At 53.5% G+C, this 70,231-nt stretch overlaps 1 protein-coding gene across 3 annotated transcripts; it reads left to right on the forward strand.

The window, feature by feature from the left end:
* Positions 1–449: 449 nt before the first annotated feature.
* On the forward strand, positions 450–29,821 carry AP1M1 (adaptor related protein complex 1 subunit mu 1). 3 transcript variants are annotated; one of them, XM_006736068.3, is made up of 13 exons: positions 450–618; positions 6,010–6,166; positions 8,200–8,267; positions 9,927–10,057; positions 10,830–10,977; positions 12,362–12,397; positions 20,523–20,649; positions 21,738–21,880; positions 22,345–22,416; positions 22,833–22,991; positions 28,018–28,143; positions 28,744–28,819; positions 28,946–29,821. In XM_006736068.3, exons 1-13 carry the CDS (start codon positions 577–579, stop codon positions 28,966–28,968), a joined length of 1,308 nt encoding a protein of 435 aa, XP_006736131.1. In that variant the 5' UTR covers positions 450–576; the 3' UTR covers positions 28,969–29,821. The 3 variants fall into 3 exon arrangements, with proteins under 3 accessions (XP_006736131.1, XP_081670904.1, XP_006736132.1); XM_006736069.3 differs by lacking the exon at positions 12,362–12,397 and having other exon boundaries at positions 451–618; XM_081814778.1 differs by lacking the exons at positions 6,010–6,166; positions 8,200–8,267.
* Positions 29,822–70,231: the final 40,410 nt, after the last annotated feature.

Genomic DNA, 70,231 nt, shown 5'->3' on the forward strand with positions numbered 1-70,231 from the left:
TTGACACTGACACTGACAGGTAACAAGTAGTGACTTGTTGGTAAGGCTTGAGTGCCATTCCGAGAGTTTGGCCTCTTTCCAAGTAACCACCACCTTCCATTCCCCTATAAAGCGTGTAATAATTAGTGACTATATTTGTTCCTGGAACCCCCACCAGACTATGAGTTTCCTGGGACTGGGCCCAAGGTGGGTTCTACCACCGGTATGTCACCTCACTTAGCCCACGGAGGCCGGGCGGGGGTTTCCAACCGCCCTGGCCTCCTCGCCCGGCCGGGCACCTGGAGAGTGCCCGGCGTCAGCCGGCCCCGCCCCTCCGGGCCTTACTTCCGGATGCTTGAGGCAGGAGCGGGAAATAAGGTCACATCGGGCGTACTGCGCCTGCGCGCACTCCGCCTCGCGCCTGCGCCTTTCTGGCAGCCCCCCCCCCCTCCCCGACCGGACATAACGGTCGCGCGCGGCTCCCCGGACCGGAAGTGGAGGCGAACTGTCGCGGGACGCGCCCGGCCTTGCTCAACGCCCGGCAGTCCCCGCCGTCGCCGCCGCCCTCGGCAGGTGCCGAGGCTTCCCGCAGCCGTCATGTCCGCCAGCGCCGTCTACGTGCTGGACCTAAAGGGCAAGGTACATATGGGTCCCCACCCTCCCCGTTGCCAGGCAGCCGGTGGGGCCTCGCCCCCTGGGGGGGGACCCACCCTGTTGCTAAGTAACCCGCCAATGGGACCCACCCTAGTCTTAGGGAGGCTGGTCGGCCTCACCTCAGGGCCCCACCCTGTTGCTAGGTAACCTGGCGGGGGCTTCGATCCGGGAGCCCCGCCCTGTTGCTAGGCAACACAGCTGCACGGCTCCCCTCCCACTGTGGGTCGGGTGCTCAAGCCTCCGTGGGGGCATCGGGGAACCCGAGGCAGCGGGGAGCGCGGGCCGCAGCCGGTTTCGAAGCCAGAACTGGCGCTCAGGGGCTGTGCGACCCTTGGCCAGAGGTGGTGAGGCGTGTCAGGGACAGTGTGCCCTCGGGCCAGTCCCGCCCTCTTTATCCGGCGATTTCTCTTTGCCAGTCCCCGCGTGAATTCCAGGATTAAGTGAAGCGGGTGGTGGGAGGGCCATTTTACAGAGGGAGAAACTGAGGCACAGAGAGGCGCGCAACCTGCCCAAGGTCACACCAGCCACAGAATGGCAGGTCTAGGAGTCAGCTGATATTTGGGGAGCACCCGTACGGGGTGCTTAGGCTTGGGCTGCCTTTGGTGAGCAAAATCGGAGTCCTTCTGGAGCTCACAGTCTGGTGGGAGAAAGGGGCACTGATCTCAGAAAGCACACATCGATGTCAGTTGCCATGATGAAGCAGTGAGAATGTAATGGGAGACTATGCCTGGGCTGGGGGTCAGGGAGGGCTTCCGGGAGGGACAAATCTGGCTGAGACCTGAAGGAAGAGTTGCACATGACTAGGACCCAGGTGCCATTCCCAGGGGACTTTGGGAAAACTTCTTAAAGGAGGGATTTCAAAGCCTTTCCAGGTGGGCTGCTGCCTTCCCCCAAGTCTGTCCTGGCTAGAAGGCAAGTGAGTATTGGCCTCTTGCATCTGGAAGAACAGGAACAGTACCAACAATGCTAAACAAGTCCCGCATGGATCACTGGAAGAGAGGTGGGCCTCGGGCCCAGCGGGGGCAGGCAGGAGTTAGCTCAGAAGCAGTGGGGAGTGAAGAGGTGAAGTGGCTATCCCTTCCTGCCCCCCTCCCAGAGTACCCCGCTCTAGCACTTTCCAAGAGTCCCTTGAGTGGGTCGCCTGCCCTGGATGCCACCCAAAGTCAACAGCTAGTGAGGTCCAGTGCTGGACTCCCTTCCCCAGCCCTCAGGCAAGGGAAGACACAGGGCACACCAGGGGCCAGGTGGGTGCAGTGTTCCCAGAGTCCTTGTAGCATGTGTTCTTCCTTCCACGCTGGCCACTGTGTCCCGAGTTCCCAAAGGCTGCCTTATCTCAGATCTCTCATTCCTTCAGCAAACATTTCATGAGCACCTAGCATGCACCAAGCCCAGTGCCTACTCTTATCGTGACTACGCAGTTAGGGCTGAGTTCAAAACCCATCTCTGCTGCTCAGCTGTGTGACCTGAGGCAAGTACCTTCTCTTCTCTGAACCTTGTTCCTCACTGCTCACACAAGCTGGTTATGGTGTTATTGTGCAAACTCTCTGAGCAGATGTTTGAGACAGGCTAGCACCACCTATGGCCCACAGTCCTTGTTAATCCTGTCTAGGGCCTCGGGCTCTAGCAGGGGAGACACACGGAAGCTGATGGATCCAAATGGTCAGATCTAGGTAGCTTGTAAGGGCATGGACACAGCCCCGGGTAGTATAAATGCCAACCTCAATTTTGGTTGCAGGAGAGGTAGTTACAGAAGGCTTCCTGGAGGAGGGAGGTGCCAGAGCTGGGACCAGGTGACAGTCAGGTGGACAAGGAGGCATCGCAGTTGGCCTGAGGGGTCAGGGACAGCCTGCTGGGGCTGGTGGGCCAGAAGACCCGGGTAACACTGGAGCCTGGAGGATGGCACCAGCAGGGCCATGGATGGTTGAGGATGTCCAGATGGGAATGAGGAACAGAGGGGACCAGTCTGATCCCGAGAAGGAGGAGCCACCAGAGGAAATTGTAGCCTGGGAAGAGCATGACCAGACCTGCCTTTCGGGAAGCTCCCAGGGCAGTCATGGACTTGCCTCCCATCCTCAGCAACGATCATGCTATTTATTACTCCATTCCCCATGGACCTCAGGTTTTAAAAGACCTTTTGTGCAGACTATATTTAATAAAAAGTAAGGTAATGGCACATTAAGAAATTCATGACCCCACGTCTGTCTGCCAGCCAGAACCTCTGATCACCAAAGAAACCAGCCACATTTAGCTGCTAGAAAGCCCTCATGGACACTTCTTTGCCCTTATCTTTCTTGTTTCTCTGCAGCTTCTAACACCACTACCATACTCCTCAGTGGGCTCCCATTGGCCTCCAAGTTGCTACTCCCTATTGTTTTGCCCATTTCTGTCACCGTCTCCTGGCCACTTCCCTTGGATGTTGACTCCTCCTGCTTAGGCCTAGGAGTCCCACCCTCACTGTCCCTCTCCTTGGGCAGCCTTTGACTCACGTCTGTGTGCCAGTGACTCAAGTTTGTACCGCAGTCCGGAGTACTTATCTGGAGATCCACTGTTCTCTGGGATACCTCGGAGGTCCCACAGCCACCACAAACCTGGCATTTCCCAAAAGGAACTTGCTGCCACCCCAGACCTACTCTCTCCCCATCTCAGTGAGTGACACCACCGTCCATGGGACTGCCCTCATTGGAGACCTGGGCATTATCCCCGCCTCCTTTCTCTCCTCATGCCCATGTTCACTCCACAGACATTCACTGAGCACCCACTGGCGTCAGGCTCTGTTGTGGGTGCTGGGACACAGTCATGAACAAGATGGAAGTGGTCACCGTTCTCAGGGAGTCTTAGACTCTGGCAAAAGGGACAGACCATAAAAAAGGATAGAAATTACAGTGCAGCAGTGTTGTGGGCAGTGAAGGAAAAGTGGAGTTGGGGTAAAGAGGGACAAAATATGATCTCTTTGGCAGGGCAAGCAAGGAAGACTTAGAGCAGGTGCCATCTGAGGTGAGGCTTGAGCAACTAGAAGAGGCCAGGGCATTCTGGGCAGAGGGAACTGCAAGTGCAAAGGCCTTGAAGCAGGAATAGATGTGGATAGTTCAGAGAGCGGCTAGGGGACCAGGAAGGCTGGAATAGAGTGACCTGGGGGTGAGGGTGGGGGCCAGATGGACAGAGAGGCGTTGGCGGGGCCATGAAGAATCAGTTTGCCATGAGGTTCAACTTGCAGTTTGTTTTCAGCATGAGGGGAGACTGGGGTAGACAGCAGTTTCAGCAGGGAGAATCCCAGTGTGAGTTCTGCTTAAGAAGACCCCTCTCGCTTTTTCGTGGGGAAGGAATTGTGGGGGTCAAGAGCAGCCATAAGGGTAGGGGTTTGTCACGTCAACATTGCCTGCCTCCCTTCAATCTGTCCTGTCTCCTGTCTTTGTCCTCTCATCTGGGACCTGCAGCCCAAGCTCTGAGGTTGTCCTCACTCCATGTAACCAGCGCTCCCAGGTCCCACCGTGGGCTGCACCCCTGACTCTACCCTGTGGCTCCAGCCACCCTAGTCCCTCTGCCTCTATCCCCCCTGTCCCCTCGGGCCTCAGTTTGAAGGTCACACCCTCGGGAGGCTCTCAGTTCCTTCTAAGCAATGCAGGGACTCTGTTTTGGTCACCTCTGTGTCCCCAGGCCCAGCATGGTGTGCGGTAGAGGGCACCCAGTGCCTGCTTGTTGGATGAGCTGACCTCTTTGCAGCCCTGGTAATGGAAGTGAGCAAGGGAAGTTGCTCTCTGCTCTTTCCTTTGAGCATTCTGGGGGCTTGGGGCTCCCTGCCAGCTGCAGCCCCCAGAGCTGTATACCTGGGGAAGAAGATGGGCCTTGGGAAGCCCAGGAAAGCAGTTTAGGGAGCAGAAGGGGCCGTGCAGGGGGTGAGAACTGGTTAGAATCTGGACTCGCCTTTGCTGGCTGTGTGACCTCGGGCCGGTGGTGCCAGCTTTCTGGACATCACTGTGCATCTCTCTCAGACTAACAGTCCCGCCTCGTGGCAGGGCCGGTGTGTATTCCTGGCAAGGAGTATATGTCGGGGTGCACGGGAGTCCCTTAGCCCAGGCCTGGCCCATGTGCCCGTCAGCTCACCCACTGGGTGCTGGGTCCCTAAGGCCTTCTGGACCTCAGCAGGAAGAGGGCATAGACCAGGAAAGGGAAACTAGGAAAGAGGTTCTCGTTTTGACGCTTTCTTTCCGATTCTCTCTCTGTCCTGGCTTGAAACAACAAAGACATTGTATTTTGTGGGACTGCAGGTTCTGAGGCTGGCGCCGCGCTGCGCGGTCAGCTCCACAGGGCCCGGCTCAGCTCGGGGCTGAGTCCTGCAGCAGCTGTCCCCCCGGGCTCGTGGGAGCGGCTCTAGGCCGTGTCTCCAGATAGAGCCTCTCGCAGCCTGGCAGACCCTCGGCTGCCTCCTTGTCCCTTCAGGAGGGGTCGCTTACGTGGACCAAACTGCATTTCTTTGATGAGTTCAGTCACTGTGTAAACCCAGGAAGCCGTATGCATACACTCCATCACCCTCTGAGGCTTCCTTACACCCCTTGTGTCCAGCCCGTCCCCAGGCCGCCACTGACGTGCTTTCTGTCACCACTTCCGAGGGCTTTATGTAAGTGGAATCCCGTGGGACGGGATATGCTGTCCGTTGTCTGGTTGCTCACCTGGCCCGGTGGTCCTGGGAGGCCCCTGTGCTGCCGCCCGAGTCAGTAGTCACTCCTCGTGGCTGAGGAGCCTTCTGGGCTATGGATGGACACAGTTCTTGTTTCTGTTCACCTGTTGGAGGACATTGGCTCTCTCTCCAGCCCAATCTATGTACAATAAAGCTGCAGTGGATATGGGTCTTCACGTGGATGTAGGGTTTCGTTTCTCTTGGGTAAATACTTTACCTAAGAGAGGAATGGCTGGGTCTTAAGCGAGGTTTACCTGTGTGAGAGCCTGCCAGACTTTACCAAAGTGCTTGTCCCGTGTTAAGTCTCCGGGTACCAGTGTCCCCTGAACGGGTACCCTGACACAGCGAAAAGTGGGGTACGTTAGCATAGGAAAGGCTCTGGGAAGGTCTGCAGCGAGAGCCTACAGGAAGTTGTTTTAACCTGGCATCTCCCAGTTGACTCAGTCCTGGACCGTTGCCCCATATTCCCCTCCCCTGCAGAGCACCCGGTTGGCCCCTGTGGAGTTCACTTTGGGAAATGCTCTCCTTGAGGAATTCCCTGGGGGACAGAGATCAGCATGGCCTGGAGTCTCTGATGGACAGGGGTGTGACTAGGGTCCCTGTGGTGAGGGAGGTTGGCGTTCTCACCTCCCCACCCCAGTACCTGGCTTGTGGGGCTCACAGTGAAAGCAGTGTCCCCCCCGCCCTCACTCCCGGCCCAGGTGCTCATCTGCCGGAATTACCGTGGCGACGTGGACATGTCAGAGGTGGAGCACTTCATGCCTATCCTGATGGAGAAGGAGGAGGAAGGGATGCTGTCGCCCATCCTGGCCCACGGGGGAGTCCGCTTCATGTGGATCAAGCACAACAATCTGTATCGTATCCCTTTGCGGGGGAGCTCCCAGGGACCTCCTGTGTGCGCGCACACACATGGGCAACCGAGAGCTTCCAGTACCCGGCCTCGCCTGGCTCCAGGCTGGCTCAGGCACCCCCTCCCGGAGTTCCCTGCGGCCTGAGGGGATGAGCGGGGAACACACAGGAGCAAATGTGATGGCTGCTAGGAGAGGAGAGGGTACGGCAGGGGACCTCATCTAGTCTGGGGATCCAGGAAGACTTCCCTGAGGAGGTGACATCTGGAGGAGACCTCAGGAAGACCAGGTGTCCACTCTCCAGAGCAGTAGGCAGACACGAGGAACGATAGGCCCGGACAGGAGCTCTGCAGAGGGAAAGCGAGGCTCATTCTGGAAGCCGCAGTGGGGGTGGCTAGAGCGCAGAAAAGGGGGCGTGCGGTGGGAGTGAGGCCCAAGTGGTCAGCAGCACTGAGGGGTCTCCTAGGATATCACCTTTGATGGGAAGCCCTTGGAGGGTTTTAGGCAGAGGGGTGACACAAAGCCAGATGTGCGTTTGCGGAAGGTTTCCGGCTGCAGCGCAGAGGCCAGACTGCAGGGCACAGGAGCAGGTACGGAGAGGGGGCGACAAGGCAGGGGTCAGAGTGTGCGTGTTCACACACCCATCGCTAGTGCCTCATGCGCACATTACAGCGAGGGTGCCGGCCTGTGACCCTCGTCTGGCGCCCTGAGGTCCAGCTCCTGCAGCCTCTGTTTCTCCTTCCCCTCGCTCTCTGGAGGGCCCGGGGGGCAGCTCTACAGAGTCCCCCAGGCGGCCTGTAAGCCAGGAGTTGGCCGTCTGTGAAGCCGCTCTGGGTCTGGGCGGTGGCTGCCCGGGTGTGGAGGTGGCGGTGGTGTGAGCTCAGCAGGAGCCGTCTGACCAGTTTCCAGCCAGGCCCCGGTCTCACACGTGGGCAGCCAGGGAGGACACGGCAGTGGCTTACCTCTCTGGGTCCTGCTGCCCATTACCCCCTTCCTGCTCCCTAGTTCCACTGTCGGGTGACAATTTCCAGCAGGGCCCGGCCTTGAGGGCCTACTGTCCCTCCTTAGAAAGCACCTAAAGGGCATGTGGTCCCAGGCTGGAGGAGGGAGGCCAGCACTCCTTTGACTGGCCCCGCATCCGTTTCCTGGGTCCCCACTCTAGGCAGGAAATGAGGTGGACGTGGGCCCTGCCGTCCCTTTCCCCTGGAGCTCCCAGCTCAGCCCCAGGGGCCAGGTGGCACAGGCGTGTCATGAATGGGCACGTCCAGGGCACAGCACATGGACCTGCAGTGGAGGACCCAGCCTCCCCAGGTAGCTCGAGGCTCTTTAGGGAAAGGAACGGGAAGTGCTCAGCACATGCTGACCCTTCCCTATGTGGGAGGGAGAGTCTGTACCACACACTGTACACACATCACCTCGATGAATCCACTGTCATGTCCCCATCAAACAAGTAAGAAAATGGAGATTCTATTAAAAAGGTTTGCTTTAGGAGCCAGGGCTTGCAGGAAGGGCTCGAGCCAGCATTGGCCCCGGCTGCTTCCGCTGGAGCCTGGCTGGGCAGCCCTGCACCTCAGCGGGATCACATAAGCCATTGGCTTTTGGGGAAGGACCAACCGTGGTCCTGCTTTCTGCTCCCGGAAAGAGCCGCGCTGCCTCCCCACCCTGGGTTGTTCACCCCACCCAAGGTGTATCCTTACCACCACGCTGGGCTTTGGCTGTCAGCTCAGATTATCACCTCCTCAGGGCAGCCTCTCACCCCCAAGCCAGTGGCTGGGGTGGGTTCTCTGTGTCCCCTGCTGCCTCTCTCTCATGGAGGACTCCTTTGGGGCTGGGGCCACTTCTGGTGACTGCAGTGTCTCAGGCCTGGCTCAGACCATAAGCTCAGTAACCCCCTGAAGGCCAAGTGAATGGCTGGGGGTTGGGTTGAGGGAGGTTCTGAGCCCAGAGTAGCCGTGGGGGTCCTCCCAAGACCTGTAGTGAATCGGGGTCTGCGAGGCAGCAGCCCAGGCCTCTGAACACTCCTTAACTGGGGCCACCATGCAGTGGTTGCCACGTCCAAGAAGAACGCCTGTGTGTCGCTGGTGTTCTCCTTCCTTTATAAGGTGGTACAGGTGAGTTGAGTCACAGTCCCCTTCTCTGCTGTGTGCCTCCACCCACACCAGCCACCCGAGGGCTGCAGCCTCCCAGGGAGTTCTGGGGCTAGAACCCCAGGAAATGGGAAGGGAAGCTCCAGCTGCCCCGTTTGTGGGATTTTATGGCCTTTGACGGTGTCCCTTTGACATGGTGAGGAAGGGAAAGTGAACAAGAGGTGGAGCTCAGGGCGGGTCAGTGCGCCCTGACTCCAGGAGGGACAGCTGTGCCCCACAATTGGCTGTAGAAGGGTGGCCAGGGGCCAGCTGAGAGTCAGAGCTTAGGGAGGTAGGCTAGCCAGGAGGAGGGCAGAACCAAATTCTGCTCAGAGATGGGGAGGCAGTGAGAGCAGCACATGCAAAGGCCCTGGGGCAGGAGTGCGTGTGGTATGGTACGGTCAGGGACCATCAGACTGGCCAGTGTGCTCAGGACAGTGTGGGGCTGAGGTCAGCAAGGTGGGCGGGGCTGGACTGTGGGGTCAGGGACGCACAGGGCCTAGTGAGGAATTCGGATTTTGTTCCAAGCCTGATGAGAGATGGTGGGGAACTTTAAGCGGGAGACTGACGAGACCCGATTGGAGTTAAGATTGTCGAGCTGGCTGCTAAGTGGAGGAAGAACTTGAAGGCGGCAGGGAGGCCAGTGAGGAGGTTGTTGTGGGCTTCCAGAGGAGAAATGGAGGGGCCTGGCTGGAGCAGGGGCCATGGGGTTGAAGAAAGTGGAGAATCGGACCCAGGAGGCCTGGGGTGGGCGCAGGAGAGCTGTCGTCCTCAGGTGGTGCCACTTGCAGCTAGCTCAGGAGCCACTGTGCTGGACAGTGGGAAGTAGGTCGGTCTGGGCAGTGGGCAGGAGAGCATGTGTCCCCCTGGGGAGCCTGAATCTGGGCTGAGGAGTAGGCCTTCATGCCAGAGCAGTGGCGCCGTCGCAGGAGTGATTTCCGAATAGAGGCCCAGTGGCTGGTGCCAGAGTGCAGAGGGACATCCACGGACCAGAGATGGGGAAAGGGGGAAGGAGGAAGGTTCTCCTCCCTGCAGCGTTTGGCATTTCCTTTTTGCCTCGGTGGCTTTCCTTCAGGGTTAGTGCTAATGAAACTTTTCTCCCCTCCCTTCTTTGATCCTCTTAATTTTCTATTGAACTGGGGGGGGGGTGTCCACAGCTCAGGGGAGTTGGAAGAGTCCGGAAGAACCGCTTGTTCTGACCCCAGTGGCTCTTGCCCCTCACCTGAGTCACTTGTGACTCAGGCAAAGGGTGACAGTTAACAGTGGGGATTAAAGAGAAGCTCCGATGAGGCCCTAGACCTGGGCGGGTGGAGGGGGGAACCGTCAGGGAGGAGAGGAGAGGGAACCCACGGGGGTGGAGATGCAGGGCTTCTGCCCAGGCCCCCCTCCACCCCCCCACCCCCCCACCTCCCGAGGACGCCTGCCCCACCCGCAGCCTGCTTCCTGCCGCTCAGGCAGCCAGGGTTGTTCTCCTGCCCACGGTCTCCCAGCCCAAGGCCTGGCACGTGGCATGTCGCCACGGCTCGCACATGGGCAGCTGCAGCTTGTGGGCATGGGCATAAAGGGCAGGCGGCTTTGTGCGGGCACCCCCCTTCCTTGGCCCCATCTCACCCCATCTGCCGCCCCCATGACCCCGCACCACAGGTGTTTTCAGAGTACTTCAAGGAGCTGGAGGAGGAGAGCATCCGCGACAACTTTGTCATCATCTACGAGCTGCTGGACGAGCTCATGGACTTCGGCTACCCCCAGACCACCGACAGCAAGATCCTGCAGGAGTGAGTGGGCAGGGCGGGGACCCAGGCCTGGCAACATCGCAGCGTTGATGTGGTCAGGTGTGGAGACAGGAGGAAGCGAATGTGCCTTCACGTTGGGGGCCGCCACCCTGTCTCCGGCTGTCCCCGGGCGGTTGTAGAGTCTTGGCCGTTCAGCATCCCCACGAGCATGAGCAGGTCCCTGGTGCCAGGTGGTGCACTAAGTGCCTTGTCGTTAGGGAGTCACCTGCCTTTGTTTTCACTGTCATACATGACAGACGCATTCTTGTCAGCAGTCCTGCCCTGCCCTCCGCACCGGGGCGAGTGGATCAAGTCCCTCCTGTGCACCAGGCCCTGTTGCGAGTGCTTCACCTTCACTCCTTTCAGAGTGAGGGGCGCAGCTCCCCATTTTGCATGGCACAGAGGGGCACTCGGAGAAGCCACGTCGCTGGCCCGCATCTCGTGCCTGGTGCTCCCCAGGTGGGATTGGGGTCACCAGCTTCCCCCCCCTCCCTGGGGTTAGTGTCCTCTGCCTGCCCAGCAGGAGAGCAGTTCGTGCCCACTCCGGTTTTCCTTGCCAGTGCTGTCTCCTTGCCCCCTCTCCGCCCCCTGCAAAATGAACGCTGTGCGCTCATTGTAACTTGAATTTGTTGGGGCTTTTTGGATATCGTAAGATATTCTTGTGTTAAACAGCCCAGGTGAAACCAGAGCCTGCCTTTTCTAGAACCTGCTACAGGGAGGGGCTGTTTCCAAAATGTTGGTGCCCCAAGTCCTTACTCTGGGTGTGGTCCCACAGGTACATCACTCAGGAAGGCCACAAGCTGGAAACGGGGGCCCCAAGGCCTCCAGCCACCGTCACCAATGCAGTGTCCTGGCGGTCCGAGGGCATCAAGTACCGGAAGAATGAGGTGTTCTTGGACGTCATCGAGTCCGTCAACCTCTTGGTAGGCTTCCTTTCGTTTCTTTTCTTCGTTTAGAGAAATTTTGTCTTCTCTATAATTGAAATAAAAGCAACTGGACTTTTACAACTAGCAAGGCCCTGAGAGACGTTTACTTTCTGTGTGACAGCTGATCAGCAGGTTTAGGCCACTCATTGCAGCTGGGGAGCCTGTTTTCACAAGCTTTTGTTCCTACTTAGAATCAATGCAGGCACATTGCGGTTGTTGCTGTTTAAAGCAGGGTGGAAAGTCAGAAAGCAAAGGCCTCTATATTCAGAGAGACCACCTCACTTAAGATTCATTATCATCCTTTCGGGTCCCATTCTGTACATTTACAAACGCGCGCTGTCTTTCTGTAAAGCTGAGAGCATAAGATGTGGTTCTCCCACAACTTACTTCGTTATTGTTGTTCGACTGTTCTGTGCACATTTGTTTTTTCCTTTGATGTAATTTTTTAAATTATCACTAAATAAAATTGACTTTCTTTTCCGTTAATTTTAGCACATGTACAGATTTTTGTAGCCCACTGCTATATAATCAGGATGCACATCCCCTCTAAAACCTCCCTCCTGCCTACCCCTTGGTAGTCCCACCCTTCCGCCTCTCCCCTGCCCAGCGGCCACCGCTCAGGTCCCCATCACTATCCGGTAGCCCCCCCCACTCCACGGTTTCTCTTCCCCAGTCAACCGTGGTCCGGAATCAGATGGTCCTCCTCCTTACTTGTCAGGTCAGCCGCGGCCTCATGCTACATCACAAGGCCCATGTCATTCACTTTGCTTTGTGTCGTCATGAGGGCATTTTGTCCTCTCTCATCATTACAAGAAGAAGGGTGGGTCTAGTACAATCAGATGTTTTGAGAGAGAGAGAGAGAAACCACATTCATATATCTTATAGTATATTGTTCTAATTGTCCCATTTTATTATTCATTGTTCATCTCTCACTGTGCCTCATTTATAAATTAAACTTTATTAGAAATATATGTGTATAGAAAAAAAACATATAGAAGATTTGGTACTGTCTGTGGTTTCAGGCGTCCACGGGGTCTTGGAACGTATCTCCTGCAGATAAGGGACGGTGTGGGGGGACTTCTCTAGTGTCTTTTTGAGATTGTCCTATGAATGGAATCATACAGTATGTGACCTTTTGAGTCTGGCTTTTTCTACTTAGCATAATGCCTTTGAGATTCATCCAAGTTACTGTTGTTTATCGAAAGTTTATTTCTTCTTATATTTACTTACATTTATTTTATATCCTGAACCACACCTTGTTTATCCATTCACTGATTGAAGGACTGTTGGGTTGTTTCTAATGTTGGGCGGTTGTGAATAGAGTTGCTGTAAACGTTTCACATACAGGTTTGTGTGTAGACAGAAGTTTTCATTTCTCTAGGGCAAATACCCAGGAGTGGGATTGCTGGGTCATATGGTAAGTGTATGTTTAACTTTATAAGAAACTGCCAAACCATTTTCCAGAGTGGCTGCACCATCTTTTCCTTTTCACCAGCGGTGGATGAGAGTTCTGATTGCTCCACATCCTTGATCAGTGTTTTGATTTTCGCCATCCTAATCGGTGTGTTGTGTTAGCTCATCACGGCTTTAATTTGTAAGTTCCCTAATGACTAATGATAACCACCTCTTCATGTGCTTCTTTGTCGTCCATATACCATCTTTGGAGAAGTGTCTTTTCGTGTCTTTTGAGTGTTTTTAAGCTGGGTTTTTTTTTTATGGTTCTTGGATTTTGAAAGTTCTTTATATATCCTGGATACAAGTCTCTCATCAGATACGTGATTTGCAGATGTTTTCTCCCAGTCCATCACTTGTCTTTTCATTCTTTTGGTGCAGTGTCTTTCACAGGACAAAAGTTTTTTGGGTTTTTTAAAAAGATTTTATTTATTTATTTGACAGAGAGAGACACAGCGAGAGAGGGAACACAAGGAGGGGGAGTGGGAGAGGCTTCCCGCGGAGCAGGGAGCACGATGCGGGGCTCGATCCCAGGACCCTGGGATCATGACCTGAGCTGAAGGCAGACGCTTAATGACTGAGCCACCCAGGCGCCCAGGACAAAAGTTTTTAATTTTGAGGAAGTCCAGTTATCGATTTTTTCGTCTGTGTGCTTTTGGTGCCATGTCTGAGAACTCATTGCCAAACCCAAGGTCATATAGGTTTCCTCCTAAATTTCTTCAAAAAGTTTTATAATTTTATTTAGATCCATGATCAATTTTGAGTTAAGTTTTATATAAGGTAGGAAGTTTATATGCAGTTTTTTTGCGTCTAGAACAGTGTTCCAATATCATTTTTTGAAAAAACTATCCCTTTCTCCATTGAATTGCTTTTGTATTTTTGTCAAAAAGCAATTGGCCATATTCATGCGAGTCTGTTTCTGGACTCTTTTCTGTTCCATTGATCTGTATATCTGTTCATTAGCCCATACCTCACTGTCTTGATAACTGTAACTTTATTTAAAGTCTGAAAATCAGATTATATGATTCTGCCAACATTCTTCCTTTTTCAAAATTGTTTTAGCTATTTAGTTCCTTTGTAAAAAATTTTTAGAATCAGCTTATCTATATCTACAAAAAGATCCTGCTGGAATTTTGATTGGTATTGTATTAAATAACTCTATTAATCAGTGTGGGAGAAAATTGATATCTTTCGTATATTAAGTCTCAGAATCCACAGATACTGGATTAGTTAGGTCATCTTTGATTTCTTTCATCAACATTGGTAGTTTTTACCACGTATACTTTTTTTAGAGTTATAACTAAGTATTTCATTTTTTTGAAGGTGTCGTAAATTGTATATTTTTTATTCTATTTGGTAGAATTCACCTGTGAAACTATCTGAGCCTAGAGATATCTTTTTCAGAATTTTTTTTTTAAGAGAGAGGAGGGGCAGAAGGAAAGAGAAAATCTTCAGCAGGCTCCACACTGGGTGTGGAGCCTGACTCAGGGCTCGATCTCACCACCCTGACATCATGACCTGGGCCAAAATCAAGAATTGGATGCTTAACCAACTGAGCCACCCAGGCACCCCTTTTTCAGAATATTTTTTTTTTTTTTTTAAAGATTTTATTTATTCATGAGAGAGAGAGAGAGAGAGGCAGAGGGAGAAGCAGGCTCCCAAGGAGCAGGGAGCCCGATGCGGGACTCGATCCCGGGACCCCGGGATCATGACCTGAGCCGAAGGCAGACGCTTAACCATCTGAGCCACCCAGGCGCCCTTTTCAGAATATTTTTAACTACAAATTTCAATCCTGTAATTGTTACAGGATTATTCAGATTTTCTCTTTCATCTTAGGTGAGTTTTGGTAGTGTGTTGTTTTTAAGAAGCTGGTCCATTTCATCGAAGTCATTGAGTTTATGTGCATAGTGTTGTTTATAGTATTCCCTTATTGTTTCTTTAATGTCTGCAGGGTCTATGCTGATGTCCCCTCTTTCATTCCAGATATTGGCCATTTATGTCATATTTCTTTTTTCTTTGTCAGTTTTGTGAGAGTTTCATCTATTTTATTGATCTTTACCAAGAATTGGCTTTTGCTTTCATTGATTTTCTCTGTTGTTTTTCTGTTTTCAATTTCATTGATTTCTGCTGTTAGCACTGGTATTTTCTTCTCTGATTTGGGTTCATTTTGCTCTTCTTTTTCTAGTTTCTTAAGTTGGAAACTGAAGATACTGATTTGAAACCTCTTTTCTAATATAAATATCTAATGCTTTTAATGTCTAAGTAATGCTTTAGCTGCATCCCGTAATTGGTGTGTTGAATTTTCATTTTTGTTCAGAAAAACTTCAAATTTCCCTTGAGACTTCCTTTTTGACCCATGGATTATTTAACAAAAGTGTGTTGTTTAATTTTTAAATGTTCGCAGATATTTCTGTTACTGTCACTGATTTTTAATTTAATTGCATTATTATCTAAGAATATACTTTTTACACGTCAGTTCTTTAAATTTGTTAAAGTTTATTTTAATGACCCAGAATATGATCTGTCTTGATGAATTTTCCATATGCACTTGAAAAAAAATGTATATTTTGCTATTGTTGGGTTGAGTGTTCTGTAAATGCCAATTAAATCCTCTTGGTTGGTGATGTTCAATTCTTCTAGCTTTTTTTGCTAATTTTCTGGCTACTAGTTCTACCTATTATTGACGGAGTATTAAAAGCTCCAGCTGTTAATTGTGAATTAATGTCTTTGCTTAGCAGATTTTGACATTGTGCTGATAGGCGCAAGCACATTTAGGATTCTTATGTTTCCTTGGTGAATTGACCCTTTCTTTTGTCATTATATAATGTCTCTAATTATCCCTGGTAATTTTTTTGCTCTGAAGTCTTTTTTGCTATTAATATTGTCACTCTAGAGTTCTTTTGATCAGTGTGTACACATTATATGTCTTTCTATCCTTTTTTTTTTTTTTAAAGATTTTATTTATTTATTTGAGAGAGAGAATGAGAGAGAGCACATGAGAGGGGGGAGGGTCAGAGGGAGAAGCAGACTCCCTGAAGAGCAGGGAGCCCAATGCGGGACTCGATCCAGGGACTCCAGGATCATGACCTGAGCCGAAGGCAGTCGCTTAACCAACTGAGCCACCCAGGCACCCCGTCTTTCTATCCTTTTACTTCTTTTTCTAATCCTTTTATTTTATTTTTAAAGATTTTGTTATTTAGTAATCTCTATCTCCAATGTGGGGGCTCAAACTCACAACCCTGAGATCAAAAGTACATTCTACTGACTGAGCCAGCCAGGCACCCTGTCCTTTTATTTTTAACTTACCCGTATCATATATCTTGTAGACAACATATAACTGGGTCATTTTTAAAAGGGTTTTATTTAAACTCCAGTAAGGTAACATACAGTGTAATATTAGTTTCAGGTGTACAATGTAGTGATTCGACACTTCCATACGTTACCCGGTGCTCAAATTGGGTCATTTTTAAAAATCTATTCTGGGAGTCTCGGTCTTTTAATTAATATGTTTAGAGCATTTATACTTACAGTAACTATTAATTTGTTAGATTAAAGTCTACTGTTGTATTATTTGTTTTCTTTTTATTCCTTCTATTTTTCATTCCTTTGGGTTTTTTTTTTTCCCCTATCCTTCTGTGGTCTGTTTGAATATTTTTAGCATTCCATTTCATTTCTTCATTGTGGTCATTACTGTATCTCTTTGTATAGTTTTTTCTAGTTGTTGCTATAAAATGCATACTTACCTTTTCATCATCTACTTAGAATCAATATTTTATCACTTCAGTTGGGATCCAGAAACTTTCCTACCTCTTGATGCTAGAGTTGTTCCATATATTCATCTAGATACATTGGAAACCACATCAGACAGTGTTAAGACTTCTTAAAAAGATTTTATTTATTTGAGAGAGCAAGAGAAGGTGAGTGAGACAGTGAGGGAGAGCATGAGCAGTGGGGAGGGGCAGAAGAAGAGGGACAAGCAGACTCCCCACTGAGCAGGGAGCCTGGGATCATGACTTGAGCCAAAGGAAGACACTTAACCGACTGAGCCACCCAGGTGCCCCAGACAGTGTTAAGATTTTTGCTTTTAATTTTCAGACGTACTTGAAAGCAATCAAGAGGGGAAGAATAACAGTCTTCCACATAACCGAGACATTTGCCACTTCAGTTGCTTTCCCTTGATTTCCTGACTTTCCAGGTTTCCTTCTGGGAACATGTCCCTTCCACCTAAAAAGCTGCTTTTAGCAATTCTTTCGGAACAGATCAGCTTGGTTTTCCCTCATCTGAGAATGTCTTCATTTCACCTTCATTCTGAAGGGTATTTTGACTGGGTAACAGATTCTGGGTTGGCAGTTCTCCTTTGGCACCTTGAAAATGTCCTGCCATCCCTTGGGGCTCCATGCTTCATGATGAGAAATCCACAGTCACTCAAACTCGTATCCCCTGTAGGTAATGCCTTGTGTTTCTCAGGATGCCTTCCAGATTTTGTCTTTGTCTTTCATTTTTAGCAGATAGATTATGATGTGTCTGGGTATGGTTATCTTTGGATTTCTACTGTTTGGGATTTGTTCGGCTTCTCACATCTGTAGGCTTATGGTCTTCTACCAAAATTGGGACATTTTCAGCCAGTGTTTCCTCAAATAGGTTTGCATCATTTCACTCTTTCTCCTTTCTTTTTGGACTCCAGGGACATGAATGTTAGACCTTTTGTCAGTGACCCAAGGGCTTCTGAGGCTCTTTTTATTTTATCCCTTTTTTTTTTCTTTTTGTTGTTTAGATTGGATGATTCCTTTTGCTCTGTCTTCAAGTTCACTGACCCTTTCCTGTTTTGTCCCCATTCTGCTATTGAGCCCATCCAGCAAGTTTTGTATTTCAGTCATTGTATTTATTAGTTCTAAAATTTCCATTTGACCCTTTTTCCTGTAGTCTGTTTCTCTGCTGAGACTTTCTATTTTAACATTTGTTGCCAGGGTGTTTGTGATTTTTACCTAGCTATTTAAAGTCTTTGTCAGATAATCCCAGCATTTGCGTCAGTGTTGGCACCTGTTAACTGTATTTTCCATGTGAGCTAAAGTTGTCATGGTTCTTTGTATGCCAAGTAGTTTTAGATTCGATCCTGGACTTTTTGAATATTATAATAGTCTAGGTATTGTTTAGATTATACCAGAAATGTCAATATTTGTGTTTCAGCTGACAGTTGACCTGGTTAGGTTCAGGCCACAAGTTGTAACCCCCAATCTGTGGGCCATGAGTATCAGTTCAGTTTTCAGTTTTCAAAGCCTTCATGCCATTTGCTATTTGAGCTTATCCGGAGTATGCTCCACCTGCTGGTCGGTCTGGGACTGTGCAGTTTGTCTCTCAAAGTCTTTGACATACTAATTAGGATCATAGCCACTCATGCCCAGTTCTAGAGCTCTGGAGACATAAACAACTGCATGGTTTGTTTCCCTGGACGCCTCATTCTTAGCTGTCTTTCTGGTACTTTCCAACTGCTTGGGGCATCCCTTTTTGGTACTGTGACCACCTCGTTGGGGGCTCTAGATCCCCATTCTGTCATGCTTGTCTGCAGTGGGCCCCCGTCCTGGGTTTGCCCCACCCTCTGGGAACAGCAGCTGGGTTGCCTGGGGCCTGGGTGTGAGAGAACAGACAAAAGGGGGGGATTAGGGGATTTCTGTACTCGCTCTAAGAGGCAGGAGTTCCCCTTCTGGCCCTGAAGCCAGAGCTAGAGGCTTCCGCGAGCTCAGTCTGCATCCCAGTGCTCGCTTCCACTTCCAGGTTTCCTCTGCACTTTCCCACGGAGGGGAGGCAGGGAGGGCGCTGCTCCTACAGTGGTTCTTTCCCGATCCACCTGCTGCGCCTTTCAGTCTTCCATGGTTGCCCAGGCACCCTGCCCAGGTTTGTCGTTGTAGTCAGTGGCAGGGAAAGAGGATGCAAGCCGACCCCGTGTCACCTGCAGCCTGCTTCATCTTCACTTTGGAGATTACCATGACTGGGCCAATCCCATCATGCGGCTCGCTTGGGTGTGCCCATTTCCAGCTGCTGCAGACAGTGCAGAAATGAGCGAGCTTGTTCATCCTCAGACTTGTGTTTGGGATATGTCCCGTACGTCGGCGGGATTCCTGGAAGGGTGAGTTCCTGGTTGTGGAATTGTCGAGAGTGCTTCCCCAACAGATTCTCCCAGTGGACTTAATGTAAGCATATTTGCTTTCTTACTGTTTAAGTCATGGAGCAAGACAGTGGCCTCAGTAACCGCATGCCCCTCCTGTCTTGGGACCTTTGTCTGAATTGTTCATTGAGCCAAGAACATGGTCCCTCTAACTCTAGAGTGTCTTGGGGTAGAAAAGCAAATCCCAAGGAGCAGTTTCCAAATAGCTGTATGTGAAAGCACTAGGAGTTCAAGGTGTGTCCAGCCCCAGTGCACCCCAGCATGTGTCTGTGCCTGAAGGACCCCTGATCTTCCATACATGGGGCAGCACGAGGTGGGTGTGGATATTGGAGACGTGTTGGAACACCATCTTCCTGAGTCTGATTGCAGAGCTGGCAGCTGAGTCAACGTGGGCTTCCAGATTCTGGTCACCTGGACGTAGTGATGTACTGAAAGCAGCTCAGCAGACATCTCTTCTGCGCCCACCCGTCCTGGTTGCTGCCTGCAGGGCTGAGATTAGCCTGGTGGGCTGCACGGCTTTTCTGCTCCACTACTGAGCCTGCCTTCCCAGCGTTCATGACCTCACATGTTCAGTTACAGAGGGCTGTGCAGTCCCTACTCCCCAGGAGGAAGACAGCCCTCCCAATCTAGGGGCAGTCACAGCTAGGAGCATGGAGGGCCCCCTGAGTAAGTCCGGTCAGAGTGCCAGAGCCTGGCCAGCCAGCGAGGGCCCATGTTGGCACGTGCTCTCTGAGGACCTTCTGCCCCCAGGCGCTGTCCTTGTGCTGGCCCAGCAGGGAGGAGCCCGACACAGCCCCTCACCAGAGGGGGGACAGAGATGGGTGGGCAGACAGAGCTGTCGAGAGGCAGGGGAGGAAGAGGTGGCTACTGTGTGCTGTGGGGGCAGGGAGCTGCCTGCCAAGTGGGGACAGTGAGAGGCCATGTGGCCAGAGTATAGTGAGCAAGGGGGGGTGATGGAGCCAGACCGTGCAGGGCCTGCTGTCTTGTTGTGTGCCTTTCCTGGGGTTGTCATCTACTTGGTGCCTTAGTTCTCTGCCTCCCTCAGAGGCAGAGCGCTCACGTGTGTGCATGTGGTGCTTTCCAGACACTCGAGTTAAAAGCTGGACAGATTCTCCTCCTCCTCTGCAGAGAGAGGCAACTCGGGCCCTGCACTATGTGAGTGTGGCTGGCCCCTCTGAGGAGTGGCCTGTGCGGCCCCGAGGCCCCTGCGTTTGTAGCCCTGGCCCTCGCCTGTGGGTGTGGACGTGCTGATATGGGGTGGTGATCACAGCTGTGGCCCTAGCGCCTCTGCCAGCCACCGTGCGGCCTCTGCCCTGTGCCTCAGTGTCCTTGTATCTAAAATGGGCGTGTGAAGAGGTGTTGCAGCAGCCTGGCTCCCTCAGGACAGTCTCAGGGCTTGCCTGGTGGCCTGCCGTGACTTCTCATCGCACTCAGATGCTTCCTGGTCTGCACGAGAGGTAGAGGGTCACCCGAGTCAGCGCCCCGGCCTGCAGGCTGTTGAGGCACGCAGAGCCCCGCCTGGGGCAGAAGAAGGGCTCAGTCACTTACTGTCATGACTATATCTGTTTAAATACACGGTTACTTTGGATCAGTGGTATCAGACTTCAGGCACCCTGGGGAGCACGGAGGGGTCAGGGCCCTGGAAGCCCCATCTTTAGGAAGTAGGGGACATAGGCTGGGTGGCCTCAGGCCCCATATGGAGAAACAGATTTCAAGAAAAGCAAGTGTGGCCTGCTCCGAGAGAGGCCTGCCTGTGTGGCCTGAGACCGAGAGGGCAGGGCCCATGTGTCGGCCCCTGTGGCCCTGCACAAAGGCTGGATGGGAGGAAGGTGAGGCTCACCCAGCTCGGGATGGTGAGAAGGGCATTGAGAATGGGGCAGCTGGGTGAGCAGGGACCTCCCCTCATGCCCACCTCGCCATCCCCCAGGTCAGTGCCAATGGCAATGTGCTGCGCAGCGAGATCGTGGGCTCCATCAAGATGCGGGTCTTCCTGTCAGGCATGCCCGAGCTGCGCCTGGGCCTCAATGACAAGGTCCTCTTCGACAACACAGGCCGTGAGTACCCCGCCAGCCCCACGGCGTCCCTGTGGCCAGAGCGGGCCTCACGCTGAGCTCAGAGCGGCGCTGAGGGGATATTGAGCTGCGTGAGGGAACACGCGGATCTCAAGCACTTGCTTCAGACACATTTTCACGTTGTGGACAAGATAACTGTGAAAACTAATACATCGATACCTGGACATAGAAAATACAGAAGAGTGAAGATCCCAAAGTCAAGTCCCCTTACCGCCCCCCGGGCCAGAGGACACGGGCCAGTGCCTTAGATGTTAAGTTCAGGGAGGGTCACGCAGCAGGTCCGAGACCCTGCGCTACACCATCTTGGAGGGAGCTGCGGGCTCAAGGTTAGGCCTTGTTCTCTCCTCTCCCTGCGGAGCTCCTGTCCCCGGGTGGGGCGCGCGGTCTGGGCTGCTCTAAGGCTGTGCACAGTGGTTCCAGCTCTCACCACCTGGCCTGGACATGGCACTCGCTGTGCTGGGGCAGGGGCCACAGTGACCGCAGGGCCCGGCTTACTGAGGCTCTGTGTTTACAAACTGGACCGCCAGCCCCGGGAGCAGTGGCCGCGCCGTCGGACCTAACCTCCACGGCAGCAGGACTGAGGGCCTCTGTGGTGTTGGCCCATCAGGGCGGCTCCTGTCCCTGGCTGGCCCGGCCTGCACAGCTCCTCTGTGGGATGGAAAACCAAGACAGGAACTGAGAACCCATGGGATGATGGGGGCCAGGACGCACTGGGAGCCCTGAGCTGTCGCCGTGCATCCCCAGCCCAGTCTATTAGTCATTCGGCAAATATGTCCTGAGCGGGAGCCCTGGCCAGACCCTGAGCTAGCTGCTGCGGACTCCGAGTGAACCAGGCCGCCCAGCCCTGCCCTCAGCATGTGCCCAGTGTCAGGATGTGACGAGGCTTCCAAGGGGCTGAGGAGGGACAGGGGAGATTGTCTGGGAACCTGGGCCCCTTGGCCTTTGTGACCCACAGATTTGAGGGGCAGCTCTGCTCTGCCAGCGGTGAGCCCCAGGCAGTGGAAGCGTTGCTGACAGAGTGACCCAGAGGGCCCAGGGTCTGTCCTGCCCTTACCCCTGCCTCTCCTCAGGTGGCAAAAGCAAGTCCGTGGAGCTGGAGGACGTGAAGTTCCACCAGTGTGTGCGACTCTCGCGCTTCGAGAACGACCGCACCATCTCCTTCATCCCTCCAGATGGCGAGTTTGAGCTCATGTCCTACCGCCTCAACACCCACGTGAGTGTGCCCACAGGCACCTGCCCCCGGGGCAGGCTTCCACCCAGACAGCAGTGGGCAGTGTGTGGAGGCCCCAGACAGGCTCCCACCTCCTCCCCGGTGGGTGGGAATAGTCCCCATCCAGGATGAGTCTCACATCCACAAGGTGACACCCAGGGTAGGCAACAGCTCCCACGGGCTGCCCAGGCTCCACAGAGCCCATGTTCGACAGCTTGGGGCTCTCAACTTTCTGAGGGGCTAGACCCCATTCTAGGCAGCCCCAGTGATGTTTTCTGCATTTTCACAGATGCCCATCGGTCTCTATGTCCATCCCGGTCTGGCTGTGGGCTCCTTCCATAGGGCGTTGGCATGCTGGGCTCACACCTGGGCACATGGTCCCTTTCCCCAGGCCTCAGTTTCCCCTCTGTGAGATGGGCCTCTGTAAAATGACCATGCGTGAGTGCCACCTTCACTCTCCCCAATAGGTGAAGCCCTTGATATGGATCGAGTCCGTGATTGAAAAGCATTCCCACAGCCGCATCGAGTACATGATCAAGGTACGTGCCCGTCCCACACACAGCGTCAGCCTGGGCCACGGGCAGTAAGTGGGGGGCTGGTGGATGGCCCTGCCTGTTCAGGGCCTTTGGCACAGGGTCCTAACCAGGGCAGGGGCCCCATGGGGCTCTGTGCTCCCTATCCTGGGAGGTAAGGCCTGTGGCTGATGCTTGTGCTGCCTCACTGTGAGCCAGAGGGAAGGACGGGGAGCCCTGACGGTCAAGGGGACTGGAGGGCATAGGGAGAATCTCAGGTGGGTGAGAGGCTGTGAGCTGTGCCTGGAGGACTGGGGGTCAGCTTGGTGGGGCCCCCAGGCCAGGCCAAGGGGTGTAGGGCCCTGGTGGGAGCAGGTGGGGTGGGGGCTGGGTTGTCTGACCTGTGCCTTCCACAACCTTGGCTGCACTGGTCTCATCTCCAGGCCAAGAGCCAGTTCAAGCGGCGGTCAACGGCCAACAACGTAGAGATCCACATCCCCGTGCCCAACGATGCCGACTCCCCCAAGTTCAAGACAACGGTGGGGAGTGTCAAGTGGGTCCCCGAGAACAGTGAGATCGTGTGGTCCATCAAGTCCTTCCCGGTGAGCGCCCTTTTCAGTGGGATGCCCCTCTTAACTTCCACCCACACCCCACCTGCTCCCTGTGCCCATCACAGTACAGCAGCCTCGAAGGGCCTCGATCCCCACCTGGGGGTTCTGGGAGGCCAGCAGAGGAGAGCCGAGGGCTGGCCAAGCAAGGATGGAAAGCTGGAGCTGGCAGAGGCAGCTTGTGTGTGACCAGCCTATCTCCAGGATCAGGGCATCCTCCCCCCCGCCGCCCTCTCTCCAACACTGGTTCAGAACTCAGCTTCCCTCGAGGGGACCAGACTGCCTCGAGGCCTGAGCAGTGTGGGTTTCAGGAATCCAGCACCAGCTCCAGGAATGTCGAGCACTTCATGCTGGCATAGCTGCCTGGCTTGTGTTCAGGATTTTCAGCACTGGAGTCTGGGTTTGCAGCAGAAGTGCCCAGAGAGCCTGGAAGGTGGATGTGTGTTCCCGTGCCAATTATGGCCCATTGCCTTTTTCTCATTATAAACAAGATGGAGCTCCTTTTTTTATGTCTGAGGGCCATTTGCATTTCTTTCTCTGGAAACCGTAGCAGCCATCTCTTGCTCATTTTTCTTTCAGGTTTGGTCATTTTCTTTGTTTCTGAGAGCTCTTTATATATGGGCAAGTTGAGCACTTTTTCTTTGATGTAAGTCGCAAATGGTTTTCCCCAATTTAATGTTTATCTTTTGGCTTTGTTTCTGGTAGTTTTTGCTGTGTGACCTTTTTTGATTGCTTCTTTGTTTCATTATTATTTAATGTAGTCAGATTTCCTGGTCTTTTTATTGCATCTGAATTGTAAGTCATGCTTTGAAAGGCTTCACCATTCCCAGATATAAAGGAATTTACCTATATTTGCTTCTAGAACCTGTACAGTGGCATTTTTCACCTTAGGTTTTAGGTGCTTTCAGAACTAGGTCTGGTAAATGGGGGGAGGTACGGGTCCAGTTTTATCTTTTTCCAAATGGCCATTCAGTTTTTGAACATCGTTTACTAAAAAGTCCATCTTCTCCCCTGTGGTTTGAAATGCCATGTTTATTAAATATCAGATTTTCACGTGGCATTAGATCTCTTTCTGAATGTCCTGTTGTCTCTCTGTCCACGCAGCAAGGCCATATTTTAACTCAGAGCTTTATTCTGTTTTAACATCTGATAAAGGCAGCCCCCCCCACCCCCCCCCCACACACCCACATCGCTTGTTTGTTTCCTAGTGATTCTTCCTTGCTTACTTGTTTGGTGTTCCTTATGAATTTTAGAATCAGTTTGTTTGCACTAAATTTATAAGTCGAGTAGGAAGAGCTACCTTTCTTATGAGGCTTTGTGCCTGTCTCACCTCAGTGCTTTGGGGGCCGTCTTCGTGTTTACCTTATACACCTCACATAGCCTCTCCCTTGGTTTAAAAAGTACTTTCATTGAAGTACAACATGCAGAAAAGTAGACAGATGAAATGTGGACAGTTCGATGAATTTCCTCAGGGGGGACACATTCATGTGCCTGGAACCAGATGAAAGCCGCAGAACTGCTCGCCCCATCCTCAGGAGCCCCCAAGGTTCCTGCCAGTTTGTCCGTTTCTTGTTAAGATGAGCCTAAGTCAGTGTTCTGGTGAGTGGGGTCTTGTCTTCCACCGTGTCTTCCAGCAGGTAGCCACTGTTTGCATAGTAGTTTCACGCCCTGGTTCCTTACCGGGTGTCTGCTTTAGGGTAGTTTTTCTTTCAATTCCCGTGGGTTTTCAGATATTCTTTTGTATCTTTTGCAGCCAGATGCAGTTTTCCCTTCTCCTCTGCTCTTCTTGGGCATTTGATGGCTCTGGTGCCTCCTTGCCTTGGCTGCTCTCTCCGGGGCCTGTAGTGGTGGTGGACAGTGGCCTCTGGTTTGCCCCCACCCGGAGACACCAGCCAGGTGCCCCCTCCAAGTGCGATGCCGCGTTGGGCCGTGGACTCGATCCAGCCCTACTTTACTGCGGTTTTGGCACAAATGGGTAACAGACTTACCCAGGTGCCCCTTCAGTGTCTGTCAGTTCAGGTCTGTCAATGGGTGGAGCTGGACCATCCCTGCATTCTGGTAAGCTCCACCCGATTGAGGTATCTTTCCTTTTCAATGCACCGTTGGATTCTATCGATAAGATTGTACATAACATTTTCACTTTGATAATCATAACGGAGGTTGATTTTTTTTTTGGTGCACTCTCTGTCAGGTATTCGTGTTACACCTGCTTCGTAATTACTCTGTGTCCCGTCTCCATGCTGCAGAACCGTTTAAGTGGCCGGGACATTGTCTGGTCTTGAGAAGGTTGATAGAATTTGGCTGTGACCTTCTGGATCTCGACTACTTTCTCCATCTCTTCTCTGGAAATCGGGTCCTTCAGAGTTTCCATTTCTGTTGGAGACTGTTTGGGTAAATTATATTTCCCTTCAAAATTATCCATCCTAACCAGGTTTGCCAAGTTGGAGAAAGTGGTCTTTTTTTTCTTTTCATTCACTTATGATGGTTACTTCTTCCTTATTCTTTCTTCTTGTGTGTATTTGGGTCTTCTGTTTCCCTGGATAAGGCTGCCTAGTAGCTTGTCTTTTTGTTTTTTCTCTCCAGGTTTGCATTTTAATTTTGTTGTGATATTTTTCTGTCTTTTGTAAGTCTTTAATTTGCATTTCTTCATCCTTTCTTTGTTCTAATTTTTCAAGTTAGGTATTTTTTTTTTTTTTTAAAGATTTTATTTATTTATTTGACAGAGAAGCACAGCGAGAGAGGGAACACAAGCAGGGGAAGTGGGAAAGGGAGAAGCAGGCTCCCCGCAGAGCAGGGAGCCTGATGTGGGACTCGATCCCAGGACCCTGGGATCATGACCTGAGCCAAAGGCAGACGCTTAACGACTGAGCCACCCAGGCACCCTTCAAGTTAGGTATTTTCATTTGATGATTTTGCTTTAAAATTTGTATTAATCCAAGATGTTCCTCTAAGCCCTGCCTTACCTGTGCAACCCATAGATTCTGACATGTAGTATTTGACTTGCTCATCTAGAAATTCTGTAACTGGATAGAGAGTTGGTTGTTGTTGTTTTTTTAAAGATTTACTTATTTATTTTAGAGAGAGCAAGCATGAGCCTGGGGGCAGGGCAGAGGGAAAGAGAATCTCAAGCAGACTCCCTGCTGAGTGTGGAGCCCAGTGCGGGGCTCGATTGCAGGACCCCGAGATCATGACCTGAGCTGAGGTCATGAGTCAGACGCTCAACCAACTGAGCCACCCACGCGCCCCGGTGGTTCTTTTTAAATTTCCTAGGGGGTGGGCCTTTAAATTTCCTAGGGGGTGGGCCTTCTGATTTTCATTTCTCCTCACCACTGATTTGGAGCACTAAAGCCAGAGAGTGTTATTCTTACTGTTTCTACTTCTGGGATTTCTCGAAGTGTCTGCTGTGTGCTAACAGAAGGTCGAGTTTGTAAATACCGCAGGTGCACTGGGGAGGAAGACAAGGTTTCTGTGACCGGGGTAGGGAGCCCGCGAGGTCTGTCGTGACGCGGTGGCGGCGTCCGCCGGGTCAGCGCTGCCTTCCTCTGGTTCCCTTTGCACGTCGTGTAGCATCTGCCTAACAGAGGTTGCCGCCCTGTCAGTTGGCGCTCGTAGACACTCATGACTATGATACCTTCCCTGTGGATTGTGGGACTGCAGCCTCTAGGACCGTGGCCCTCCCTTCCTGCCCTGACGGCAGCCCCTGCAGTGTTTAGTCTGCCCCTCGCTGGCGCGCCTTCACCCACTCTTCCTGCTGGCGTAGCTTTTGTCCGCTTTCGTGGCACAGAGCTGTGTTTTGGTCTGTGAGCCAGCCTGTAGGTCTTTCTGGTCCGTGCGAGCATTAAACCCGTTGACAACGACACGATGGACCCAGGGTAGGGGAGCAGACTTCCACCGCTCCGCTGGGAAGGCCCGCCGGTCTGCATGTGCTTTTGCTTTCATTTTCCCTTTTGTCTTCATGAGGCTCAGATTTGGGGTCTGGTTATTGTCTCATACACAGGCTGGTGGAGCTGATTTTATTCCTTTGCCGCCTGCTTTGTCTGCTGCTGGGACCACATTATTCTCCCCTCGTTGTGCCAGAGTCTTTACTCAGCACATGTCCCTGACTCGGGCAGAGCCCCCGCTCTCACGCTGGCCCTGGCGCTGGTGAGCAGACTGGCACCATCCCAGGGCGAGGAGCCTGAGCGCGGCCCTGGGGAGCCGGGGCTCGGCTCTGCTCTACCCGAGACGCGCAAGGATGGCCCCCGGCCCTGGTCGGCAGCCACTCCTGCCACAGCCCTGGGGATCAACAACTACAGGGTCCTGGGTGTGGCCAGAGCTGTGCTCTCTTTGCTCCCCACTGCTCTAGGTGAGACACACCGGGCCCCTGGACAACCAGACCGAGATGCCTTCCTCCTGTGCCGGACTGGGTTTCCAGGCCTTCCTGGCCCTGCCTCAGGCCCCATCTCTAGTCACTGCTCAGCCTCTGGGGCCAGAGCTGCCCCCTTCCGTACCCTCTGGGACAGGACACCAGTCCAACTCATCAGTCAGCCCCCGACCTCGGTCTCTTACTTTTGTTACCTCCCTCTGTTCACCATCCCTCACTTTGACCTTTCCCCCTGTGCTTGCACACGCCGCCTGCTGGACGTTGGGCATGTGGGGTGTTCACTCGGACTCTGGCCTGGGCAGGGGCACGTGTCCCATGGTGGCATCTGCACTGTCTGTATGTTTGTGCCCCCTCTTCCTTCCTGAGGCCTGTCCTGTCAGGCTAAGCTTCCTTGAAGCAACTAGTCCTCCCTCCCTGAGAGTTTGTGAAACTCTTGATCCTTGGAATTCACTGGTTTTCCCCAGCATGCCTCTGATCTGCCCGGCTCAGCCGGCAGGACAGTCCGTGAGGCCTCGGGTAAATATAAGTGCGTTGGAGGAGCTGAGACTCTGGGTGACCACAGCCATGCAGGAAGGGGCTCAGTGGCCAGGCCAGCAACCTGGAACTCTCTGGGGGTAGCTGTTGGCCTGACCATCTCTACCTCGTGTACTCCTCCAGGGGGGCAAGGAGTACCTGATGCGGGCCCACTTCGGCCTGCCCAGCGTGGAAGCGGAGGACAAGGAGGGCAAGCCCCCAATCAGCGTCAAGTTTGAGATCCCCTACTTCACTACCTCTGGCATCCAGGTACACGTGGCCGGGCTCTCCAGGGCCCCGGAGCAGACATGGGCAGGCCCAGGTGTCCGTTCCGGCTCAGAGAGCTGCAGACGACAGCTTAGGCGAGGGTGCTGGTCAGTCTATCCCGGGGCCACCGCGGTGCTGCCCTGCTTCTGCCTCTCTCCACACCTGTCAGTTCAGACCTGACCCTGTGTTTCGGCTCCGAGCTCAGAGATTGGTTTGACCCCCAAAACTAGAGTCTGAGCCTCTAGTGTCCACGCACTTTGCCACCATGGGGCCTGTTTTCCTAGGCAGCTCCGTGGCAGATCTGTGAGGGGAAGTGAACTCTGGGTCCCCCTCCCCAGGAATCTGCTGGAGGGCTGTGCCTGGGAGTGCACACACACCCTGGCTCTTTTCCACCCCTTCCAGCGTGACTCCTCCCTCCCACAGCGTCCACATGCTATGGACAGGCACCCGCCCCTCCCGTCCCCTCCCACTGCCCCCTGGGGGCCCATGCTGGGCCACTTCTCATCACAGCTCCCCCCCCCCCCGGCCTCTGTGAGGAGTGGTGGGGGGACCAGGAAGGGACAGCGTGTACATGCTCAGGGCCCTGCTGCCTGTGCCCTATAGGTGCGCTACCTGAAGATCATCGAGAAGAGCGGCTACCAGGCTCTGCCGTGGGTCCGCTACATCACTCAGAACGGAGGTGCGTGCAGCCCGCCCGTGCGCGCTACTGAGAGGGTGGTGCGCGTGGAGCAGCCCCAGGGTTGGGGGGCGGCCCCTCCCCCACAGGTACAGTGCAGAAAACCAAGGTCTCCCTCCCTGATTCTAGATTACCAGCTCCGGACCCAGTGAGGGGCCATGCAGCCAGCGCCCCCGGCCCCGGCGCTGGGGCTCCTGGCGGAAGCACCAGGAGGAAGCACCTGCCAAGCCTGCTGGATGGAGGAGGGGCACCCCTGGCCACAGGCCACCCTCCCGGCTCCTCCCGGGACCCCTCCTTTTCCAGGCACACCTGCTCTGCCGTTGCCACTCTCATCTCTGGGTCCCTTCTCCCGGAAGAAGCTCATCTTTGAGAAGTCTTGTCTCTGCCCCCTGAGTCCGTTTGAGGGGAAGGAAACAAAATCTTTCCCTCTAGAGATCAAATACAGCCTTCTGTGCTGGTGAGCTCCCAGGCACCACAAAGAGGGGAAGTGCTCACCCGGCTGCTGGCCGCACATGGCCTCTGGCCAGGCTGGCCGGGCTGCCGTTTGGTTGCCATTCTGTTGAATGTTGTAGGTTCATGAGTGTTCCTAATTTCTGTCTCTTTCGTTCCTTGTTGTTCACGTGAACCTCACTGTCCGCACCTCCCACCCCTTGTCCTGAAGCTCTCGGGCAGCACTTCGTGAGGGCAGAGTGCCCTCCTCCTCAGCAAGGCCCACATGACACTGGGTTCCCTCCTGCGTCTGGCCCAACCCTGGCCCGCGCCTCTCAGCGGAGGCTCATCGCCTCTTGCCCGAGGCTTCAGCGGAGGGGCCTTCCCAGGGTCCACCGTGCCGTGTGAGGCCGTCACTCAGCCGCATCAGTGTTTGTCCCCCCAGGGAAGTGGTGTCCAGCGAGGACTGCTGGCCTCGGAGGGTTGGGGGCACAGGTCATCCACATCTGTGCTTGGTCACCCACCACCACCCTGCCTGTGTTCGTGTCACGATTACATTAAAGTCCATTACGGAAACACGCTGCCTGCTTTCCCTCAGACGCAGCATGTGGCCGACGACTCCTGGGTGAGCAGGGGCGGGTGCGGGGCTCCCATCACCCCCCGCCCCCCGCCAGTCTTCCTCAGTGTGCTCCTCAGAGCAGCGGCGTCAGTGTCCCCTTTGAGCTCGTTTGGAACGCACATTCACAGATCCACCCTGACCTGCCAAGGCAGACTTCACAGGTTCCACGGATTCACATGTGCGCTGGAGTTTGAGAACCACTGCCTGGTCCACAGAGGGGACCGTGGGGGGCGCACAGGCAGGAAGCACCCTGTCTTCCCACAGCGGGCACCTGCCTCACACCCCCCCCAACGTCTGTGCCGCTGGTCCTGCCTGGATCACCCCCTCTTCCTTCAAGGGCTGTGCTCCCCTGGCCCTCTCCCATATCACCCAGCTCCCCCTTGGAGGACTGGTGGGCATCAGCCCAAGTAGGAGCTTGGCCTTTCAGCTGCATTGAGTTAAGGATACCACCCTGGCCCAGGGCTCAGGCCAGAGCTGCTGGAGGTACCCTTGATGCCCCCTCCCTCACTGCCCACACCCACATCCACAGCCTGGCCTCCCTCCAGAAGAGACCATGGGTCCAATAGCATTTCCCATCCTCACTGCCACCCCTGGAGGCCAAGCTGCAGCCTCCAGAGCCCCTGTGGGACAGACAGGTCATCCGCAGTATAGAGGGGGGGCCTCTGTTCCCAGCAACGCTTAGGACACAGTTGTCTGCAAGCCCTCCCGCTATTAGCGCATGTGTATGTGATGTTCAATTTAGTATATGTAAGAGACAGACTGAGAATGGGGCTAAGCATCCATCTCAAGAAGTCAGAAAAAAAAAAAAAAAACGAAGCCTAAGAGCATAGAAAGAAGGAAAAAACAGACACGAAGGAAATAGAAAACAAACGTTCAATGAAAAGCAGAACCACAAGTTGGTGCTTGTAAAAGATGAATGGAATTCAAAAGCTGCTAGGAAGTTGAATCAAGATGAAAAGAAGGCACAGGTCGCTGTCACCGGGAATGAAAGATTACTACAGCTTTTCGAACACGAAAGAGGTTACAGCAGGACAGCCACCACCTCACAGGGCATGCAGGCCGCCCTGTGCCCCCGGAGCTCCAGCCACCTGGGGGAGGGCTGTCCTTGTCTAAGCCACCCAAAAACCCCGAAGGGGGCGAGGGATGCTGGGAGCGACTTTGTGCCAGCATCCTTGAAAGTGTTAACTATCATGGGTAAATTCCTAGAGAACAAAACCTGACTCAAAAAGAGAACAAAACCTGAGTAGTCTATGGCTACTAAAGAACCAGAACTGGTCAGAGCCCCGGGTCCAGAGGGCTTTATTAGGAGAGCTCTACCCAGCACTCAAGGGGAAAAACGAGAATTGAACAAACACTCCCGGAGAGTAGAAAAATAGGAAATATTTCCTCACTCATTTTATGAGACCAGCATTTCCTCGAAACAATATGAAACAGGAAAATTATAGACTAATCTCACTGATGGCCATAGATGTGAAGATCCTAAATAAAATCGGAGGGGAATTGGCGATGTATACAAAGGACATAACCTTGTGTCTAAGGTTAAATCTTAGGCAAAATGGTTTAATGCTGGAAAATGCATTAATCGAATCCACTGCCTTAAAAAGAATAAGGAAGGAAAACATTTATGATCGGTTCAATAGGTGCAGGTAAAGGGTTTGATAAAATTAAACATTCATGATCAAAAAGAATAACACATGCCAACTCCAAACTATTGACAATGGTACCCCCCCAAAATGAAGTACCTGGGATTAAATAAAAAAATACACAAGGCTCTCGAGGAACTTTATGGAGGGCGTTCAGGGAAGACCTAAAGGAGAGGGGGGGCACATCCTGGTTATAGAATGGACATCTGTATCAAAGATGCCAACATTCCCTGTGGTCGGCAGAGTAACAGGCTCCCCCCCCAAAGATGTCTGCGGTCCCCAGAACCTGTGAATATGTTAAATTGCATGGCAAAGGGGATTAAATTTGCAGATGGAATTAGGATTGCTAATCCGCTGACCATATTGGGGAGGTTACCCCGAACCATCTGGTGGGTCCAGTGTAATCACAACGGTCCTTAATAGCAGAAGAAGGGGACAGAAGAGGGAGAAGCAGAAAGCGGTGGTGTGGGAGGGACCCGGTCTGTGGTGGTTGGCTGTGAGGGTGGAGGAAGGCATGGGCCAAGGATGCAGGCTGCCTCCAGAAGCTGGAAAAGGATGAGACAAATTCTCACCAGAGTCTCCAGCAGGAACACAGCCCCGCTGACACCGTGGCTTTAGCCCCGTGAGACCCTTTCAGACCTCCGACCCCCAGGATTTAAGTTAATAAATCTGTGTCGTTTTATGTTTGTGATAATCTGTTACAGCAGCAATAGGAAACGAATAGACTTCAAAACTATGTATAGGTTGAAGGCATTCCCCTTCAAAATCCCAGTCAGGTTTTTGTGGAACTTGATAAGCAAATTCTAAAATTTACATGGAAGGTCAGAGCCAAGAATAAGAATCTTGAAGAATAAAATGGGGCACCTGGGTGGCTCAGTTGGTTAAGCGTCGGACTCTTGATTTCGGCTCAGGTCATGATCTCAGTGTCGTAAAATCGAGCCCCGTGTCGGGCTCTGCATTCATCAGGGAGTCTGCTCGAGATTCTCTCTCCCTCTCCCTCTGCCCTTTACCCCGCTTGTGCGCGCTCTCTCTCTCAAAGAACGGGATGACCTATTTGATTGGGCATCAAGGCCTACTTCATCAATAGTAATTAAGACACATACAGTGTGATCGCTTTAGAAGGAAGTTCAGAAACAGACTTCAGTGAAACTGTTCTTTAGGGATGCTTCCATCGTAAGGGGCAAATCTAAAGAAGAGGAAGTCAGAATGGGTCTACCTTGGGCGGCAGAGGGGAAGGCACAGGGGGCTCCGGGGTGCTGGCCACTCGGTCTTTCTTGAGTGGCTGGTGGTGACATGGGTGTTTGCCTCATAATTCTGTTGAACTGTATGTTTATGTTTTATGAATTTTACAGTATGATGTTATAACGATGTTTAATGCATCAAAAATCAGATGAATTTAATGCCACTTAACAGTTCCTGACAAAAAAAAGATGGAAGACCCCCAATTCATTCTTTTAAGCAGCCGGCACTTGAATGCCAAAACCAGTTAAGGATGGTAGAGAAGAAACAGTGGGCGAAACTTACTTACGAATAACAAAACTCCTAGACAAAATATTAGCAACCGGGATGGAGCAGCGGGTAAATAGTATCATATGCTGAGACTAAGCGGAGTTGAACCAGGAACATGAATGGGCTCCTCAGAGGCCACTCAATCCCTATAACTCATCCCACCACCAAACCAAACCATATCCGTACGTTTGAGAAAGAAATGTTGCCACAACAGACGTTCCTAACCGACAGCAATAGGAGGGAGCAGCTTCCCTACGACAAACGATCCCATTTCCCACCAAGCATCAGAAAGTGCCCCTCTTGTGGCAGACAAGCAGGGAAGGAGGGCTCGCCTGGTGGCTTTTTCTCTAGCAACGCGCACAGCGGGCAGGAGGGGCCAGGACCCGGGTCCCCGAAGCCCCCGTGATGTGACAGGTGCAGCTGGGAGGTGCTGAATCTCACTTAGGGACTAGTGAAAGTGACGCTGTGACTGCTGTCCTGCCGCCCTGGCCCGAGTTCCATCATGCCCCTGCACCCCTCCTCGTACCGGCACAAACGTTCAAGAAGGCTCCCCGCAGCCCTGTAAGAACAAACAATGGGACCAGGGGGAGGAGGGAGGAGCAGCTGTGTGTCCATCCAGGCGAATATTCTGCTCACTCGGTGACCGGCCAGGGCTGGGTGTGCTGACACGGCCACACCCCACAGCTATGCTCAGTGGTTCCCACCAAAGCTGAACATTCACCCAGCCTGCGACCCCACAATTCCACCCTGGGCATCTACCCAAGAGAAGTGAGCACATGAGTCCCCGAGAAGACATGGACGCAAATGCTCACAGCAGCCGGACTCACAGTAGCCGCAAACTGGAAACAAACGGTGGGGGCCCCACTCAACCCCATAGACACAGCGATGAAAAGGCACAGAGGCCCGCTCCCCGCCACTGCAGAACAGAGCGCAGGCAAGCATGGAAGCGTCTACTCCTGGGGGCAGGAGGCTGTGGACTGGAGGGAACCCTCTGGAATGATGGGAAGGTCCTACATTTTGATCTGGGTGCTGCTCCCGCTCGTGTACAAGTAGGTAACACACGCAGAGATGGACATCTAACACACATGCACTTTACACAGTTCATGTGTGTGTGTCACACCTCAGTTCTTCAAAGCTTAAAAAATAAAAATACTAATAGTTAAAAATATAAACAATATTAATGAAATCATCCAATTGCAGGAGGATGTTGTCCTGTTATTTATATAAAGTTTTAACTCACATAAATCATGTTGCCTATGGCCAACAGTACGTAATAAAGTATAAAGCACGTGAAGGAAGGACTGACTCCCAATTCTAGACAGCGGTACGTTCCGAGGCGGGAGAGGGACAGCTGGAGACCACGTGCCTCCACTGCATCTGTCAAGTTCATTCCTTCTGATCAGTGGTGCATAAACGGGTATTTGTTAAATTATCACCCGTGTTTTTGTGATGGCCCATGATGGCTCTTAATAAAGGTCACAGTTCAGATCATGTTTCTCCCCTGCTCAAAATCCTACCATGGCTCCCCAGTGTCCTCGAAAATAAAACCCCTCGTCCTGCAGGTCCAGCCCAGTCCCCACTCTGGCTTCCACTCACACCCTCCTTCCCTCTGCTCCTGCCACCCCTGCCTCTTTGCCCCAAGCTTGTCTCCCCCGCGGAGCCTCTGTACCCGCAGTTCCCTGTCCTGGTGCAGCCTTCTCTTGCTTGCCTTCTCGATACTGACAGTTCAACTCAAATGACATCTTCCCCCTGCCACTCCAGCTTGTCCCTATATGCAATTGTCCTTTGTCCCACATTTTTCTTTGTTCCCCATCTGCCTTGGAAGGCCCCCAAGGGCAGGGTCCCCTGTCTGGTTTGTCACTGCTGTGTCCCCAGGCTCCAGGGCCGTCCTGGGCTGGGACAGGGATCTGTGGACACGCCCACAGGTTCTGCCAGTCCTTGCCACAAGGGGGCGCCTACAGGTCAGAAATCAAACCTAGGACTAGGCCACTGGGAAAGGTGGGCGGGACAGGCCCTCTGAACACCGGGGTGCCCCAGACCCCTGCTAGCTCTCCTGGGGGTTCTCATTGCAGCCTGACTGTGACAGATGCGCAAGTGGAGGCTTGGAAAGGTCACAGAAAGGTTACAGGTTCTGAATGTGCCCCGATGGCCCAGGGGCATCTTCTAGGACCCTCTGGAAGAAGCTAGGGAAGCTAAAAATGGGGGTCGGGGGGACTGGGAGCTCTGATCTCGGGGTGGGGCCTGTGATCCCCACTGGCCACTCTGTCCGGGCTAGAAGGACCAAGTCAAGGCCAGTCAGGGATCAGCTGGCCCTCCCAGACTCAGGGAACCTCCGCTCAGGGAGATTGCCCAGTCCCTGCCTGAGCCTTGCAGCCCCCACGGTACACAGGGGGAACCGAGGCCCAAAGACAGGCCAGAGCAGTCCCCTATGCCTGGTGCTGCCCACCCTACCTGCTTCAGCTGCCCTCTGGGGTGGGGAAGGGGGCCTGGGGGGAGAGCAGCTGGGTGCTCCTCACCCACTTCCTTCCAGCTCCTTATTCAACAAACAGGGAACTGGGTCTGTCCCTCACCCAGGCTTTCCCGGGGTCCCCAGTCCAAAACTGAGCCCCACAGACCAGCTCCCCTTGCTGTGTGACCTTGAGCAGGCTCCTTTTCCTTTCTGGGACTATTTCCGTGTCCACGTTGGGGCTTCTGCAGGCCACTTGGTTAGAAGAGTCTCTTGAAGAAGGAAGTTCCAGGTTATTGTCAACCAGGTGGGAGCTCTTGGGTCGCCCTCTTTAGGGGCCACGATCCTTTCAGAAGGCGCAAAGACCATGGTGCTGCCGATCTGTCATCGTTTTTCACTTGAGGCGAAGTTCACATGACATATAGTTCGCCATTTTAAAGTGAGAAATTCTGTGGCATTTAGGGCATTCACAATATTATGCAACCACCACCTCTATCTCATTCCAGAACATTCTATCACCCCAAGAGGAAACCTGGTCCCACGAGCAGTCACTCCCTGCCCCCCGCCCCCAGCGCCCTGGCAACTGCCCATCTGCTTTCTGCCCCTGCACCTTTGCCTCCGCTGGACACTTCGTGTAAGTGGAATTATACAGGGGAATCATTGTCCTCTTGTGACTCATTTCTCCCCCTCAGCAAAATGTCCTCAAGGCTCATCCACATTGTAGTGCGTGTCAGTGCTTCACTCCTTTCTGTGGCTGAGTGATAGGCCGCTGTGTGGACCTGCCACGTTTGTTCATCCGCTCGTCCCCTGAGGGACGCTCGTGCTGTTTCCACCTTCTGGCCATGGTGACTAGGGCAGCCTCGAGCATAGTGTGACAACTCTCTTTGGGTCCCCACCTTTGGCTTTTTGGGGTATAAACTTGGGAGTGACATTGAGGATCATATGGTAATTCGGGCTTAATTTTTGAGGGATTTCACTGATTTTTATAAGGTTAAAAGGTCATGGCACCTGGAAATACTGTGCCTGGAAATTTCTGGCAAGTTCTTTTGGATGAGCTCTTTCCTCTGCGCCCACCTGCCTCTCCCATCAGCCCCTGCTCTGCCCCGACTGACCACAGTCCTCCCAGGGACCCCAGCCCACCAACCCCCTGCCCGCCAAACCTCAGAGCAGTGACTATACACTGCTTCACATCCACACACCTGCATACTTTCTTTTTAAGATTTTATTTATTTATTTGAGAGAGAGAGAGAAAGCAGGGGGAGGAGCAGAGGGAGAGGGAGAAGCAGACTCTGTGCTGAGCGCAGAGCCCGACCTGGGGCTCGATCCCAGGACCCTGAGATCATGACCTGAGCCGAAATCAAGAGTCCAACGCCCAACTTACTGAGCCCCCCAGGTGTCCCTGACCCACACACTTTTAATGCTACTGATAGTTCGTGTATTTACAATCTACCCAATTTTTTGTTCGCTTAAGTGACTATGTATATTCACTTTTGGATCGAGATTATAACAGGCAGCAAAATGTGCCCAATACTCAGATCTTGTATGAAGACTGATGCATGTTTACCTCCATGTGTTCAGATCAACACAGAACACCCACCCCCATCCACCCCACCCCCACAGGCTCCCTCTGGAGGCCTCCCAGAGGGAAGCACGGTGCCGTCAGCAAACACCACTGCTTCGTCTCCCCTGTTCTTGAATTTAGACAAACACAATCCCACAGTGTGTCCTGTTTCGGATCTGGCTGCTTTGGCTCGGCTCTGTGCCTTTAAGATTTGTCCACGTCCTGGGGCGCCTGGGACTCACCGGCACTTAGTGTTAGCAGACTTTTTCACTGCAGCCCTGCTGGGGGTGCTGGGGTTCGTGCACATTCCAACCCCACTGCAATCCGGCCCACCGGCCATCGTTCAGGCGCCAGTGGTGTGAATCCAGTGGGGTGCTGACCACACCCCCTTGTTGAGCAGCCCCCTCTGCCCTTGGCTTCTGAGCCACCATCTCCTCCCGTGTTCTCCCAGCGCTCCATCTCCACCCCTCAGATGGATCCTTTCTCCACTTGACCTTGAAACAAGGATGTCCTCAGGTCCTCCGGCCTCCCAGGAGAAACCACAGGGTAGACGGGTCCCCAGAAGAACTCGGTGTCTTTCCTGACACCCTGCTCCTCATCCTCACTCTGAGGGGCCTCTCCTGCTTCAGCGAGCATGGGTCTGGCCATTCCATGGCACAAACGGGAAATCGAGGCTCACCTTCCTCTATATCAATCAGCGATGTTCCTGTTCTTTGCACCTCCTGAATCTCCCATCCCCTCCCACCTCCCCTAGCCCGAACCCCTGCACTGGATGAGCCCAGCTTCTGACAGCTCCCAACCCCCCAAGTTGGCGCGTACCCCTTCGTCCAGCCCACCAAAGGGATGCTCCTTAACCACGAGGTGCCGGCTCACGGCGTTTCACCAACTCCCCAGCCTTTGTCCCCTGACCAGGCCCAAACCCACAGGCAAGTCCTCACCCCACCTGGCTCCTCTGCCCTCTCCAGCCCCTCCTTCACCCTCACTCATTCAGGTATTTATTGAGCACCTGCTGTGTACTGGGTCTTGTTCTCAATGCAGGGAGACAACTAGACTGGACAAAACCCCTCCCCTGGGGGGGGCAGTGGGGTGGGGGTGACAGATATCTCCATGCTCGTGGCATGTGGGGGCCGATGGGAGCATGGAAGGTCTGGCCCTGGCACGAACTCCCTGTGGAGCCTGAGGCTTGGGACAGGGGGCAGAGGCTTGGCGCCCAGGGTTGGAGCCACAGAGGGTTTTAGGTTTTCACGGCTTCCCCTAGCAGCTGATGGGAGAGAGGAGAGCTCAGGCGGGAGGGAAGCTGGGGGCCAGGGGCGGAGGGCGATGGAGAGAAGAGGTCAGAACTGGGGTGTGGTCAGAACGCAGAGAAGGCTTGCAGACAGTGGGGCTACCGGGCAGTGTGGAGGAGCCTCCCACACCCTCTGGGCAGCAAACACATCCGACCTGGGGATTCGGTTCCTCAAAATTGCCACATAGGCACGTGGGCACACAAGGGAGCAACATGCACGCAGAGATGCACACACAACACACGGACACACACACCAACGCAGCTACACAACAGACACATAGACAGGCCTAGCACACATAAACACACAACGAATCACGTAACAGAGACACGAATACAACACACAGACACACACGCTCGTTTTCCAAGCTGGCCTTTAGAAGGACAATCTTTTCTGCCCCTCCTGCTTCTCCCCGGAGGGCCCCCAACTCCCCACTCAGGGCCAGGCCGGGTTCAAGCGTCACTGAGTCGGTCTAACGTCCCTCTCTGCGCCTCGGCCCGGGCCCGGTCCCGGCCACACGACACATATCCTGCTCTGTCTGGCACACCGGTGTCTCCTCGGGCCACACGGCAGGTGTGGGCACAGGGGAGTCAACAGTGCTTATTGAGCAAAAGGGTCTTGGTCCCCTAAGTGTCCCTTCCCTTGCTGCTGCCCTACTCTCCTACCCTCAAAGCTGGGCTCCCCACTCCCCAACCCCTCACCCCAGCCTAGCTTCACTCCTTGACAGAGATAGACAGACACTCCAGCTCCAAGGGGTCAAGGATGAGCCAGAGGAAGGGCTGCAGGATGCAGTGGCAGAGCTAGAATCGACCCAGGAGATCAGGGAGGGCTGCCTGGAGGAGGAGGCATTAGTACTGGGTTTTTGCAGGTTGAGCTGGAGCTTGCCAGGGGGCTGGGGAATCCTCTAGTCAGAGGTACACCCCAGCAACTTCCTCTAGTGCAGTCTGAGCGCACAGCAGCTCCAGCGGGAATGATCATCAGTCTGGTTCCTCTTTTTTTTTTTTTTTTTTTCAGTTGTGGTAAAATATACAACCTAGGAGTCACCATCTTTAAGCGCAGACTCCAGGGGCGTGAAGTACCATGCACATCGTTGTGCATTCATCACCACCACCCATCTCTAGAACTTGGTCATCTTCCCGAACTGAAACTTGTGCCCATTAATTAAACACTAAGTCCCCACCCCCTCCCCCAGCCCCTGGCGCCCACCATCAACTGTCTCTGACTCTGACGACTCCAGGGACCTCCAGGAAGTGGGATCGTACGGTATTTGTCCATTCGTGACATGATTTCATGCAGCACAGGTCCTCCAGGTTCATCCACGTTGTAGTCTGTGTTAGAATGTCCGCCCTTTTTAAGGCTGCATAATATCCCATTGCATGTATGCACCACGTTTTGTTCACCCATTCATCGGCTGCAATTCTATTTTTAATTTTTGAGGAACTGCTGTAGGATTGGCTGTTCGCTTTAAAACCGGTGTTCCTCGGTCGTCCCATCTAAGACCCACACAGCCCTCTCTGTCCCTACCTCGGTGGGAAAAGTGGGGGCTCTCCTCCGCTGGGCCCTCGCTTGTTTCACTCATCCCTCAGATCCCCTCTGAGAGGCACTGACTGCTACTGAGCCCATTTCACAGAAGAGATCTGAGATCAGAGAGCCAAAGGGACATGCCCAGCATCACTCAGCAGGTCCCAGCTCCTGAGACCCACGGTCTGGGAGCTCCCTCTCCCCGCCAAAGCCCAGAACACTCCCAGGCCCCTGGCGGTTCCTGTCCAGCACCCCCGCGCACCCCCCCCCCACCCCCGCCGCCCCGGCTCAGACGCTGAGAGCATTTCCCAGCCCACTCCTGGCTCTGCTCCCTTCTGAGAGAAACAGGTTGCCGCTGGCCCAGAAGGCCCCGGATGGAGGAGCCCGGCCACGTGAGTGGGTGCGTGCGGAGACATGGGATCACGTTGCGGCCCCCACCACACCACCGCTTGGGAAGGGAGGGGCTGTGGGTTCCAGACGCAACAGAGGGGACCCGGGAGGCATGGAGGCCGCCGAACCTGAGTGGGACCTGGGCTTTCAGGCCTCAGTCCATCATGTGGGAAGTGGGCTCACGGTGGCCCTTGCCTCTCAGGGAGGCGTCTGCGAGGGGACTTGAGGACATTGCACGGAAGGCCCCAGCAGGCTGGGAGCGCGGACGCACTCCGAGGCACTGGTATAGACATGGACCCCACCCAGCTCCAGCAACTGGTCTTCCCATCAAGCGCTGATTGCGTGTAACGGGGGAGCCCGTCCTACCCGCAGCCAAAAAAATCAGAAGACAGAGAGTGCAAAGGTTCACCACTTAAAATTTCTAAAACCACCCAGAAACCATCCCTAAGAAATTGCCACACATTTTTTCAATCTTTTTTTTTTAAATTCAGGTGAAATTCACAACATGAAATGAACCATTTTAAATTAGGTGGACAATTCAGTGGCATTTTGTGCGTTCACAAAGCTGTGCAACTACCACCGATATCTAATTCTAGAACATGTCCATCGTCCTGAAAGGAGACCCTGTCCCCGTTTACAGTCTCTCCCCAGCCCCCTCCCCCAGCCCCCCAGTCTGCTTTCTCCTTGGATCTGCCTGTTCTGGGCGTTTCATATACATGGGATCTTGCTCCACGTGGCCTTCTGTGTCTGGCTTCTCTCACTCAGCACAATGTTTTCGAGGTTCACACACGTCATAGCCTGTGTCAGGGCTCTGTCCCTTTCTATGGCTGAGTACTATTCCACTGTATGGATGGGCTGTGTTTTGTTTATCCATTCCCCCGACAATGGGCACTTGGGCGATTTCCGCTTTTTGACTGCTGTGAGTCGTGCTGCTGTGAATATTCACGTACATGTATTCACAGAAGCCCCTCTGACACGCAGCTTTGCGTCCTCCCACCAGGCGGTCGCTCAGGCCCCGCAGAGACAGTGCTGGTTTATTGAACAAAGTTCCACCTTTGGCTCACATCTCTTGAAAAACATTAAAGACGCCCAAACCAAAGGTGCCCTCACCTCCTTCCCCACAGATCCTTCCTGTGTTGTGCACAAAAGCCCCAAACCTGAGCCAGCGAGGGAAGGACGGGGTGAGCGAGTGGGGGCTGGGGCCTCTTGGGTGAACAGTCCTGGGCTCTGACACCTTGGGGGAGCCTTGGCCTCTCTGAAGGCAGTGAGGGTGTGGACAGCCTCCCTGAAGCCACAGGACAAGACAGAGGCAGGGCCAGAGACCCTTTCTCAGACCCCAGCCGGCACCTGGGGACTCACTTTTGACCCCAGCCCCTTCTTTCCCGGTGGCTCCGGTCAGAGCCCCAGCCACCAGGACCTTGAGGCCCTCTCCAGCCACCGCAGCGGAGCTGATGTGACAGAGGTGAATCAGAGTGTGAATGAAAAGAATAACATTTAATTTTGGCAAATCAGGTCATAAAGCAGTGTAGGTGCAGCGAATTCGTAGGACACAGAAGGGCGAGAAAGTGTGTCACACCTACACCAAGTCAAGCATGTGGAGTTATTAAGGTAGGCCACTGGAAGCCACAATAAAATCGATTTTGAAATCTAAAAAGTCCCCGAGGACCCGGGGTCCCAACTGAGAGGGGACATGTCTCTCCCCCCACCCCCCCAGGAGCTCAGGTCTTGGGCAGTGGGTGTGAGACGAAGAGCCGGGTTTCAGAAGCATAATTTCCTCTGGGAATCTGAGTTTCCTTCTCTGCAAACTGGGGAGCGTGGCACTTTGATTTCAAGCATTTGCTCACAATGTTCCCTCAGCCTGGCCATCCCTTCCACAAGTTCTGCCTGGGGAGCTCCTACACATCCGTTAAACCCCAGCTATGACTCCCCTCCTCCAGGCAGTCGTCCCAGATGGACCCCTGGGTCCCTCCAGCTGCGCCTGGATGCTGCAAGGCTAGGGGGTGTCTGTGTCAAGCTCTGTCTTCCCCAGACATGGGGGTCCTTGAGGGGCCAGGCTGGAGGGCCGGGGGTGGGGAGGGTTGCAAGAAACTGGAGACACCACCATCCCCACTTAATGGGTGAGAGTAATTTTGAGAGGGGCCCAACTGCCCAGGGTCACACAGCCATTTAACCCCAGATTCACAACTCAGCTCTGGAGCAGTTGGACTCCGTGTATAGTGCTCTTTCCCAAAACATGTGTTGGCTGAACAACCGACCACCTGCCAGGGGCTGCTCGCCCTGACCCCCTCCGGGGTCCCTGCAGCTCCTGTTTGGGCCAGAACAGCCTGTCCTCTGTGTGTGTGGTGGGGGGGTTGTCCTCCCAGTGGCCCCAGGGTCAGCGATAAGGCCATTGGGCCCCGCTATCGGCAGGAAACATCTTGGCAGGACAGGAAGCCACGGCATTGGCCAGCCGCACCCTCGCCTGCCTCGGCCTATCCGCGGCCAGATATTTTGGGAGCCACTATATAAACCCCGACTCAACTCTGAGCTGTTCCCGGGGGAAGCCTGAGCCTTCACGTTCCTCGGCAGCCCCTGCCACCCCAGCAGGGACACGGGCACCTGGGGACCCAGAGTGGCGGGGGCAGGTGCCGGCTGAGTGCCGCTGTCCCCTGGAGCTCCCCCCCTCCCCGCCAGCTCTGGATCCAGAAGACCCCTGTTGGGTCCTGGGGCAGCCACTTGCTTGCTGAGTGACCCTGGACAAGTGTTTTCACCTCTCTGTGCCTCAGGTGCCCGTCTTCACAGCCTTCCCTTGGTCCTGTCCCAGGAAACACGGATGTGCCTCCTGAAGCTTCTGGGCGGGACGTGGCACCTGCTCACACCTACCTGGCAGGGCCCAAGAATCTGCATTTTAAACTAGCCTCAGACTGAGATCCTCATACGAGCTCAAGCTGCTCAAATTCAAGGACATGCGACTGGCCCAGTCTCCCCGCTTGCCCAGGCTTCTCCTCACCTTCCCCGGCCCAGCCCCCAGCCGGACCCTGCACAGGACTGGAGCAGAGAGACCACACTATGAGGATGTGGCTGTAGACATCCTCGTTTTGCAGAGGAGAAAATTGAGGCCCAGAGAGGGGAAGGCATTTGCCTGAGGCCACACAGCAGAGCGGAAGCAGGGGCGCATCAGAACCCAGGCCCAGGGCCCCTTCCCGCACCCCATCCCCCTCACAGGAGGCTCGGCGGGGTGGGGGGGAGGTCAAGGGCAGCTCCTGGGGTCACAGGCCAGCCAGGGGCAGGCCTGGGATTCAAGCTCAGGTTCACCAGCTGCCCACCCCCACCCCTGGTCCCAGGACGGAGCCACCCCAGGCCCAGTTGCTACTGCTCAGGGGGATGACAAACATGCACATTTCACCCGGGACAGTAAAAGTGAAACGCAGAAGTGAAATAGAATACTCAAAGAGCTCAGTGGGGCTTGGAGTCGGCTCCTGCTCTCAGACCCTCAGCCTTTTCCTGGTGAGAGGTGAGGGGGTGGGACGGCAAGCCAGGCGGGGGAGACCAAGCGTGGTTATGTAAATGGCCAGCCCAGCACCTGTGGGCGAGTGGCGGAGCATGCCCAGCCGTCCCCACCCTGGGCAGCTGCAGCCGGCGAGAGGGAACGGCTATGCCAGATATAACCCGACCTGAACTCCACCCAAAGCCAGAGCTCCAAGCCAGGCCTGTACCTGGAGAGCTGGTTTTGGCTAGATGACCCGGGCAGGTCATCCCATTTCAGGGCTTCATCTCCCCCCAAGAAAGCCCTCAGTGTGGCTATGTGTCCCCGAAGTCCTCCCTGCCTACCTCTCTGCAAGGCCTAGTGGGGGGCAAAAGGCAAAGCTGCCCCGTCTTGGTCAGCCTGGGTTCTGAGCTTCTGCTTGGTTTGCTGCCAAGGGGGCACCGGGGTGGCATCTCTCTCCTGACAGGATGCTCACTACCACTCGAAGCAGCCTGCTTTATGGCCTAGAAACTGGCTGATGAGAGTTGGTGGCTCCCTCTGAGTGGGCCCCCACCCCACCTTGCTCTGCCATTGAGCCACCTGGAGCAGGTGACAAGGACCTGGTCTGTCCTTGTCTAGTTAAACACCTTGAAGCCTCCAGTGCCCTCCCCCAGGGCATCACTCAGAAGCGTACACACACACACACACACACACACACACCTACCGCAGTGGTTGGTGGTCTTCCCTGAATCCTCTGCCATATGTCTACCCCCTTCCAAACGGGCAGGGGCAGCTGCCTGCCTGCTCTGACCAGCCCAGCATGAGGAAGGAAATCACCTCCCTCATTCTAGAGTCTATCCTCTATTAATGCAACCCACGAACCCAGCAGCTTATTGAGCAGCTATGTCACGAACAGAGGGCCCCTCATGTAATCATTAATCATCATTTCAAAAGGGAGCTTTCTCAGGAAAGGGTGAGGCTGGGAATGTTCTCTTTCTTGATCTAGGTGCTGGTTACATGGGTGTGTTCACTTTGTGAAAATTTATTAAGCTGTATAGGTGGGATTAGGCATTTTTATGTGTCTGTGTTATTCTTGAATAAAATGCTGAAGAAGAAGGGAAGGAAAGAAGGCAGTCTGACATCAGGCCGACACCGGCATGCGAGCAGGCAATAAGTAGATTGTTTGGGGGCATGGGTGGACGCAGGAAGAGCATCCCAGGCGACAGGCACAGCAGGTGCAAAGGCCTGGGGTCCTGAGGGAGCCTGATGTGTTTAGGGATCTGGCAGAGGCCCGGGTGGCTCAGGTGGAGGGCACGGACTGGCCGTGTGGAGCCTCAGAAGCCACGGTCGGCCCGGGACGCTGCTCCAAGACCAATGTGATCCCACCAAGACGTTTAAGTGGAGGCTGACGACGAGGGGTGGACGCGTGTAAAGACCATCAAAGTCAGAAACAGGAGCAAGTGAGGGGTGCTCAGCCCATTTGCCATAGAGGGAAACTGAGGCCCAGTGAGGCCAGGCTGCTGGGCTCCGTGTCAGGTGGAGCTTGGCCTGACTCCAACGTCCCCATGCGCTAAAACCCCCCTGGGTTTGAGTCCCAGTCCGAGCTCGCTGGCTCCTTGTCCTCCTCTGGGAATTAGGGGCGTGGGAGGGGGAAGGGAGGTCATCCACTGCAGGGGGCGCTTGGTAGGCAGTGAGTCCAGCGGGCCCGAGGGCGCCCGGCCAGCCCGGGGGAGCATCTCAGTGCCCGGGACCTTGGGGGTGGCTTTTCCGAGAAGCCCGCAGCCGAGGAGGAAACCCTTTGCCTGCAGTGGTGGGACGGTGGCAGGACCCCTCAACCTGCCCCGAGAGAGATACTGCACGGCGGGGACAAGGTAGGAGTTTTAAAAAGAAGACGTGTCCCAGTGATGCAAATTCAGGCCTACGGGAGTAAAACCGAAGCAGAGAAGAGAGGCTGACGGAGGAGCCGCGAGTCAGGGGATGCCCAGCACCAGGCGGCCGTGACCCTGCCTCCCTTGCCTGCTCCTTGCTGCGGCTCTGGGACCCCACTGCCACCCCGTCACCCTCCCTGTGCTCTCCACGGTCACCTCACTCATTTGGCTTCTTCTGTCCACGGGCCATCTGCCATCAGTCGTCGGGAGGGCAAGACCTCCTTGGCTGCTTCCCCATCCGATTTCTGGCTCCCAGCCTGGACCCTGGCACCGGGAGGTGCTCAGTAAATATTTAATAAATGAATAAATGGTGACAGGTCAGCTCCCCATCTTATCTCAAGGGGGGCTTTATCAGCCTGGGCTCGCACCACGGCAGCCGCCCAGAGCCCAGCCTGGCCTCAAAATTCCAGCCATCAGATTTCTGAGTCCCGGTGTTCTCAGCTAAACCCCGGGTCTGGGGTGACGCGTCTAATGGGGGTTCCATAAACGGTCACGGTCATCCCCCCTCGAGACCCATCTTGCATCCCTGCTGACCTTGGGATAGAGTTCCTGTCCGTCCCCCCTGCCCTAGAGAAAAAGAGGGCAGAGGCAGCTACAAGGACTTGCTGGGGGCTGGCTGGCTCCCCCACCTCAGGCTCTTTCTAAGAAGCCAGTGGCGATAACATTCCCCCAAAACAGGAACCAGTGTGCTGGGCCCCGTGTTGCAGAAACCTCCAGTGAGGCTGACCTCCACGCACAGCCTGACCCCACAAGCCGGCTTCAGGGCCCACTGGGCACAGCTTGGAAAGATTTTTATGTAAAAGTGGCCAATGCAAATCCAGGGGCCCAACGACCTCGAAAGGCCCCACTTCCCCCTTTACCACCTTAGCCTGGGTGGCGGCCACCTGCGTGTGGTGGTGGGAGGGCTGATGGACAGCAGCCTGTGCCCATCCTGCTCCAAACTGCCCCGAGGGTCCAGGACCCCAAATCTGCCCTGGTGGCTGGGCCAGAGGGAGGGGGAGGGGACGGTATGTGAGGGCCCCCCAGCCCCCCTATTTGGGGGTGAGCACAGAGGCTAACTCTGATTTTTATTTTATTTTATTTTTATTTAAGTTCTTATTTTCATTTGATTTTTTAAAGTTGAGATAAAATTCATATAACATGAAATTAATCATCTCAACCACTTCCAAGTGCACAATTCAGTGGCTTTTAGCACATTCACTATGTTGTGCAATTATTGCCTCTATCAAATTCCAGAACATTTCCATCACCCCGAAAGGACACCCCATCCCCACCAACAGTCTCTCCCTCCGCCGCCCCCAGCCCCTGGCAGCCACCTTCTGTCCCCGAAAGGAGACCCCATCCCCATGAACCGTCTCCCCCTCCACCGCCCCCAGCCCCTGGCAGCCACCTTGTGTCTCCACGATTGGCCTGTTCTGGGCACGTCACAGAAACGGGATCCTCCAACAGGTGGCCTCTTGTGTCTGGCTTCTTTCACTCAGCACGATGCTCACAAGTTTCATCCACATTGTAGCGTGTGTCCGGGCTTTGTTCCTTTTTACGGCTGAGTACTGTTCCGTTGGGCAGATGGACCAAACACAGATGGACTGTGTTTCTGCTTTCATCCTTGGTTGTTTCCACTCTCTGGCGATTGTCAATAGCGCTGCCAGGAACACGTGTGTTCACGTTTTTATGTGGATGCCTGTTTTCCCCTCTTGGGTCTACACCGAGGCGTGAAGTTCTGGGTCAGATGCTAACTCTATACCCAACTTCTGAGGGATGGGTAAATTCTTTTGCGCAAGGTAGAATCATTCTACATTCTCACCTGCGATGTGGGAGCCTTCCAGTTTCTCCACGTCCTTGCCAACATTTGCTCATGTTTGTCTTTTTTATGATAGTATTCTAGTGAGTGTGGGGTGGAATCCCCTGTCTTACAGACAGGGAAACTGAGGCTCAGAGAGGCAACCCATGTGCCCAGCATGAAAACTCAGCTCCCCAGACACGAAGACAGAGTGATGTGGGTGGTTCCCCGGGAGAATGGGCAGACGTGCTTTGGACAAATCCCCTGAGAAATGAATCCAAGCCCTGGACGGGACATTTCAGGCTGGAGGCTGTCCCGCGTCCAACAGACCAGAGGCCCAATGGAACCTCCTCCAGGAACCCAGACAGAGCCTCCTTACATGCCCCCGTGATGGGGTACTCACTATCTATAGGGGCTGTATCCTGGGACCTTCGCCCCACACAGCTCCCAGGATCAGGAGATTCTTCCTCAGATGGAGTCTCAATTCTCCCCTGGTCCCCACCAGCCTGCCCCCTGACCTTGGGGACCTCCTGCTCAGGGGCAGCCTCACCAAGGTCCACAGACACCACCCAGCCCCCTCTCAAGCTATCACAGCTGGGTCTCCGATACATAAAATCTATCTTTTAGAAAACAGCTGAGCAACGAAATGCACTGTGGGATCCTGGAACAGAAAAAGAACACCAACGGCAAAGCTGGTGACTTTCAAATAAAGCCTGGCATTTCATTAATAGTAATGTGAATGCACCAGCGTTGGTTCCTCTGATTTGACAAAGGTACCCTAACAATGTCAAACGTTGATGGGGAAAGTTGAAAGGAACACGTACAGGGCTCCCAGGATTGCCCGCGCGACTGGTCTAGAAGCCTAAAGTTATTCCAAAATAAAAAGCTTGAAGAGGGCGCCTGGGTGGCTCAGTTGGTTGAGCGACTGCCTTCGGCTCAGGTCATGATCCTGGAGTCCCTGGATCGAGTCCCGCGTCGGGCTCCCTGCTCGACAGGGAGTCTGCTTCTCCCTCTGACCCTCCCCCCTCTCATGTGCTCTCTCTCTCTCTCATTCTGTCTCAAATAAATGAATAAAATCTTTAAAAAAAAAAAAAAAAAAAAGCTTGAAGAGTTCGCTGGGCATGAACACACAGCAGCACCCAGAATCCCGTAGGGGGAGCAGAGAACCAAAATCTCGGAATACGGGATTCTGGTGACCTGGTCCCCTTGCTGTTCCCAAAGGCCCTGTTCCAACCTGGACCACCCCTGCCCTGACTTCCCCAGGAGCGAACTCTTCAAGCCTCCCACTGACCTACCCCAACCCAAATCAGCCCCCTCCGCTCCCCACATCTCCTCTGGACTTTCTTTCACAACGGTTCACAACTATTTACAACGCAGCTGTGGGGGTGGGAGGGGTACAGCAGGGGAGCAAGACAGACAAGATTCCTGCCAATGGGAAGAGAAACAATAGACGTACAAACATGCAAATCACACCAGATAAAGCCTTCGTGATACAGAAAAATGAGTCAGGAGAAGGAGGTGGGTGGGACTAGGAGGGTTATTTTAGCCAGGAAGGTCCAAGAGAGGCCTCCTTATCTGAACTCAGACCTGCAGGAGGTGAGGGAGTGAGCCAATGGAATAGCATTCTCCGCAGAAGGAACGGCCCATGCAAAGGCCCTGAGGCAGGACTGTTGCCTGGTGTGATCATGGAACAGGAGGGAGGCTGGTGTGTTGGGAATGGAAGAAGATGGAGTCAGAGGGTGGCCAGGCCCAGACCACAGCCCCTTGTGGGCCTCAGCAAGGGGTTTGGATCTTATTCCAAGCGTGCCTGTGGACATACTCAGGACAGGGCCCCCAGCACACTACAGTTGCTCTGCTGACCCAGCCCTACCTTTGGAGCTTCAGACCCTTTATACTGCCCCTGGAGGCCCCTGGGTGCAGAGAATTCAGCCCTTCCTGAGGAAGCTGGAACAGTGTGAAACTGCATGGAACAGCATGGATGCATTTGGGAACCAAGGCTGTCTCCGGCAGGGCCGAGCTGACACAGCCTCTCCAGGACCCAAGTCCTGAGCCAACAACTGCCAACCTCAGCCTGAACCCAGGAAGACTTCACTGCCTCCTTCACAGAGACTGGGCTTTGTCTTTGACTTTGGCACCATGCTGGACCGAGGAAACCGAGCTGCTGGCACTTCTTGCCAGCCTCTCACATTTCCCCTGGACAGCCCCAGGCCTGGCAGGGGCTCAGTCAAACCACTCCTGAACCCCATCTATGAAGCAACGGGCATTTGAGACCCAACTGGCCAAGCCAGCCCCAGGAAAGGGGACATGAGGACCAACAGGATGCCAGTTTCCCCCATCTGTGAAATGGATGGAAAAAGCCCCTATGTGCATGATACCGACCTACCACTACTGTCGAGCACTGGGGGCCCCTGCCTCACCCTGGCGTCCGCGAGCACCCCACGCGCTCCCCCCTCCACTCCTGGCATGGCCGGGCCCAGATACTGTTTTTGATCTCACTCTGTTCGGTCGACCTGGCACCACAAGTTTGATCTCTGTGAAAACCACAGTTCAGGGGCTGTTATCTGCTATCAGTGGCGGGGTGAGGGTGGTTTTGGGGCCTCGCAGTATGTGTGCTTCTCAGAAGAGCCGGCCCATGTCATCACAGGGTAGCTGGCACAAAACAGCCGGCTTATCAGTCCTCCTCATCGCGATCCTGGCCGATTAGAGCGTTTAACGCACCCAATGACTTGTTTACAGGACTTATTTTTAAGATTTTCGGCCGGATGCCTCCTGGTCTCACAGCCAAGGGGTCAGGGCTGAGGAGAGGAGAAGCAGGGTTGTGCTGGGGGGCTTCCGGAAGGCTTCCTGGAGGAAGGGACACTGGAAGGGGTCTTGGGGGAGTGAGTGAGGGTTCATTACAGAAAGCGGGGCGGAGGGACCCACATGGTCAAAGGCTTGGAGTGGGGGACCATCTGGCAAGTTCAGGTTCATAAGCTGGAGCTCATCTCAGGGGCAGTGGGGATTTTGCAGTTTAAGTTGGGGAGGGGGAGGTTGAGCGCGAGGGTGAGATGCAGATCCCAGGCCTGCCCCTGGCCCTGTGAAGGGACATCAGCTTGCATCCTGAGCCTCAGGTTTCCCATCTGTGAAATGGGGATGGTGGGAGCACTGACCCCGCGGCGGAGCTACCCGGTAAAGTGAGACCTCTCGGGATGGGCATGAGGGAGAAGCCCCAAGCAGGGACGTGTGGAAGGGGGCTGGCCTGGCACTAGTATCGAGAAATGGGGGGCACCTGGGTGGCTCAGTTGGTTAAGCCACTGCCTTCGGCTCAGGTCATGATCCTGGAGTCCCCGGATCGAGTCCCGCATCGGGCTCCCTGCTCGGCAGGGAGTCTGCTTCTCCCTCTGACCCTCCCCCCTCTCATATGCTCTCTCTCTCTCATTCTCTCTCTCATAAATAAATAAAATCTTTAAAAAAAAAAAAAAAAAAGAGAAACGGGAACTCCATGGGGTCAGAAAGTAGATTAGTGGGTGCTTTGGGCTGGGGGCGGGGGGACTAGGGAGGTGATAGCTAAAGGTTCGCTTGCTTCCTGAGGTGATAGAGATGTGCTAAGTGGACTGTGGAAATGCTTGCACAACCCTGTGAATATGCTAAAAACCATTGAATTGACGCTTGAAATGGGTGAATTATATGGCACGTGCATTTATATCTCAGTGAAACTTAAAACAAAGGAGGACCTTCCTCTTTAGAGCTAGAAAGTGCAGGAGGCCTCTCTCACCTCTGGGCAGAACTCTGAACCACCTCCTTCCCCCAGAGAGGTGTTTGGGGCGGGGGAGGTGCTGAAGGAGGGAGGTAGTGAGCTCTCTGTCACCCAAGCCAGAACCAGGTGAGCCTCCACCAGGGACTCCAACCAACCCAGCTGTTCCTCCCCCTCCTCTGGCGGGACAGGTGCCAGAAGCCATCCCTCAGATGTGGCGTCAGGCACCGGGCCCCCCGCCCGCCCACGAGACCGGGCCAGCCTGGGGTTTCCGTGCACATTCACTACCTGTCTACCTACTAAGCCACTTCCTCCCCAGGCTGCCGCCTGCCCGTCTGCCTGTCTGTCTGCTCACCGGGCACCTGGCGTCCCCGGGCTCCTGGCAAGGCCTGGCCCTCCCTTACCCTCCCGCGTTCCCTTGTCCAGCTTCCTTACAAGCGGTCTATGGAGGCAGGACCTCCCATGTCGGGAGGGAGGCCCAGTTCAGACCCTCCTCCTAGAAAGAGAGGTCCGGAGTCAGAGCGGCATTGCCACTGACCCCCTGGGGCTCCTCCAGGATAGCCGAGCCGCTCAGTTGCTACACCTAAGCAACGGGGCTAACATTGCCAACCACACAGAATGACTAGGAGGCACAGGGCCTTTGCACTGGCTGCTCCCTCTGCCGGGCGCGCAGTTCTCCCTGACCTCTCTCACCTCCTGGGACTAGTCCTCCCTGATTCCCCGCCTCATGCACGTGCACAGATGCACCCTCTCCCTCCCGCTCACCTTATTTCATTCTTCTCCTGGGCACCTCAGTACCTGAAATTCTATTTTGTGTCTCTCTACTAAGATATCGCTTATCTCCCAGTGGCCTGAGAACCCCATGAAGAAAGGGACTTCCACAGTCCCTGGCACCCAGCTGGGGCTCCGTGTCTAGGCTTTAAGTAATTAAGGAAGCCAATCTGCTGAAACTTTGTGCACAAAATCAAGGGGAAAATTGCGTGTGATTTCACAGCAAAGTTAGCGTGAAAATGTCAGTTTGAGAGCAAAATTCAGGTGAGTTTTCAGAATGAACCCTGAAACCTCTAAGAAATTCTCTGCTTGGGGAAGGGTCAGGCTGGATCCAGCCCCACCTCCCATCTCCCACCTCCAAGAGGCAAAGTTTGAGCAGCGGGACCCTGGGGACCTCCCGAGGCCTGCCTTGGCCCCTAGCTGCTGTGCCCACCCCTGCCTGCCTATGGGTGGTCCCAAAACCTTGAAGAAAAAAAGGGGAAAAGGACCCCTCCCTCCAGGCCTCTGCACATTATCGGTGGGAGCCCCGTTCCTGGCCATCCAGGGACCATTCCCCAGAGCCAGGGCCTGATCAGAGAAATCACCTGCAAGGAGGAGGAGGAGGAGGGGATCTGAGAAGACTGGGTGTCTCAGGGCAACCACAGCCCCAGGCAGGAGCCTGGGGTACAGCGTTTAGCAAGTCTCTGCCCATATGCCCTTGGGAACAGGCCTCTGTTTGGCTGCTGTCTCCAAGAAGACCTCCAGGATATCCATGCCCAGCCTGAGCCTGGTTGGGGGTTCCTGGGGCTCTCCCACAGTTTCTACACCCCCCACCTGAAACCTGGGGGGGGCCTCCTTTGCCCCACCCCCGAGCATTTATATATAGCTGGTTCCAAGGCCAGTGGGCACAAATCTGTTTCCCAGTGCACAGCTCCCAGACAGGGACGTGTACGGATGATCCCCCGTGTCTAGGCTGAGAGAACGTGGGAGCCCGGGCTGGGGAGGGGGCTCTGGAGGATAGTCAAGAGTGAGGGCTGAGCTGACAAACCAAACCTGGGTTCGAATCCTGCCTCAGCTCCCAGCTTGTGCATTTGTGATAGCATGACTGTTATCATTATCAGTTAGATGTTCTCTCTTCAGAGGGAAGTGGCCCTTTTTTTCAGGGGAGGTGTTTCAGAGGCACAACATGACCACCGGGCCCCAGAAAGGCAGACACTGAGAAATTACATCTGGAAGCTCGTTTAGCATGTTTTCCTCCAAACTGATCTCCCAGTTCCCTGAAGTTTCTGGCAAACATCCACCCCACCTCTCCACCCTACCACCTCCCTCCATCTGCCTCACCCTCTCCACCTCACACGATCTGCAGCCTCGTGGCTCCTTGGAAGCCCAGTTCTCTCCCACCTCAGGGCCTTTGCACATGCTGTTCCCTCTCCCCAGAGTGCCAATCTCCCAAGTTGTCACATAGTACAATCCTCGCCTTGTTCAAGTCTCCGCTCAAATACCACCTCCTCAGAGAGGGCCCCTGGGAAGTCCTCTCAGTGACTAAAGTGGACACCTCATCCCCCCTCTCTCACTGCCCTGTTTACCCAATTCCCCGTCTATACTGGGAGTTGTAATCAGATCATCGGACTCCCTCCCCCTGGAATGTCAGCTCCATGAGGCAGGACTGGGTCTGTCTGTTCACTGCTGCGTCCCCGGGGCGGTGGTGGGGGTGGGAGTGGGGAGCCTGACACATCGTAGGTGCTCAGTAAACTCCGAGAACCAAGGATGTCCGTTTTGGGAGGCCTGAGGTCTGTAGGCAGAGAAGGAGGCAGAAGATTGGGGCTGCCACTCCATGCTACAGACCCAGCAACGGAGCCGGGGATGTGCCCAGGCCCTCTGTCCCTACCCCCCAACCAATGCCCCAGTGACCCCACCAACCATCTTCTTTCTCAATATCCTCCCATGAACCACTTCCCTTCCAGGGCCACCTCATCCTGGGGGGAGGGGGTCAGAAACACCCCTGCCTGTGGGTTCCTCTCAGCCTCCCCCAGCCCTGCAGGCAGAAGGAGACGGCATCACTCTTCTCCTGTGCAGATGAGGAACAAAGTCAGGGGCCCAGAGAGGGGAAGTCGGGGCTCAGCGTGCTCCAAAAAACCCCGCCTTCGAGATAAATAGTAGGTGATGCAATATTTTTGGAAATCAAAATGAATGCAAAAACATTCACCACGAACAAAGGACGGTCATTCTAAGTAAAGACAGGTCCGACCCAGCACGGGCGGGTTTCCGCCTCACTGTCCCCACCCCAATCCCAGAGCGAACGTTGGCTTTAGAGAGATGGCTGTCCAGCACCAAACACGGTCCCCAGTGACACTCTGGTTCCAGGCGGAGATCGTTAGAGGCTGTGTCCACAGGAGCGATGATGGGCGGTCTGGCCCACGGCTCAGAGCCCGGGGACCCACCGAGTGTCACATGGAGGTGTTAAGCACGGCAGCATGCTGAAAATCAACCCTGAGTCGGAGTGCAGCGGGCAACACGGGGTGGGGGATGCCAGTGGCAGGATCCAGACTGTAGGAAGCTGCCGGACAAGGGACCCCAGTTCCTTATAATAAATAAAGAGCAAGGAGAAATAAAGAAGGAGAGAGGAGAAGCTAAGAAGTCAGAGACATAAGAGATATTTCAACCCAATGCCACACTGGCTTGGAAAAGGATTCAAACAAACCACCTGCAAAAACAAATGTATATATTATACATACATATTTTTTTAATCTACAAATGTAAATATAAAATGTTGGCATACATTTGTATATAATATATTCACATCTATAGTCACTATATTTGCATATAGCAGATTCACATGCCTTTACATGCTAACATTTATATTTGTATATAATATATGCATGCACACATACACGCAATTCTCATTATTCACCGAAAACACTGAATTAGTGAATGCTGGACCATCGACCCTAGAGGGAATTCAGGGTTCGGTTCCTGCGAGCCTCCGTCACAACTTTTTCATCGACCGGTCCATCCATAACCTTGTTTTATGTGTGTTTCTGTTTAAAGACACCTTGTTTAATACCTCTGTTGATTTCTTACCGGAGCTCACGGCCAACAGCGCGATGACTCCTGCCTGCCCGAAGAACTATAGAGCAAGAGAGCCAAGCCTTGCCTTGGGCCACCTCAGCTGGGAACGGGAACGTCAGCAACTCAGATTTCTGCGTGTGTCCGTGAATTGATTTGGGAGTTACAAATAAGTTTTAGTGAGCGGGAGAATTTGCAAATACAGAACCTCCGAGTTATGAGGATTGACTGCATATATTTGTATCCAGTATCTGCAGCTGTGTAAAAAATATATAAACATATGATATATTGATGCATAGTATATAAATCTATATTTAGCTACAAAGATGGATAGAAATATCATAAACACATATTTACTTAGACATATTTATCCAAGTCAATATGAAATATATATGTATATATTATTCATGTGGAAAATCAGGGACAGTGTAGATTTGCTGGTTAAAAAAACAGAAAGGCACAAATGAGCCCCAGTTGGTACCCTAGATTGTCCCGTCCCCTTGGTCTCTCTTCCTAGAATTTGACTCCATGGGACCAAGCGTCCTGGCCACAGCTCTGACCTCCACACGCATGAGAACCCTCAATATAAATCCTTTGAGGAAGGAGGAAAGGGAGCTGGCTGGCCTGGGCTCTCACACAGTGAGAGCTGGAGAGCTGGGATCTGAACTCAGTCCCTGTCACCAAGCCAACCGCTCTTACCGGGCCTCTCTGCAGGCCGAGCCTTCCTGCCTTGTCCCTGGGGTCCTTGCAGGGTCCTCGCTAGTGCCACATCCTCCAGGGCTCTCTGAGCCTCAGTTTCCCCCTGAATAAATGGGACACGTGTAGCCGATGAGCTGAGGACTCTTTGGTGACCAGCACGAGGAGCTCCACTGTGCCCTGGATGCGCTGGGATGTCCGCGCTTCAGGGGAGCGTCTCCCCCTTCACCACTCTACGGATTTAGTCCAGGCCCTGGTCACATATTTCAGAGCCTGCCCCAAGAGTGATCATGGTCATTCATTCACTCTTGTACTTAACAAATATTTCTTGAGCACCTGTTGAGCCGGGGCTGGCTCTAAGGGCAAACTGCCTGCTCTTGAGGGTGTGGATCAGCTAGAACTCCTCCAAGGCTGCCGAGGGAATGCAAAAGGGTGCAACCACTTTGGAAAACAGCCTGGAAGCTTTAAACCCTTAAACATCTTGGGGTGATGGAAAAGTTCTGGAACTAGATGATGGAGATGTCTGCACAGCAATGTGGATGTACTCAGTGCCCCGAACTGTTCACTTGAAGAGGGTTAAGTTCATGTCACTTGAATTTCACCTCCATTAAAAAAAAAAAAATCAGACAACACACGTATGATTTGACCCAGCTGTTCCACACCTAGGTATTTACTCAGGATGAAAACGTACGTCCACAGGAATGTTCACAGTGGCTTTATTTGTAATCTCGGAGACTGGCGAGAATCCAGATGCCCATCAGCTGGTGGAGGGAGAAGTCAACTGCGTCCACCCACACACAGAACACTCATCGGCCACGAGAGGGAACAATGTGCTGATCCACGAAACAGCAGGGAGGGAGCTCGGGATTATGATGCCATAAGAGAAGAGACAGACGAACACGTCCTGGATGATCCCATTTATGTAAAATTCTAGAAAGCGTACACTCTGGTGACAGAAAGCAGATGGTGGATGCCTGGGATGAGGGTGGGAGTGGGGACAGGGAGGGGAAGGATTATGAGGGACCCAGGAAACGTGTGGGGTGGACCTGTTCACTAATTCCATTGCAGGTGTCCAGTTATCTCGAAACGCATCCATTGCACGCTCTAAATAAGTGCAGCTTTTTGCCCCTGCATTGTATCGTGATAAAGCTGTAACCTGCATCCCCTGGAGCTGAGGTTCTAGCAGGGAGACAGGCAGTAAGCAAGGAAGGAAGTGGTGAAAGGGGTGTTTTATTCAGCTGCTGGGGGTAGGGGGCCCACGGGAGCACAGACCCCCGCCCCCAGGAGGTGGGGGGAGGAGCCATGTGGCTTCCTGGGGAAAGGGTATTCTGGGCAGAGGGAGCAGCCAGTACAAAGGCCCTGAGGCAGGAAAACCCTGGGCAGGCAGGCCTGGGTGGCTGGAACAGAGTGATGGAGGGAGGCAAGGGGAGGGTGGGTCTGCCAGAGGGGTGTCTAGGAGCTGAGATGGAGGCCGGAGCAGGGTGGCAATGGAGGGAAGAACAGGATCAGGGTACATTTTGGAGGCCGAGGAGGTTCCAACAGCCTGAATGCAGGGACAAGGGAGAGGAAGGGGTTGGGTGACTGTCCCTCATGTCTCTGAGGGGGATGGACCCCTTCCCACGAGGCTGCTCCTCTCTCCCATCCTCTTGGCCCCGGGGTGGCCCCAGGCCCAAGTCCTGGCAAACCAAGGCAGTCTGACCAGTGTCACTGATCCCCAATGCTGACAAAAGGCCCTATGTCCTATCTGGCCAGAGGCCGAGGCCTCCCCAACGGACACATCCCTGTCTGGGCCCAAACTGCAACGATTTTATAAAAAGGAAGTTTTAAGAGAAAATACTTTTAGATCATCCAGATAATGATTTTGGAAAAGTCTCGGTGTTGGTACAGAGCGTTCTGGTCTCCCCTTCCCTCTTCCCCTGATACCAACTTCTTACAGGTCCAGGGGACATTTGTCGAAACAGAGGAACTAATGCTGGGACAGTGCTGTTTACCAAACTCCAGACCTTATTCGGATTTCTCTGCTGTTCCAGGATCCCATCTGGACACCCCAAGCTAGGCATCAGTTTCAAAACAGCACTTTCTGCCCCTTCCCCACCACGTTCATGAAAGTTACTACATTTTGCATTTACAGAATTGCTGAGCTAGAACAGAGTTCCAAATTCCCTTCACCCGGCTTCCCCCGACGTGGACGTCTTGCACAACCATGGTGCTTTGTCGGAAGTAAGATGCTGACGCTGCCCGTGATTTTATTTTAATTTAATTTTTAAATTTTAAGTAAGCTCTATGCCCAGTGTGGAGCCCACATGGGGCTTGAACTCTCCACCCTGAGATCAAGACCTGAGCTGAGATCAAGAGTCAGATGCTTACCCACCTGAGCCACAGAGGAGCCTCCGTGGTCTTAAACCATCATGGGGACACATCTCCTGAAACACATCTTGAATGTTTGGGGACCTCTGTGGCATGAGCCTCACACTGACATGACTTAAAGTTTGGGGTCAGGCAGGTTAGGGCTTCTAGTCCTACTTTGGCCATACCCTGCTGTGTGATGTTGAGCGAGTCACTTCGCCTCTCTGAGTCTGTTTGCTCTTCTAAAGAATGGGTAGAAGCAGTGCTGGCCTCGCGGGAGAATGGGCTGGGGACTGGCAGGCACTCGACAAATATTGGCAAGTTTTAGTTTTGTAGTTTCCTAAAGGCCTCGGCATCTGCCCACGGAATAAAGGGGCAGGTGTGGGGCTCCTTCAGCCAAAGCAGAACATGCTGGTTTCGATTTCCCAAGAGAGACATGTGGACGTGCCGGGAACCCTTCCCATCCCCATCTGGCTTCCCCATATGGCATCTTGACCTTCCCAATGATGCCAGAGGGCAGCCTCACGTCCCAAGCTTGCACGGGAGGAAACTGAGTCACGGAGAGCGTGAGATGTTCACCTTCATCACTGAGGGATCCCCCTCCATACATAAATGAACGATCTGTTCTCTTACAGGCACACCTCGGAACGTGCTGGGTTTTGTTTTTAACTCACAAGACACACATAACATTCACCATCTGAACCATGTTTAAGTGTCCGGCTCAGTGACATCAAGTGCATTCACGTAGGTGTGCAGCCGTCCCCACCATCCATCTCCAGAACTTGTGCATCTTGCAAAACTGAAGCTCTGTCCCCACTAAACACCGACTCCCCACGCCCCTCCCCCAATCCCTGGTGCCCACCACCTACTTCCTGCCTCTATGAAGCTGATCACTCCAGGGACCTCATGTAAGTGGGGTCAGACAGTCTCTGTCCTTTTATGACTGAATGTCCTCAAGGTCCATCCATGGTGTAGTAGGTATCAGAATGTCCTTCCTTTTTAAGACTGAATATTACTCCATCGTATGGATGGTGTGCTTTGTTTATCCATTCATCTGTCCCTGGACAACTGGGGTGCTCCCATCTTTTCTTTGACTACTGTGGATGATGTTTCTGTGAACATGGCATACAAGGATCTCTTGGAGACCCTGCTTTCAATTCTTTTAGAGATATATCCAGAAGCGGGACCATTGTCATATGGTAATTCTATGTTTAATTTTTTTGGGGGGGGACAGCAATTCTGTTTTCCACAGTGGCTGCAGCATTTTACACTCCCACCAATGGGCACAGGGGTTCAAATGTCTCTACATCCTCACCAACACTTGTTATTTCCTGATTTTTGGGTAGTAGCTATCCTAATGGGTGTGAAGTGGTATCTCACGGTGGTTTTGATTTGCATTTCCCTGATGTGCTTTTTGGCTCTTTGTATATCTTCTCTGGATGAGAACATGTTTTTAATTCCTGGGGGCCACTCTGAAGCAAAGAGGAGTGGCCAGCTTCCTTCTGGCAAGGGGGGAGCAGCTTCCTCAGGAGCCCCCTGATCACCTACCGTGTGCTGGGGGTCTCCGAGGGGGAGACCCAGGCTCTTTAGAGATCAGCTCACTATTCACGACTCTGCCACACTGCTCGACATCTCCACGGCTTTCCGTATGCAGTTCCGTCTGCCTGGAATGCCCTTTCACCCGCTCCACTGGCAACACAGAAAACTCCTACTCATCCGTCAAAACCCAGTTCAAAACCTCTTCCTCTGTGAGATCGCTCCTGCTTATTCCCATTCACTTATCCATTCAACTACCCCACATTTATACTGGGCATGGAGCAGACAGCCTCAACCAAGAAAACACAGTCCCTGCCCCCATTCAGCCCACAGTCTTGCTGTGATCCGTCTCTCCCACTGACACAACCCAATTGTCCTGAGTCACTATTTATTATCTGGGTGCCTCAGAACTTGCTCTTCCCTGAGACAGGATTCTTACCCATGTAGCTGATTCTACAAGGCACTGAATTCTCACAGCTATGAAACAGGCACTATTGTTATCCCCATTTTACAGATGAGGAAACCGAGACTCAGAGAGGTTAAGTGGCTTGCCCAAGGTCACACAGCTGGTAAGTGGCCGAACCGGGATTTGAACGCAGTCAGCCCAGCTTGAGAGTTCACACGGCCCTGTGTCTCCTCGAAGGGATAGGCTTCCAAATTTTTGTCAGCCTTCTTGAGCCCATCCCCAAACCCCCACTTTGTCCTTGCCCCACCTCCCCAGATTTGAGACCAGTTCCTTGGCTGTGACCTGGCCAGAGAGCCCACCTCCCTCTATCTGGACCATATACGTCTGTTGATGTGGCAGGGCCTCACCGCATCCCAGGGCCCTCCTCCCCGCCCCCTGCTGAGTCATATCAACCCAACGGAACCCTGAAGTTTTTCTCACAGGTGCTATAGATACGCCGTTATCTCCTCCACCTGCTCCTGGACACTTCCTTTCCTTGAACCCAAGGGCGGGGCCGAGCTCTTTTTTTTTTTTTAATTGCGGTGAAATTCGCATGACATAAAATTTACCATATCAAGGTAAACAACTCAGTGGCACTTAGTCTAGTCACGATGTCATGCAACCACCACCTCTAATTCCAGAACATTTTCTGGACTTGACCTTGTCCCCTTTTCCCTTCCCCCAGCCCCTGGCAACCGCTAGTCTACTTTCTGTCTCTATGGATTTGCCTATTCTGGACATTTCGCACAGATGGGATCTGACAACAGGTGGCCTCTTGGGTCTGGCTTCTTTCGCTCAGCATGTTTTCAAGGTTCATCCACTTGGTAGCGCGTATAAGGGCTTCGTGCCTTTTTAGGGCTGAGTAATATACCGTCGTGTGGATGGACCACACTGTGTTTATCTGTTCATCGCTCTGATGGACATTCGGGTTGTCTTCACTGTTGGGCAATTGTGAATGGTGCTGCGATGAGCATGCATGAACAAGGTTTTGTTTAAACACCTGTTTTTGATTTGGGGGGGTATATTCCTAGGAGTGTAATTGCTGGGTCATATGGTAATTCTATGTGTAAATTTTTGAGGAAATGCCAAGCTTCAGCGACTGCACCAAAACAAAGTCACCTGACTAGGACCCAAGTTCAAATCTTGGCTCAACCACTGTGACCACATGATCTTTTTCCTTCTCCATCATGCATCCTGCTTTGTCTGGTAACAACACCAGGTTCTCCGTCCAGGAATTGCCATCGCATCCTGGCCAGGGGTCTGTCCATCCCAGAGCCCCGGACTCCCTTGGGGGTGGGAAGGAGGGTGGAACTGGGGAAACCCGAGACAGCTCCCCCAGCTAGTAAAACCCCCATGGACAAGGCAGCCCCTAGATCCACTTGGCGGAGGGGAGCAGAAAGGAGAGGGTGGCCTTGGCAGCTGCCATGGACTCTTAAGCCAGCAAGATTTTAAATCTGTTTTTGCACAGAAATAGCCAGGGAGATCTTAGAACAGGAATGAAAAAGAACCTGTGTTTAGAGCCGTGAGCTGAGTGTGCAGGCAGCCGGCAGCGTTTAGCCTGGCGCGGGCGATCGAAAGCAAGTGTGCAGTTACGGTCGTGTTCAAAAATACGGCTGCGAAGCAGCGAGCTCGGGGCTGGGCCATGCGCCCTGTAATTCTCTTTCCAAATAAAAGGCAGAACTATTCCTGGCTCAGCTTGGGGACTTCTGTGGCTGCTGGGGCTCCAAGGAGGCCAGCCTGGAATGTCAGGCATGGCCCGCGCCCTGCCCGGCCAGGGCCTCTGCTGCCTGGGAGTTTACATTTCGAGCCTGTCATTGTAAGACTTTTTAATTAAAATGTTCTTCCCGCAGGGGCCGTCCAAGGCTGCCCAAGCCCGGGACCCCTTACACAGGAGACCCATGGGCTTGTGGCTAAGCGTTGGGAGTGTGTGATGTTTGGCAGCTTGAGTCACTTTTGAGTTATTTGTGGAGGGGATAAAAAAATAAAATAAAACCAAACATTGTTTGAAGTTCACCAAATATAGCATTTTGCATTTCTATAAGCAAAGCCCTGATTTTAAAAAATAGTGCATGTTGGAGCAGCCATACGGAGGAATGAAGGCTGTTACCACGTGGGTGAACCTCGAAACTATGACTGTTATCAAAAGAGGCCAGACACAGGCGCCTGGGTGGCTCAGTTGGTTAAGCGACTGCCTTCGGCTCGGGTCATGATCCTGGAGTCCCGGGATCGAGTCCCGCGTTGGGCTCCCTGCTCGGCAGGGAGTCTGCCTCTCTCTCTGACCCTCCCCCCTCTCATGCTCTCTGTCTCATTCTCTCTCTCAAATAAATAAAGTCTTTAAAAAAAAAAAAAAAAGAGGCCAGACACAAAAGGCCACGTGTTATATGGTCGCATTTATAGGAGATGTCCAGAATATTCAGAGATGGGGAGCAGATCGGCGCTTGCCGGGAGAAGGCCGGCGGGATGGGCAGGGCCGCTGGGAGGCATGGGTGGCACGGGGTCTCTCTGCCTTTTGGCACAGGCAGCAACCCGGCTTACAACAGCCAGACCTGTCACCTTCCAGTCCTGCCACAGTGGGAGCAAACAGCGCTCAGGCAGTGCTCCTCCAGAGACCACACAGCCACGGACCTGAGCTTGCCCAGATGGCCGAGGGGGCCGGTGGGGCGGAGGAAAAGGGGCATATGGCCCTCGGAGACCGACCCTGACCGCCCTGTTCCCCCTGCTGCAGCCATGGAGTCTTCCAGTCACCTCTAACCCCCGTTCTGAAGCTGGGGTGCTGCTCTCCAAAATTCTGGTGCCCACCTCGTGCCCAAAGATCTGACTTCATTGGGCGCAGTGCAGGGGGAGAACCAGGGCTTCCGTTTCACAACATTTTATTTTGATAAACGTGCAACCTAGGGAAATGTTGCCGGAATAATATAAGTGAACATCTGTTTACCCTGCACCCAGACTTACAAACTGCTAACCATTTACCACTCTCTTTCTTTCTCTCTCTCTTTACGTGTAGACATACACACACAATTAATATAAATTATCGATTTTATATATAAATATATATACACTTGATAGAAATGATGTATGTATTCATAATTTACTTTTCTAAGATTTTATTTATTTGTCAGAGAGAGAGAGAGAGCACAAGCAGGGGGAGCAGCAGGTTGAGGGAGAAGTAGGCTCCCCGCTGAGCAGGGAGCCCGATTCAGGACTCCATCCCAGGAGCCTGGGATCGTGACCTGAGCCAAAGGCAAATGCTTAACCGACTGAGCCACCCAGGGGTCCCTATATACATAATTTATATATTAACATATATGGTATCAGTCTGCTAGGCTGCTGTAACAAAACACCACCGACCGGGTGTCCTAAACGACAGAAATTTATTGTCTCATGGTTCTGCAGGCTGGAAGCCCAAGGTCAATGCGTCGATCGGGTCGGGGGTGGGGTGTTTCCTCCCCAGCCCCCTCTCCTTGCCTTGCAGACGGCTGCCTTCTTGCCAGGTCCCACATCACATGTCTTTTTCCTGAATGCACACCTATCCCTGGTGTCTCTCTGTGTCCTCTTCTTATAATGACACCAGTCAGATTGGATCAGGGCTCACTCTCTGGCTTTGTTTTACCTTGGTCACCTTGTTCAAGGCCCAGTTTCCGAACACAGTCACATTCTGAGGTGCCGGGGGTGACGACTTCAACAGATGAGTTTAGGGTCAGGGACACAAATATTCAGTCCATAGCAATATAATATAATATCATTTTTGAGCCATTTGAGGATATACTGCAGACATGCTCCATGACCCCTGAGAACAAGGAGATTCTCCCACACAACTCCCAGACAAATGTCGCACTCCCCAAATCCCACCTTTAGAAATAACATTATCCAGTCTACAGTCACAGATCCCTAACTTCCCTGGTAATATCTGCCAGGGTCTGAATGTTTGTGTCCCCCTAAAATTCATACGTGGAAACCCTAACTCCAGTGACATGGTAGTAAGAGGCGGGGTCTTTGGGCGGTGATTAGGTCATGAGGGTGGAGCCCCGTGAATGGAATCGGTGCCCTTATCAGTGGGACCCCAAAGTGCTCCCTTGTCTCGCCTGGTACGTGAGGACACGGCGAGGGACGAACCAGGGAGAGGCTTCCTACCAGACACCGAATCTGCCAGCACCTTGATCTTGGACTGTGAGAAATAAATGTGTTGATGAGCCCCCCGGTCCATGGTATTCTGTTACAGCTCCCCGAACAGACTAGGATGATGTCCTTTATGGCAACTTTTTCTTTTCTCATTTAGGGTCCCTTTCAGACTCACCTGCTGTCTTTGTTCTCCTGTCTTTTTAGCTTCCCTTCCTCAGGAGCGGTTTCTCAGCCTTCTTGTGTCTTTCACAGCATCGATATTTTCGGAGAGTCTGGGCAGGTGTTTCAAAGAACACCCCCCAGCAGGCCGGCCTGCTGCTTCCTTGTGACCGACCGGGTTCAGGCTGTGCATGTCAGGGCAGGATCCACAGGAATGACGCCTGATCTCCCCGTTGTGTCGCATCGGGGGGCACCAGAGGTTGGCTTATCCCGTGGCTGGTGATGTTAATTGTGCTCATTTGGTTCAGGTGGTGGGATCCTATGTCTTAACATCTCCCAGGGGGCACAGGAACATTCAGGAGGCGATGGAAACGACTGGCTTCAATCCCCTTCTCTTCTCTGCAAGTGTAGGGAAGCTTGAGAGCTTTGCCCGCACGAGCCGCCATGCCTATCTTGGCACTTCCTTACCCTGGCCAGGTGAAAAAGAGACTACAGGGCCCCAGCATGGCTCAGACCCTTCCCTAACCCTGAAGAGTTTCATAAAGGGGACCAGGTGAGGATGGGTGGATGCATTCCTGGAGGCTTCCTGGAGAAGGGGACCTCTAAGCTATGCCTGCGAATGGGCTGCACCCAGTGCCATCCCCGGATCCCAGGTTCTCGCCAACAAGTGTGTAGGGACCTCCTTCTGAGCTCATCCAGCGGGACAGCCTGGGGGTTCACCGGCCCCCCATTCAGGGGCTCATTTTGACTCTCCCCATCAGATGCTTGTGGCGGTTTCCCAGCACAGCGGGCAAACTCACTCGGGTCCCCATCATCAGGGACCAGACCGCTATGCCTTCTTTGAAGTTTATGATCTCCAGGAGACAGGATTTCAATCTCTTCTTTCATCCCTGCAGCTTTGGGGTCCGGGCCACAGGCCAGTGTGTTTGGTGGCCGTGGAGGGAGAGAGAGGAGCTATTTTGGGTTCTGAGGGCTGTAATTTCTGCTGCTCAGAGAAAGCTGGGGGGGAGGGGGAAGGCAGCAAGAGGACAGACTACTGGCTTCCCTCATCCAATCCCAGTTTACCCATCTGCTAAAGGGGTGAGTACTTCACACCTCACTGGAAGGATGCTGGCTGTAAAAAGTCCATCCCAGAGTTGGCCCTCGGGAGCCAGAGGGAGCGATCTCCCTCTCCCCCTCTGCCTCCCATCAAAACAAGGCAGGTGGGGTGGGGGTTGGGGGGGAGGATGGTGATTTTAACCTCCAGGGGACACCGGCTGATGCCTGAAGGCTTTTTTGGTTGTCACCACTGGCAGGGGGTACCACCAACATCTGGTGGTGGAGACCAGGGACACTGCTCAGCTCCCTACCATGTATGGGATGGCCCCACCCAAGAGTGATCCAGCCCCAAATGTCAGTGGTGTGGGGTGTGCGAGCCTACTGTAGAAAAATAATGTATCTCTCATGCATCAGGATGACTTTCATGTAGGTGACTTTGTGATTGAAAATATGAGTCAGTGTTACATGCAAGTTTGTGTATTACATTGTTCCTAATAATGGTGACAGATTGGAAGCAGCTGAGGCATCTGTCAGTAGGGTAAAAGCTAAATATGCAGTGCATATATTCATAGAATTGAATATTAAACTGCTTTTATAAAGATGAAGTGTTCTACAGTAACTATCCTCACCCAGCGGCAGTTTTGCTCCCGGGGGGACATCGTCACACCTGGGAGGGGGGTACTATTGGCATCTGGGGGGTGGAGACCTACAGTGCACGGGGCAGCCCAGCCACAGAGAATGATCTAGCCCCAGACATCGGTAGTGCTGAGGTTGAGATTCCCTGGACTAAGGGAGCCGTCGGGAGGGGGACATTGGAGCCGAGATCCGAACACGCCACCCGAAGGGATATTTGCAAGCCCCACCTGGCAGGGGGCACAGTTGATGATCAGACTGGGGCAAAAATGATCCAGCAGGGGAGGAAGCAGGAGGCTGGTGTTGGCGTCCCTGGGCAAGGTGGAGGGGACTCAGCTGGATTGGAGAATAGCCAGCGAGGGGAGGAGACAGTGCATGTCGCATGTCACCAAATACTATTCCTCTTTTAATATTTTTCAACTATTAAAAAATGTAAACACCATTCTTATCGGGGGTGGGGGTGACAGTCAAGGGTCGTGGGGCTCCTTTTGGGGTAATAATTATCGATTGTAGTGATGGACGCACAGCTCGGTGAATATACTACAATTCATCAAATTGGACCATCTAAATAAGTGAAGTTGCATGGTATGTGGGTTATACCTCCATAAAACCATTATAAAAAGAAAATACACAATAGCCAAAGGTGGAAACAACCCAAATGTCTGTTGATGGATGAATGAATAAGCAAAATATGGTCCATCCATACAATGCGATCTTAGCCACACAAAGGAAGGAAATTCTAACACATGATGTACAAGGTGGATGAACCTTGAGGACATTCTGCTGAGTGAATAAGCCAGTCACAGAAGGACACACGCTGCACGAGCCCACTAATATGAGGTCCCTAGAGGGGTCAGAGTCACAGAGCCAGGAAGTAGACGGTGGGCGCCACAGGCTGGGGAAGGGGAACGGTGGGGCGGGGTTGGGGAGAGGGTGGTTAGTGTTTCCTGGTACAGAGTTTCAGTTTGGAAGATGAACGGTGGGGATGGCCGCCCATGATTGTACTTAATGCCCCTAAACTGGCGCCGCCACTGAAAACTGGTTACAATGGTACATTCTGTTGTGCGTATTTTACCACAATTAAAATAGAAAACGTTCTCGGCTCTCAGGCTGCACAAAAAAAGGCGGTGGGCCAGATTTGGCCCCAGGCCATAGTTTGCCAACCCCTGAGCACCCCCTCCCCCCTGCCCAGGTCTGTGAGGCCCACACACAGTGATCAGGTGGAACTCAGCCTCACCAGGCAAAACTGGGTGAGGATGCACCTGCTCTGGGAAGGGCAATGGGTGCCCTGGCAAGGCTGAGCCTGGGGTAGGGATACAGAGGATAGAGGAGGGATGATGAGTGAGTGGGCGTGGACGAAAATGGCGTGTGTGGTGGGGGGGCTGCTGGTACCCACCCGGCACTAAAATACTGCACATTTTGATAAGCCACGGCCGGGGGGTGGGAGGGGAGCCACGGAAGTAAGAAACCGGAAGATGCTGGTCGCTCCTCTGGGCCCCAGAAGCTGACCCCCTGAAAGCAGCAAGACCCTGCAGCTTGGGTGCCTCTCCTTCATGGAGTGTGACTCAGTCGCTCCCCAGCTCAAACCCTTCAAGGACCACCGCCCAACCCCCCTTGCCTTCAAGTCGCGTCCAGCCTTCCGGTCCCCAGGCACAGCTCCCTGGCCCTGCGGGAGTGGGCCCCGGTCACATCAGCTCTGGTCTTCGCTAAGGCTGTTCCCCCGCAGGCACTGACCACCCATTTCTCTCCCCGTCTCAACTCCATGTGTCAGATTCCACACTGGAGCCCACTGTTTCCCCTGCCCTGGCCTGTCCCTCCCTCTGGCCCAGCACCGACCCCACCAGCTGCTCTTTCTCCCCAGACTCAGGCTCTCCCCCTCGGCTGTGGCCCTGACCCCTGACGGAGTTGGCCTTTCCAGGGGTCCCCAGCCTCACACAGCCCAAAGCCCAAGGGTTTGCTGGAGGACTTCAGTGGCCTATGGTGATGGCGCAGGGCTCGGCACGGGGAAGTATGAGGCCAAGCTCAGTGCCCGGGAAGCAGGGGGACAGGTGGGCTGGCAGAGCCAGCTGCAAAAGGGTTAGTTGTCCAGGGTGGCAGGCCCAAACTGGGGTGACAATAAATAGCTACAGGCTTGGAAGCTACTTAGGATATAAATTTAGATGCACCTTTTAAACTAGCCCTGAGCCACTGGCCCCTTGTCTCTATTGAGATGAGGCCCCAGACCAAGGCTGTTGCCATCTGTGGGGTGCTGGGCCTGGGGACTGGGCCAGGGGAGAGGATCTGATCCTTGCCACTGCCAATGGTCTGGTGCTACCAACCCTGGGGGCTCCATCATCATCTGGGGTGGGGACTGTCTTGTGCACTGCAGGGTACTGAGTAGCACCCCAGCCTCGACCCACTTGATGCCAATAGCGACCCTTACCCCCCATTGTAACAACCCCAAATGTCTCCAGACATTGCCAAACATCCTCAGGGGTGCAGAATCACCTGACTCAGGCAAATGTCTTTGGACGGGCATGACAAGATCCCACCTGTGACGAAGCCACAAAGAAGGAAACAATAGAACAGGGGACCCCAGGACGTAATGACAAAAGAGATCAGAGAAGGGGGCAGGGGCTTCTCAGGGGCCCAAGCGGAGAGGCCAAGAGGAACAGGGGGAGGGGTTGCTTATGAGGGTCTCCCTGCCCCCAGGAGAGAACCTCTCTTCAAATGGGGCCTGGGGTTAGGGCCACATACCCACTCAGCTTGCACCCTAGACCCTGAACAAGTCATGTGCTCTCTCCCAGCCTCAGTTTCCCGATCTGCAAAAGGGTGGGTCTTCCCGTGCACAGAGGTCCTCTGGATCCTGGGGGCTGCTGTCAGAGCACGAAGGGTTGGTGAGAGGCTTTAAGAGAACCAAGGGGCTTTGCCCAGTGCCCCACAGCTGGTCCGTGAAGGAGGGCGGATTTGAGCCAGGTTCTGGCTTCCCACCGCATCCCACTCCCTCCGAGAGAGAAACCGTCGCTGCGCACGGAAGACCGTGGGAGGAAGAACGCATCAGGCCAGAACAGGAGCATTGAGATGCCTCTGTCTGGGTGCACCTTTGCCCCGTGCCTCCTGCCAAAGTGCAGACGGCAAGCATGAGTTATTCTGCTGCCAAGGGACTCGTTTCCAAGAAGAAAATGACATGACATCGACAAAAAATAATGTCTTCCAAACCCAAGCCTTAAAATTATGTTGAATCACAAACTCCATCCATCAACAGATGAATGGAGGGGGGGAAAAGTGGTGTGTACATGCAATGGAATATTATTCGGCCATAGAAAGCAATGAAGCTCTGATTTATGCTGTAATGTGGATGACCCACAAAAACATCGTGCTAAGAGAGAGAAGACAAACACAAAAACCCACATACTGCATGATCCCACTTGTAAGAAACGTCCAGAACAGGCAAATCCAGAGGGACAGAAGGCAGATTCACGGCTGCCAGGGGCTGGGGGAGGGGGACAGAGAGTGACATCTCATGGGACGGGGTTTTCTTCCAGAGTCATGAAAACATTCTGGAACTGGACAGAGGTGGTGGTTGCACAACACAGTGAATGTACCAAATGCCACTGAATTTTCCACTTTAAAATGGCTAATTTTATGTTATGTGAATTTCACCTCAATAAAAATACAAGGGTAAAAATAAAAAACAGAAGCATAGAAAAATCCACCAATGCAAGCATTTGTCTATCCAGTTGGGGGTGGGGGTGGGCACACGTTTTTTGTTGTTGTTGTTGTTTTGTTTGTTTTGGGGGGGTTTTTTTGCAGGGGAAGGGACAATGGAGTCCGGGGCCCAGCCTGGGAGTCCGGTGCCCGGTCTTGGCCAATTTGCCAGCGCTCCGGGGGCCCTCCTCGGGCTGGCGGGGGCGCCGGGCTCTGAAGGCTTTTCTGTCAGGGCTTTGAAAGGGGGCCAGGTTTTTTCCCCGGAGCCGAGCAGTCTTGGGCCTGTTGTTCTCAGCAATCTCGGGGCCGCGTGTTAGCAGGAAACACAGCCAAGTAGGGCTTCCTGCGCGTCGGAGAGAGGAAGCTCCGTAATGTTCTGGAAGGCCGGGTTAAAAATAACCCCGGTATATAAAGACAGTAGAGGGTCCCCTCTCTCCCTCACTCGCGAGCAGGCCGGCTGCATGCAGGGCCAAGCAGGTGGTTTGGGGCCTCAGGCAGGCCAAAACCCCCGTCCTGAGCCGGGGGCTGGGGAACATCAGCCAAGTTCAGAGTCCCGACGCTGCCTGGCTTCCAGAACTTAGAGTCAGGGACACCGTGGGTGTTCCTGTTTTAATCACTTTTCTCTAGCAGGGAATACAACCCCCAGGCGCTAT

This window comes from Leptonychotes weddellii, chromosome 1 (assembly GCF_054177405.1).
Source record: "Leptonychotes weddellii isolate Sample4059 chromosome 1, ASM5417740v2, whole genome shotgun sequence".
Taxonomy (NCBI): Eukaryota; Metazoa; Chordata; class Mammalia; order Carnivora; family Phocidae; genus Leptonychotes; species Leptonychotes weddellii.

Excerpts from the sequence above, each read along its gene's own strand:
- AP1M1 (XM_006736068.3), top strand. The coding sequence starts at position 577 with ATGTCCGCCAGCGCCGTCTACGTGCTGGACCTAAAGGGCAAG. Across the intron at positions 6,167-8,199 it reads CAAGCACAACAATCTGTATC|TGGTTGCCACGTCCAAGAAG; the intron begins GTATCCCTTTGC and ends GCCACCATGCAG. Across the intron at positions 20,650-21,737 it reads CCTCTTCGACAACACAGGCC|GTGGCAAAAGCAAGTCCGTG; the intron begins GTGAGTACCCCG and ends GCCTCTCCTCAG.